Here is a 72,089-nt window from a genome sequence, read left to right as displayed (position 1 = left end):
TGTGAATAGATCCTTTATTTTTTGTCATCATGTCCAATGCAGAACCATTTAATTTAATTTAGGTTCAATTAATTTCCTGTTTGAGCCACCCCACTGGGTACACACTAGCCGAAACAACGTTGTTTCAAAGTCATTGGTCACCCTAATGTCATGTGGAATCTACGTTGGAAACACATATTTGGATTTGCTAAAAGTCATCAATCAGTACTGGTTTCATCTAATTTCAACCAACGCTGTAAAGATTGAAATTGGGGTAAAACTTCAACCAAAATAAAATGACTTAACCTGGCTAACAGGTTGTTGCATCAATCTAATGATCATCAGAACTATGTATACGTTGACGTTGTGTTGAAAACTCTACATCGAAACTAGTTACATAATGTCCTAATAGACCAATAAGAAAGCGAGTTCCACAGCTGTCAGTTTTCCCATTCCCTACTCAGACCACTCCCAGACAGTCTTAGCAAAATTCTTTCTTGAGAAATTGCTCTTTGCTAAGAAGCTATTTTTGTTTTATTTTGACAATTATAATTTAAAACAATCACATTAAGGTGCTTACTGTAATTACTACCCAGAAATTATTTGATATTGAGATAAAAAATGACTGCATTGAACCTTTAAGTGTCATGCAGCTAGGTCTATGCAAGCTTACACGTTACATGGTGATATGCTATTCAACCCAGTCAATTGTGGAGAAAAACATCATTAGCAAATTCAGAGCGAATAAGTTATACGTGTAAAGTGTTTTTTTTTTAAATAAAGTACTCAATTAAAAGTAGAGCTGTGGGTTTCCATTAGTGTACTACTTAATGCTGCCTCCTGCAGAGAATTGCTTTCTTGTGGTGTGCCAACTATGTTAGCATGACTTTCTCTTTGATGATACAATATATGGGCCGTTTTACGTAAGTGTTGCAAATAAGAGATTGAAGACGTGACGTGAATGACTTGCATGATGAAGGATAGTTTTCTCAATACAATTTTCTCAATATCAGCAGGAGTTTTTCTCAATATCAACTGAGCTACCCACAACCTATAACAATACCTGAGGGAAGGAGCCTTAGTGTAGTTGCCAACAACCAGAAGTTCCAGTTTTCAGAGCAAATGGAAGAGAGAGAAGGTGAAGCGACTACTGCTTTTGGACGTTAACAAGACAACACTCCATCTTAACTCCTCCTCCACATTTACTGGATTGGTTTAATAGTACAGAAGAGAACCTCCCCCGACAGCTTTTTAAAAATTCTTGTCAAGACCAGAATGCCGGCAATCTAGTTTCAGGTGTTTCTTTTAACGGCTGGCTACGTTGGGTTAGTTACACATTAATCTTGGGCTCGGCCTCCAGAACCAAATGAACTAGATACAAACACAAGTTATTGTAGTCTATAAGAAACGAAGAGTTCTTCACCATGTACAGTGCACTGATTATATTCGAGTGAAGTTCCTTCCAGGGAAATGATGTCATTCTTCTCTATACAGAATAAAGAGTTGTTCAACGTGCACAGTACATATTTGGTATATGGCTTCCTTGCACTTGTCTTGTCTTGCAAGCACTGACTTTTCTGCTAGCTGTTTTATTGAGGACAGTTGTAATTACTGTGACTGTGGCTGTTGTGCCTAGTTAACTGTACGTCACTCTGGATAAGAGTGTCTGCCAAATGACTCAAATGCAAATGCAAACATAATGTTCCCTGAGGCAAAATAAAGTTATTCTATATACTGATTCTATTCCATAGGTCAACAAGGTGTGAAGGTGCTTACAATATACTGGAAGCCGTGACCTGCTTGTGCAAGCTTACACATTTAATGCTAATACGTTTAGTTGATTGGCCAGACTAATTGCTATTGTACACATACAGAAAAACATACTTCTGACTATAAAAATATTTCCTAGAGGAAATTGAGCAACTGAACTACCCACAACCCACGGCAATACTTGAGGGAAAGACATTACTTATACATAAAGAATAGACATGTTCACCGTGTCATGTCATTCCATTCCAGAGGTCATCGAGGGGTGAAGCAGCCCTGTGATCTGTCCCTACCTGTGTTCTGCTACTGTATGTGTGAATCCCAAATGACACTATCTATTCCCTAAATAGGGCACTATATCGGGTGCCTTTTGGAATGCAAACTATGTGGGTGACAGGGACTGTAGGGGCCAGTCCAATGGGGCAATCAATGGCCATGGGCTGGTCACATAGACACATAGAGAACGTTTCTATTGACCCTTCGCACTTCGCACTTTCAATGACATAGATCATGCACTGTACATTAATGCTCATTTGAAACTTATTCTGCTTCAGTATATTTTTCTCAAAAAGTCATGTTTCTGGTATGTCTTTAGTTCACAGTTCATATGACTCAGGAACAGTAGAACTGTTTCTATGTATTTGTATGAGTGTAGCAATTAGGTAAGGGGACACATCCCCACCACATTTTAGGAAATTGCCAGTTGTCCCACTTTTTATTCATAGCAAGCGCAATTAAGTCAATGTATTTCTGTGAAAATCGGATAGGCGTCCTCCCAGCAAAGCCTCTCAAGCAAGGTGGAAACAGAATCAGGTCAAATTGACCTGTGTATCGAATGGAATCTAAATCAAACGGCATATGATTCATTCTATATTGTTTTTCCAACAATCATGGTTAACTGTCAATCTCATATTACGCTTAATCAGTTTGAACAAAGTTGTTGACTCATTCTTTCCGGCTCTTCAGTTCTCACCGTTAGTGTAGGATGTTTGATAACAGAGATTTGCCTGTCATCAAACAGTATAGTTTGAAGGTTCCTGGTCCTTTACCGACAGAAGGTTGCCAAGATTGACCGTTGTTACTGTTGAATCACACATTGAGATGTTCACTTACAGTATGTTTTCATGTTTTTTATTTTACACATACTGTATAGGCTTCACTAAAGTTTTAATAATTTTTTAAAGCCCCATTAACAGAATCAAAGTACGTTTCGTAAAGATGACTTTACAGATTTTCTTGAACTATCCATTGGCCTCTGACCTCTCAGTTATCTCAAAAACTGTGGCTGTGTCACAAATGGCAGATTATCCCCCCCATAGGGTTCTGTTAAGAAGTAGTGCACTATATTGGGAATAGGGAGCCATTTGGGACGTATACTATGTGAACAGAGAACGTGTTCCCTATTCATCACAAGCAGACCTGATGGGACTCATCCTTTCTCCGGCTCAGCCACAGGGGGAAATGACTCAAAAGAAATGAAAGGGAAGGGACAAACACACACTGGTTGACCATTCACTCATCTGGAACCAACTTGGAGGCTGCTTAGAGAGCATCTTGCTCAAGTCAAGTCTAGGGCTTTCATTATGACAAGGGGACAGAGAAAATATTTTAGATAATGGAGGAGAACAGTCTTCTTCCCTGAGGTTGAAGTAATTGAACTCAGCATTACATAAGAAATATTCTAGTAGGACATTGGTTATGTCCCAAATGGCACCCTATTTCCTACAAAGTGCACTAATTTTGAACAGAACCCTAACAGTAGTGCACTATATAGGAAATAGGGTGCTATTTGGGATTCAGACATTCCCTCACAGCATACATTACTGGGGCTTATTAGGGTCTGCACTGTGTAGTCACATGGGTGCATAGTTGGTTAGTATGTGTTTCTCCTCGCCCACACTACAGTATAGCTAATCATTGCATCCTGTGCTGTATTTCTCTGATTATAAATGTAAGCCCTGGTGTTGTTTTGTCTTGGTGGGCAGGCATGCTGATCCAGCTGAACAACACATGTGAAACAATACCAAAAGGAGAGGAGCAATATTGTTTCGAGATTTGAATGCCTTCATCCTTAGAAGCAAAAGCTGAGGAACATGAACTCAGCAAAAAAAGAAATGTCCTCCCACATTTCAACTGCGCTTATTTTCAGCAAACTTAGCATGTGGAGATATTTGTATGAACATAACAAGATTCAACAACTGAGACATAAACTGAACAAATTCCACAGACATGTGACTAACATAAATTGAATAATGTGTCCCTGATCAAGGGGGGTCAAAATCAAAAGTAACAGTGAGTATCTGGTGTGGCCACCAGCTGCATTAAGTACTGCAGTGCATCTCCTCCTCATGGACTGCACCAGATTTGCCAGTTCTTGCTGTGAGATGTTACCCCACTCTTCCACCAAGGTACCTGCAAGTTCCCGGACATTTCTTGGGGGAATGGCCCTAGCCCCCACCCTCCGATCCAACAGGTCCCAAACATGCTCAATGGGATTGAGATCTGGGCTCTTTGCTTGCCATGGCAGATCACTGACATTCCTGTCTTGTCGGAAATCACGCACAGAACGAGCATTGTTATGCTGGAGGGTCATGTCAGGATGAGCCTGCAGGAAGGGTACCACATGAGGGAGGAGGATGTCTTCCCTGTAACGCACAGCGTTGAGATTGCCTGCAATGACAACAACCTCAGTCCGATGATGCTGTGACACACCGCCGCAGACCATGACGGACCCTCCACCTCCAAACTGATCCCTCTCCAGAGTACAGGTCTCGGTGTAACGCTCATTCCTTAGACGATAAACGCGAATCTGACCATCAGTCCTGGTGAGACAAAACCGTGACTCGTCAGTGAAGAGCACTTTTTGCCAGTCCTGTCTGGTCCAGCCCATAGGCGACGTTGTTGACGGTGATGTCTGGTGAGGACCTGCCTTACAACAGGCCTACAAGCCCTCAGTCCAGCCTCTCTCAGCCTATTGCGTACAGTCTAGGCACTGATGGAGGGATTGTGCGTTCCTGGTGTAACTCGGGCAGTTGTTGTTGCCATCCTGTACCTGTCCCGCAGATGTGATGTTCGGATGTACCGATCCTGTGCATGTGTTGTTACACGTGGTCTGCCACTGCGAGGATGATCAGCTGTCCGTCTTGTCTCCCTGTAGCGCTGTCTTAGGGGTCTCACGGTACGGACATTGAAATGTATTGCCCTGGTCACATCTGCAGTCCTTATGCCTCCTTGCAGCATGCCTAAGACATGTTCACGCAGATGAGCAGGGACCCTGGGCATCTTTCTTTTGGTGTTTTTCAGAGTCAGTAGAAATGCCTCTTCAGTGTCCTAAGTTTTCATAACTGTGACCTTAATTGCCTACCATCTATAAGATGTTAGTGTCTTAATGACTGTTCCACAGGTGCATGTTCATTAATTGTTTATGGTTCATTGAACAAGCATGGGAAATGTGTGTATAAGTGTATAAACCCTTTACAATGAAGATCTGTGAAGTTATTTGGAATTTACCGATTATCTTTGAAAGACAGGGTCCTGGAAAAGGGCTGTTTCTTTTTTTGCTGAGTTTCTGTACATCTGTAGAAGCTCACATGGTATCTCAACAGAATGAAACTGCTTGCCAATCATTACGTATATCCTTTTCATAAGGAGTTGTATTCTTATGTCCTCAAAATATTTGTGAAAGATCACAGTAACATCAAAGATAAGTTACAGTATTTCAATTAAATATTAAGAAGTATTTTTAGCTTTAGCAAACAAATGATCAGTGACGCCTTTGCAGATTGGTGTCTGAATTTTGTTGTCACAGTCCTTGGGGATAAAACTTGGCTCAAACATTAATGCTCTAACCCAATAACTGTAGGTCTAGACTCCAGACAAACAACACAAGTGTTAGGCTACCACTGCAAGAAAAGAGCAGTTTCTGGGAATTTACAAACCTGAGCAAATCCATGCAATTTCGCGTGCATGAGGAGGGATTTCAATGCTTCTAGGGAGAAATGAAATAGATGTTATTGTTTTGTGATATTCAGACTGTGTCTAAATGGATGGTTTTGTGATATTCAGACTGTGTCTGAATAAGTGACTGTGTCTGAATCTGGTTTAAAACACACAGATGTGTTCCTCGTGCTTTTTGCAGGTGTTCTTTGTGACGTTAGAGAGGATTACATGGAGTGAATTACCTACCTGGGGCGGCAGGTAGCCTAGTAGTTAGAGCATTGGGCCAGTAACCTAAAGGTTGCAAGATCAAATTCCTCAGCTGACAAAGTAAAAATCTGTCATTCTGCCCCTGAGCAAGGCACTATTCCTAGGCTGTCATTGTAAATAAGAATTTGTTTTTAACTGACTTGCCTAGTTAAATTTAAAAAGCATCAACCTAAAGGTAACATTGGGGGTTTTGTATTGAGGTTAATTATCAAGCATGTGATATTATTACTGATTTGTCATTAACAAAGTATCAACCAGCTGAGTCATCATCACACTGCGGTGTACTTTTATGTCTGAGCAATAAATCAGACATCCCTTCCTTTCTGTCTTTATTGAATTAAAAACACTGTAAACTGTACTCTGGACAAAGTTCTAGGAACAGAATAACCTCTCTCTGTTGCAGTTTAAGTTTAATATTTACATACTATCCAGTTGCAAGTGTTTTGGAATAATGTAATCAACGGCTTTTGATTACACCAAAACTATGCTCCCATATTAACAAAGCCCATGAAAATGTGGGAAGTGTTCCATTGCATAGTCTGATATTGATACGATGAGAACCGGCTGTGCAGGCTGGTAGACTGTGTATTTGTTCATCTAGACATACCATGAAGTTTTGGATAGCAATGATATCCACTGCCTATGTCCCAAAATGGCACCCTATTCCCAATAACATGCACTATGTTTGACCTATATTTGGAATAGGGGGCCATTTAGGACCGAGACAGTGTTTATAACAGGATGATGGGGTGCCTCTTTCTCTGCTGCATTGTGTGTGGGTGGTCAAGTAGAAAGACATGAGTTTGTGGTTTGTGGTAGGTTGCCAGGCAACATGGATTTGTCTATTTCCTTATGATGTTGGGAACAAATTGAGGTAGAGTTCCAAATGGCACCCTATTTGGCCACTAGGGATGCAGGTGAGATCTTTGGTGAACATAAAGGAGGTAACGTTTCTTATTTCTAGCGTCAACAAAGGGGTCTTCGTTTTTTTGTCACAGTATTCTGCCAACCTCGTCAACATTGTCGGAAGGGCATGATCTACTGTGCTGTGACCACAACAAAATAGCCTTATCCTACACAGTGAATGAATGAGAAAGCTCTCTCTAAAAGTCTTACGAAACGTGAAATCAAATCACTGTGTTTATACATTCCAGTTGATTAGATGGTAGACTGAAACTAACGATAAGAAATGCTTCACAGAACATTTTCACAGAATATGGTTACTGTGATTGTAACATTCACACACAGAAGATAATGGATCTGTCAGCAGCATGTAAGATGTGCTGTAACTGTAATTGTTCTTTAGAAAGATAAATTAGCCACCAATTGTGCAAGTTCTCCCACTTAAAAGTTCTCCCACTTAAAAAGATGAGAGAGGCCTGTAATTTTCATCATAGGCACACTTCAACTATGACAGACAAAACAATAGAAAAAAATCCAGAAAATCACATTGTAGAATTTTTAATGAATTTATTTGCAAATTATGGTGGAAAATAAGTATTTGGTCACCTACAAACAAGCAAGATTTCTGGCTCTCACAGACCTGTAACTTCTTCTTTAAGAGGCTCCTCTGTCCTCCACTCGTTACCTGTATTAATGGCACCTGTTTGAACTTGTTATCAGTATAAAAGACACCTGTCCACAACCTCAAACAGTCACACTCCAAACTCCACTATGGCCAAGACCAAAGCGCTGTCAAAGGACACCAGAAACAAAATTGTAGACCTGCACCAGGCTGGGAAGACTGAATCTGCAATAGGTAAGCAGCTTGGTTTGAAGAAATCAACTGTTGGGAGCAATTATTAGGAAATGGAAGACATACAAGACCACTGATAATCTCCCTCGATCTGGGGCTCCACGCAAGATCTCACCCCGTGGGGTCAAAATGATCACAAGAACGGTGAGCAAAAATCCCAGAACCACACGGGGGGACCTAGTGAATGACCTGCAGAGAGCTGGGACCAAAGTAACAAAGCCTACCATCAGTAACACACTACGCCGCCAGGGACTCAAATCCTGCAGTGCCAGACGTGTCCCCCTGCTTAAGCCAGTACATGTCCAGGCCCGTCTGAAGTTTGCTAGAGAGCATTTGGATGATCCAGAAGAAGATTGGGAGAATGTCATGTGGTCAGATGAAACCAAAATATAACTTTTTGGTAAAACCTCAACTCGTCGTGTTTGGAGGACAAAGAATGCTGAGTTGCATCCAAAGAACACCATACCTACTGTGAAGCATGGGTGTGGAAACATCATGCTTTGGGGCTGTTTTTCTGCAAAGGGACCAGGACGACTGATCCGTGTAAAGGAAAGAATGAATGGGGCCATGTATTGTGAGATTTTGATTGAAAACCTCCTTCCATCCTTCCTACTGCCCGGGCAACAAAGGAGTGGCTTTGTAAGAAGCATTTCAAGGTCCTGGAGTGGCCTAGCCAGTCTCCAGATCTCAACCCCATAGAAAATCTTTGGAGAGAGTTGAAAGTTCGTGTTGCCCAGCAACAGCCCCAAAACATCACTGCTCTAGAGGAGATCTGCATGGAGGAATGGGCCAAAATACCAGCAACAGTGTGTGAAAACCTTGTGAAGACTGACAGAAAATGTTTGACCTTGTTTGACCTACCCAACAAAGGGTATTTAACAAAGTATTGAGATAAACTTTTGTTATTGACCAAATACTTATTTTCCACCATAATTTGCAAATAAAATCATTAAAAATCCTACAATGTGAATTTCTGGATTTTTTTTCTCATTTTGTCTGTCATAGTTGAAGTGTACCTATGATGAAAAGTACAGGCCTCTCATCTTTTTAAGTGGGAGAACGTGCACAATTGGTGGCTGACTAAATACTTTTTTGCCCCACTGTATCTTAATTTGATCACTCTGTTGTCGCAAATATTTTCCTGTACACCAAAGGCTTATAAGTTTGTAGTTTCCACTTTAAAATGACTGAGCGAAAAATGTATCAACCCCTAGAAAAATATCCATGAATTATAATCCATGCAATAATGAGGGTTTCACAGCAAATTCACAGCAAAAACTCAAGCACAGACTTTTTTCTAATTTGGCACACAGAAACTAGAGGCCTTGAGTAACTTGATCAAAAACAATGGCACTGATTGGCACTGATTGGTGGTGCTGTTATAAGCAGTCTCACTGAAACCCACATATCTGCCACCCAGTTTGACCTAGAGACATGAAACTTTGTAGGTGTTGTTTTTTATGCTGAACAAATTTGCCTCATGGACCCATAAGGTCCGTCAGGAGAGATTGTTATCTTGGACATTTTGGAAAAACTTTGAAAATGTATTCTCAAGAACCATGAATCCAAATAACACCAATTGTAGGCCCACAGTACATATCTCAGTTTGAGAAAAGCTAAGAGATTGGTTAAGAGAGGGCTGAACTATTGATTAGTCAGGAAATGTGATTTTACATGTCCATTTAAATCCTCCACTCCACAATGGATTTTTGTGGGGTCATCAAAGACATTACCATGATGAACCATGTTAAGTTTTTCATTGATATCCAACTTTTTTTGCTATGTAACGCTAATGCTTAAAATAATAATTACAAAAATATTCTCCTCATGGACTAAAAGTCAGATTCACTCAAAATGTGGTCTTTGCACTCATCGCAATAGTCCCTAAAGAGTTTGGGAAAATAATGTGGATGCCTTCAAAGATGGTCACACTATACGAGTAGATGCATGTTAGCACATCTTTGAAGATGGCACATATGCTAATATGCTAAAATATTCTTGAAATACTTCAAAAATCTTCTTTTCATTAACCGTAAGACCAAATGACACCAAATTGGAACGTAGGCCTGTTTGGCCCTGTCCGGGGGTGTCCTCGAATGGGGCCAGAGTGTCTCCTGACCCCTCCTGTCTCAGCCTCCAGTATTTATGCTGCAGTAGTTTATGTGTCGGGGGGCTAGGGTCAGTTTGTTATATCTGGAGTACTTCTCCTGTCCTATTCGGTGTCCTGTGTGAATCTAAGTGTGCGTTCTCTAATTCTCTCCTTCTCTCTTTCTTTCTCTCTCTCGGAGGACCTGAGCCCTAGGACCATGCCCCAGGACTACCTGACATGATGACTCCTTGCTGTCCCCAGTCCACTTGGCCGTGCTGCTGCTCCAGTTTCAACTGTTCTGCCTTATTATTATTCGACCATGCTGGTCATTTATGAACATTTGAACATCTTGGCCATGTTCTGTTATAATCTCCACCCGGCACCGCCAGAAGAGGACTGGCCACCCCACATAGCCTGGTTCCTCTCTAGGTTTCTTCCTAGGTTTTGGCCTTTCTAGGGAGTTTTTCCTAGCCACCGTGCTTCTACACCTGCATTGCTTGCTGTTTGGGGTATTAGGCTGGGTTTCTATACAGCACTTTGAGATATCAGCTGATGTACGAAGGGCTATATAAATACATTTGATTTGATTTGATTTGATACATGTATTAACTTCGTTTGAGAAAACCTAAGGCATTAGTCAAAAGATGGCTGAGTTATTGACAACTCAAAAATCTGTTTTTACCTGTCCATTTAAACCACTGTAAATTCATTCCACAGTGGCCTACCAACTTGAAACTTGTCATCGCTATTATGGACATATCTAAGAGTAACCACACTGAATTTGGTATTGATATCTCAGAAAACAAGGGAACTATCAATAACTCATTATTTGCAGATGTAACCCTAATGCTCAACATCTGCATTCATCTATGCTCATGGACAATATGTCCGATTCACTCCAGATTTTGTATTTAGACTAATTTCGTCAGTCTTTAATGGTTTTGAGAATTCAAATATGGATGCACTGTACCTATTGATGCAAGTTAGCACATATACTAATGCTAAAATTACTTTAAAAATCTTCTTCTCATGAACAGTAAGTCAGATTGACTACATATTTGGTATATAGACTCAATGAATTAGCCTCTAAGGCAGGTATTCCCAAATGCAATGCTCTCGTCGGGGGTACGCCAAATAAAATAAAAAATAATTCCTTCACATTTTCTAACAGTCCATTTATATTTTCCAATGGGACTATACATTTGGGTGAGGTTCTGTAAAAAATGTATTTTAATCAAGCCACTGCCAGATCTCGAGATTGGTCTGCGCTCAAAATATCCTGCCTTGGCAAATCGCGGTGTTAAGACACTGATGCCATTTGCAACCACGTATCTAAGTGAGAGTGGATTCTCGGCCCTCACTAGCATGAAAACTAAATACAGGCAAAAATGATTTAAGACTGAGACTCTCTCCAATACAACCCAACATTGCAGAGTTATGTAGATCCTTTCAAGTACACCATTCTCATTAACCTGTGGTGAGTAATTCACAATTTTCAATTAACAAATAAGGTTTTATATGTAAGATGGTTAAATAAACAGCAAAATTATTGATTATTATTATATTATTATTTGAGCCCTGGTCCAATAAGAACTCTTTGTCACCTCCCATGAGCCGGGTTGTGACAAAAACTCATAGTCATTCTTATGTTTAATAAATGTACCGTATAGTGTGTGTGTGGCAGGTTTAGCCCTGGTGCTAGAGGGGGTACAGCTGGAGGTTGAATGTTTGAAGGGGTACGGGGCTATAAAAAGTTTGGGAACCAATGATCTAAGGAATTGAAAATGATGAGTTGCTGCATTCAATGTCAGCCCCGCTACACCACTAGATGACACCATATCACACCAGGACTATACTTTGTCTCATGTACAGTAAATTAATGTTAGATTGAAATTATGCAGACAAACAATGTGAAATATCATCAAAATAACGCTGAAAATACTTAACAAATCTTAACAAAAGCCATTGGTCAAATTGACGCCAGAATAGACTTAGATAATGATCACCTGCTGCATTCAAAGATTACCGACCTACAGCACTATACTAAAGTTCACTTGCGTCATCCTTGTGCTACTGAGAGATAAACATGGTAATGCTTTCACTGATTGCACATAAAGGAAGCTAGTTCCTCCATGACAGAGTGTTTGCTTTGTAACTGATCGTGTGTCCTTTCTGTCATCCTGTGAATTTCACCGCACTGTCAGAATGTCCCAGGCTGGTATAACCATGTCTAAGTAGTGTGCGATTACATGGTTGCTATTGTGCATCTTCCCAGTATTTAAAACATTCCCCAACCCCTACTGTATATGTTCCACCTCATGTAGCTGGTGAGACAAATGTTCAGTGAAAACCCCTTTTCCCTGGAGATACCAACAATTATAGTTCCGAATGAGGACCACTGAACTGTTCACTCCCTGAAGAGTTCACAATGTGCACAATTATCAAAAGCACACAAGGAACAAAATATTTGCCATTTTGAATTACAGTATAACCAATGAGAGGAATCATTTAGCAGTGAGCATGGTACATGTATGTAGAGACTGAATAATGTAAGAAGTGAGATATATATATATTAATGTATGACTTAAGACTTGGATGATGGACAAATGTTTGGAGGAGGGTACTAAATAAAGACATTTCTGACTGAAATGTTGACAATAAATGTGTAGGTAAAATCATATGTGTGGGAGTTATTTCAAAAAATATCTACAATGTCAATATTGGGGGAAGTAAATCCCTGCACCACACATGAGAGCAGCATGGTAGTGTGCTTGTTAAACCTTCACTTCTAATGTTTCTCTCCCTATCCTATGTGGGGGTAAAGGTCAAATAAAGAGGCGTGAGAGGAAGGCGAGGAGCATCTACTCCCTCCACCTCAACCCACTCCATCCCTCATTGGATTATGAGGATTAAATAAAACCGACATGTCGATCAGATACCCATGTGGTGTAGAGCGGTGTGGATCTAAATCCATCATAGTGGAGACAGATGGTCTGGCATGGACACTGCCATCTGGGAGCTGCATGCACTGCTGAAGTCAACACAGACAGACAGACAGACAGACAGACAGACAGACAGACAGACAGACAGACAGACAGACAGACAGACAGACAGACAGACAGACAGACAGACAGACAGACAGACAGACAGACAGACAGACAGACAGACAGACAGACAGACAGACAGACAGACAGACAGACAGACAGACAGACAGACAGACAGACAGACAGACAGACAGACAGACACTCATAGCCAAAAATAAAACGCAACACCTGGAAAATAGAGTCACAATGGCATAACAAGCATTAGTCAAAATACAGTAACGTACAGCTTGAACACTGCCCAAACAATACCTAACACCTGTTAACTTTGGCCTCAAAGTCTTTGCACTCCAACTGAGGTGCATGGATTGAGGAGCAATCAGAAGTGAAAAGGAAATTCAAGCATCTCTTGGAGGGCAGTGGAAGTTGATAAAAGAGCTTATTTATTGTTAAAGTAATGACTTAACAATACGGCACAGGACGCACATCGTACCACCGTCTCTCCTCAGCTTAACCAACAACACAATGATTGACAATGTAATTAACCTCTTAGGGTGCTTGGACACTGTGAGCCCAACAGTTGAGCCCAAAAGTTGAGTGCAAGTTTATGAAAGAGATTCTTTATTGTTACATGTATTTAATGACATTGCCAATTATTGCATTGTTGGTTAACCTGAGGAAAGTGCAGTGGTGCCACAGGTGAGCCTCAGCCTCCTGTGCCTGTTGATTAGCCTGCTGTGCTCTGGGCTGACCTTTTCACGGGGCACGACTCAGACAGCAGGAGAGGACCAGGCCCAGACGTGGTCGATAGATACCAAGGAGAGTAGTGGGAAGCAGTGGCACACAGGACACTACATGGGAGAGAGGGCCCCATACTAGTGTTATGATGAGAGCGACAGGATGGAGGAGCCTCCGTCTGTGCAGGCAGGATGAGAGTTAATTAGGGAGATGAGGGACTGAGAGTGGACACTCAGACAGACAGACAGACAGACAGACAGACAGACAGACAGACAGACAGACAGACAGACAGACAGACAGACAGACAGACAGACAGACAGACAGACAGACAGACAGACAGACAGACAGACAGACAGACAGACAGACAGACAGACACAGGCTCGCTTTAGTCATGCTGTTGAACAAACCAGGAAAGTGGTGGCCAGTGGAGGAAGAACTCCTAAGCTGGACTCATAGTAGAGGTTGGAATTAAATGAATGGAACAGTATCAAATACATTGTTTTATACCATTCCGTTCCAGCCATTACTATGAGCCCATCCTCTGATTTAAAGTGCCAACAGCCACCACTATAGGGAACATTGTATGCATGGCAACTGAGTGGGTTCTGAGAAGATGAGATGTGGTTACTTCCCAAAGTACCATGTTGATGTTTTAGTCAGTTAGAGCAGAAGATCTTATATTGAAATAGCTACCAATGCATTCAATGTTGATCTTTTCCAAACTCTAAAATTGAGAGTGGTTTAATTTTAGCATAATGGTATCTGTCAAATAAAGCAGAATATATACTGATACATCCTATACTTCTGATGTGCGTTATGTGTGTGGTTGAGGGTGTAAAAGGTAGACTCCTCTTATACTGCCTGCATCCCAAATGTCTCTGGTCAAAAGTAGTGCACAATATAGGGAACAGGGTGCCATTTGGAACGACCTTTCTTGAACTACACTACTGGTCAGAAGTTTTAGAACACCTTCTCATTCAAGGGTTTTTCTTTATTTTTACTATTTTCTACATTGTAGAATAATAGTGAAGACATCAAAACTTTGAAATAACACATATGGAATCATGTAGTAACCAAAAAAGTATTTAACAAATATATGTTATATTTGAGATTCTTCAAAGTAGTTACCCTTTGCCTTGATGACAGCTTTACACACTCTTGGCATTCTCTCAACCAGCTTCATGAGGTAGTCACCTGGAATGCATTTCAATTAACAGGTGTGCCTTATTATAAGTTAATTTGTGGAATTTCTTTCCTTCTTAATGCATTTGAGCCAATCAGTTGTGTTGTGACAAGGAAGGGGTGGTATACAGAAGATAGCCCTATTTGGTAAATGACCAAGTCCATATTATGGCAAGAACAGCTCAAATAATCAAAGAGAAACAACAGTCAATCATTACTTTAAGACATGAAGGTCAGTCAATACGGAACATTTCAAGAACTTTTAAAGTTTCTTCAAGTGCAGCAAAAACCATCAAGTGCTATGATGAAACTGGTTCTCATGAGGACCGCCACAGGAATGGAAGACCCAGAGTTACCTCTGCTGCAGAGGTTAAGTTCACCTGAGTTACCAGCCTCAGAAATTGCAGCCCAAATAAATGCTTCACAGAGTTCAAGTAACAGACACATCTCAATATCAACTGTTCAGAGGAGACTGTGTGAATCTGGTCTTTATGGTCGATTTTATGCAAAGAAACCACTACTAAAGGACACCAATAAGAAGAAGAGACTTGCTTGGGCCAAGAAACATGAGCGATGGACATTAGAATGCTGGAAATCTGTCCTTGTTCTGATGAGTCCAAATTTGAGATTTTTGGTTCCAACCGCCATGTCTTTGTGAGACTCAGGTGGGTGAACGGATGATCTCTGCATGTGTATTTCCCACCGTAAAGCATGGAGGAGGAGGTATTATGGTGTGGGTGTTCTTTGCTGGTGACACTGTCTGTGATTTACTTAGAAATCAAGGCACAACAAGGCTACCACAGCATTCTGCAGTGATACACCATCCCACCTGGTTTGGGCTTAGTGGGACTATCATTTGTTTTTCAACAGGACAATGACCCAACACCCCTCCAGTCTGTGTAAGGGGTATTTTACCAATAATTGGAGTGATGGAGTGCTGCATCAGATGACCTGGTCTCCACAATCCCCCGACCTCAACCAAATTGAGATGGTTTGGGATGAGTCGGACCGCAGAGTGAAGGAAAAGCAGCCAACAAGTGCTCAGCATGTGAGAACTCCTTCAAGACCGTTGGAAAAGCATTCCAGGTGAAGTTGGAATGCGTTCAAAGATGTGTGCAAAGATGTCATCAAGGAAAAGGGTGTCTATTCGAAGAATCTCAAGCCTGAAATATATTTAGATTTGTTTAACACTTTTTTGGTTACTACATGATTCCATATCTGTTATTTCATAGTTTTGATGTCTTCACTATTATTCTACAATGTAATAAATAGTACAAATAAAGAAAAACCCTTAAATGAGTAGGTGTTCTCCAACTTTTGAGCGGTAGTGTATGTGTACAGAGAAATGCAAACATCAGCTTTTCCTGTGCATTGAAAAACAGATATTTACATGGATTTTTGTGGGAAAATCATTGACGTATCAACCAACATGGCCTTAATCCTATTTAGAAAGAGGAAAATGTCAGGACAGAATTAAGTGCCAACGCAAAAAGGCCTTGAAGCATTCTCAGCCCTTCAAGTGAACTTAATACCACTCATCTGGCAGGTCATCAAGAGATCTTCATTACAAAGGTCACAGTGGTAAGAGAAGGCGGCATGTGTTACCATAATGCTAGCCTGGTCCCAGATCTGTTTGCATTCTTGCTATCTCCAATGCTGTCATTGTCGAGCCAAACATGGAAAGGAAATTAGTGAAGGAGTTGGCACGATGACACAAACAGACTGGCAATAAGGCTAGTCTAATGCCTATCACTGTATTAAATCATTTATTTACAGTCAGCTGCTAAGATGTATTTTTGTTCTGATATTAAGGTGAATATTCAGATGACTTAAAAGAGCCAGAACTACTTTGGCTCAATTTGGTGAAGCAGAATGCAGCGCATTGACTTTGTTTCTTTTATCCAGGTTTAATGTTACAAAATATGCTGATGAGGTAGAGTTGAGGTTAATTAGAACAGACAAGAGGCCCGTGATGAACAAGAGGGTTTGGACAGAAGATTGATGCTGGCTAGAGAGCTGTGGCCATTGATGGAGATAGTCATCTCTCTGCTCTCTGCCTGATAAACCAGAGTGACAGACGGCTCAAGGAGCAAACTGCGGAGACCCCTTCAGCCTGCCCCTGCCTGCCTGTGTCCGTACGTCCACCCTCTGACTTGTACACTGGCTCTGTCCCAAATGGCACCATATTCCCATTATAATGCAATACTTTTGGTCAGGGCCCGTAGGGGTCTAGTCAAAAGTAGTGCACCAGGGAATAGGGTGTCATTTGGGGGACACACACTGTGTGTTCTGAGCAGGACACCACTGCCTTCCTGCACTGGCCACTGACTGTCTACCCTGAGTCTTCACTCTCATCAGCAGTCCCTTGTCACCAGTGATGCCTTTTCACAGTCATTTTAATGTTATCGCTCCACATTTTACTGACAGGTAGAGGACGCAGTGGGTACGTCCAAAATGGCACCCTTTTCCCTACATAGTGCACTACTTTTGACCAGAGCCCTATTCAAAAGTAGTGTACCGTAAATATTATAGGGTGCCTTTTGGAACGCAGACATAGGGGAACAAAGTCGTTTTGTAGTGCTCATGAGCCAAAACGGGTCCCCGAAAGTTTTTGCACACTTCTGTACTACATCATGCATTTCGTATGATATGTTACGAATTGAGCAAAAAATATACAGTCTATAGCTATTTATAATCCAGCTGTTAAATCCCAGATAGCCCCTTTAACTTTTGTCCTGATGAAAGTCTGGTTCTAGGAATTAAACAGAGATACAAATAATGTTTGTTGATTCAGAGCCACTCCTCCAGAAGCCGTTGTGAAAGGGTAATAAATACATGAGAGAAGATAAAGTGCTTCTTGGGGATATACACAGAAAATTATGATGACCAGGCCATAGTAACTCCACATCCGTCATTGGGGGATTTTCAATGACATTTTACATTTTTCTATGGTAGGTAGCTATCTGTTTCTACATAGGAAAGAGGCTGCCATTTGAAATGCAGACCACATCCCCTTGGTATCAGCAGTGTTAGTGAAAGCAGCGCTAGAGGCAGAGGGAGTTCGTTTTTTCCTCTTTGATGAGGACATCAAAGTCAGCACTGGCACTAACACAAAAACCATTGCCCTTTAATTCAATGAAACCTAGTGCTGAGGGAAACTACCTCAACCCAACTCCAGGCTTGTGTGATGTATTACAGAGATTTGCATATGCATGACTATGTCTCTATGTCTATGTCGCTAGGTTCAGCTTGTCCTCCAGTGATCATTAGCAAATAGAACATGAAACAGTTGGGGAGGGTGGGATGTAGAGAAGTTTTTTTTTACCTTCAGCATTACTACATGAAGGGAAAGAAGTCATCGACTGTACATATATCTCAGGATGTTGTGTATCCCTGGAAATCTAATCAGAAGTCATGTAAACATAGCAGTTTTGAACAGGGGCTTCATGCACCCATTCATGAAGGGGGGTCTTTGTCCAAGAATCTTGCCTATTGTCTGCAAAAGATTGTTACATTGTAACTACTGTACATAGTAAATATAAAGGTTATACTCTACTGGGTTTCACTTTAAATGAAGTTCCTTGCTCCTAGGTAAGTACAGTACATGATAATTACTAGTATATCCTATGTAACTACAGTTCCTACATTACACTTGATTTAGCATAGCCTTTGAGCCAGGTCATAACATAGAAAAAGGTAATACAAAATTACTGGTAGTTAATGACAGGGTGTGCCTTGTTACATTTGTTGTTACCAGGTCCTAGACTATTTATCAACCCTGGTATTACATGTGGATTCAATGGCAGTGGCACCTTGTAGTTACATGTCACAAGGTTTCGATTTTGGTTCAAGTTATTATCGTTGTAATTCATAAGTGACTTTCAAACGTGTAATTACAAAACACCAGTTACATAGTGAGACAAGAAAATGTATAATAACAGACAAAGTACCCTGTAATTACATAGTAACATAGTAAGACTTATGTAACTACTATGTTGTTACCACGGTTATTACTGTGTAGTTACATAGTGTAATGTAAAGCGTTACCAAGAAACTAATTATGCTTCTCTGCGTCTCTGCTAAAATCTGGGTAAAATATTTAAATTAATGTGAGTATTTTTCAGTGCATTTAGTAATTGCTTGCGTTTCTAAAGTCTACCAACCTTGCCAGCAGGCATGCCAGCTAAGATAGTTCGACAAGCTACTCTGCCTTGATTGACAGCCTGAAAAGGTTTGGTAGCTAGTTATGAGGTTGAGAGATTGGGAACCTATCTAGCTGGCTAGCTAAAGCCAACTTCATACAATTGCTAGGTGACTAGTGTTACAGAGATACAAGTTTTTCTTTATTCATTCTTCAAGAAGGAATCAATAGGCTACATAGCTTTATAAAATTAATTCACAAACAGAACTCCTGCGAGTCCAGCCAATCACTGGCAGCTAAAATAAAATCAATTGCTGTGTGTGTCCCTCTCTACACTCTCTCGCATCCTCCACTGCATGATACTGACTGCACTCACACCGTGCCTGCACCTTGGAAGGAAACACTTACTAGGGAGAATAGGGTGGGGGGGGTACTCTTTGCCTGGTCCAGTCAGTGTGCCCCCTCCGCAAATTATTTAATGAATGGAATGTGGGTTTTGTGTATTGTATATCTTAAATGTATGCCTACATCCAGATATACATTGAGTATACCCCCCACACACACACACGCACGCACACACAAGTGGAATCATAGCTTTCACCTGGTCAACTGGTCAGTCATGGAAATAACACTGTGTATGTGTCTGTCTGTCTGTGAGTGGATATATATTTCTGTCTGTCTGTATTACACCAATTTACCCATTGCAGCTTTATCACCAACTTATGTATACATTTCCTTGACATATATCTACAGTATGCATCAATATCCTGTCTGTGGAGGTGGGAGAGAAGAGAGAGGTGGATGTGGGAGAAAGGAGGGAGAAGGAGAGAGATGAAATCGCAGGAATTTCAGCTTCCTGCAATTACAGGAAGTGACATAATTGGGGTTCATGGGGGCAGTTTTCAAAGGTTTAAAAAGGTTGAAAAATCATTTTTTACTTCCACTGGACACAAACGTCTTGCTGTTTAAGAAACTCAGAGCCTTCAAAGAATGAAATCTGTCACATTTCTTTTAGATTGACTTGAAACTTAAAACTGTCTGTGTCTGTCTGTCTGCATGCCAGCGTCTGTCTGTTTCTCTGTAAGTGGATATGTCTGCCTGTCTGTCTCCATCCGTCCGTCCGTCTGTCTGTCTGTCTCTTTGTCTCTTTGTCTCTTTGTCTGTCTGTATGTCTGACATGAAAATGAAGCTCTTTGGCCACACCAGTGGTGGGCTTGGCATCAAAATGAGAATGCATGAGCATAAAATACCCCCATACCTACTGTAAAATGTGGTGGTGAATCCTTAATTTTATAGGGCTATTTTGCTTCATCTAGTCCTGTGGCCCTTGTCAACAGCATCATGAACTTTACTCAGTATCAGGACATTTTAGACAAAAACATGGATGCCTCTGCCAAGAGGCTGAAACTAGGCTGCAAGTGGATCTTCCAGCAAGATAATAACCCCAAGCACTAATCAAAATCAACTAAGATATGGTTAATTGGCAACATCATCAACATTTTTGAATGGCCATCTTTCTCAGTCTCCTGTGGTTTGATTTGAAGAGGGCAGTCCATAAGCGCAGACGAAGGATATCAAGGATCTGGAAAGGTTCTGTATGGGAAATGTTTTAAGATGCCTCCCAACGTGTTCGCCAACTAATACAACATTACAGAAAAAGGCTCAGTGCCGTTACCTCGCAAGGTGAGGTATTGAAATCTATTGAAAACAAGAGTTTCAATAATTTTGAATTAAAGAAAATCTAATTCTCTGAGCAATTGTATTAGTATAAAATAATATAATTTCCCAATTTCTTTGCATACAATATAGATCAGTATATACATTATTTTATACAGTAATTTTTGCAAATCTTTCTCAAAGACTTTTCGCATTGAATGCAATGTATTGAGTTATGCGTCACATTTCATGATACATATCATTTTGCAAAAGCATACCAGACTAAAGCTTATCAGTTGATACCAGGCTGGTACACCCTACCTCTTCCTGCTCCTGAAGGAATTAATTGTGGGGGTGCGATGGAAGCCAGTTAACTTGTATTGCATATGTCAGCTACATTTACATAAGTTTATACCATCCAAAGGAACCACAGCCATATTACATAAATGACTCTGAAAAATACTATATGAGTCATATTCACAGAACGGCGTTGAGATATCAAATGTATTTTCAATAATTCAACCGTTGAACCCAGAACTAAATTAGACATTGTGTAGTTTGTCATTAACAATTGTACTTCCAAATTGTCAGTATAGTTCTGTAAGATTTCAAGCTGTCAACTTTGTACTGTAAGGTGAACATTTCATCACTAAGGCAACAATCAAATCCAAAGGTAATAACATCAGGGATTCCTCACTGTTCTCCACACACTTTTATTTGAGCTTGTTTACCTCATACATAAAAAGGAAACACAGGGGATAGCTCTTTAATAGCTCTGTGATTGGCTGAGTTAATATGTTCAATTCATTTACTGTGGGTTTCTGTAACGTGAGCCTGAACAAACAACCTACAGCACAGACCATAGGCTAGGCTTTCTTCCCTCATGTGGAAAGAGATTTTCGACATCCCAAATGGCACCCTATTCGCTACAAAGTTCCCTGTAGTGCACTATTTAGGGAATAGGGTGCCATTTGGGACTCAGATATTCTAATCTGCTCCTTGACTGAACCCCATAAACATGTTAACACATCCCTTCTCTATGATCTAATCAGGAGGATTATGCTGCTATAAATAAACATGCTATAAATCTGCCCATCAGGGCAATGAGCCACTCTTGTGTAGCAGAGGCTCCTACCGAGTGGTTTGGGTGGAGATCATATTTTAGAATTTCTTCTAGTTACTGCTTCAGGATTTCTGATCCAAATGACAACTATCTTGCTCATTGCTCATAGCCTGGCCCAATTTCTTGACATAATATACAAAGTCCAGCGAATAAGAACCAAATACACCCATTTCATGATAAAATGATCAAACTTGGTACACTAATACTAGATACCGTAGGGAACATTTTAAGATGTTTGGGATGCCTGTCAATTAACCAGGGCAGCCATTTTGATAAAATGGCTGCCATTTTGATTTCCTGTTAGACGAAAATAGAGGAATATAAAAACATGAGCTGGCGCACACCCAGAAAAATGTGTTTGTCTGGAGGTGCTGACTAACGGCGAATAAACTATAAACTATCAAAATAAATATATAAACTCGCAGTAATTTATTGGGTATTTACTATTTACCAACGTTTCGGCATCACTGTGCCTTCTTCAGGGTAATGTTATGAATACTTGAACCAGGTTATGTAGACAAACAGTGCAATTAGTGCAACCAATGAGGGGTGTGTCATAATGATTAAGTTAATTAGAATGAATTAGTGATGGCATATTAAATATATCATAGGGTAAAATAATTCCAAACAATATCAAAATGACTTTGTAATGTAATCTACTCACTAAATCAACCCCACCAATAATGTAGAAAATTATTATTATCATAAAGCCATCTTAAGACCTTCATGGGGGTGATATTGAGGTCATATTTGACCATTGCCTAGTGAAAATAAGAATTTTTGGCTATAGTGCCATTGCAGACATTTTCTATTACCACCCAGATGACCATTTCCAATATGCCCCCCACTGCCCAAGATGCCCCCCCCCTCTAAAACGACATCGGAGGCAGCTTATGGTAGCGAAATGCACATTAAATTTTCTAGAACGTTTCTCAGTCAGCATACCAATTGCACAATCCCTCAAAACTTGATACATCCGTGGCATTGTGTTGTGTCACAAAACTGCACATTTTAAAGTGGCCTTTCATCGTCCCAGCACAAGGTGCACCTGTGTAATGATCATGCCGTTTAATCAGTTTCTTGATATGCCACACCCGTCAGGTGGATGGATTATCTTGACAAAAGAGAAATGCTTACTAACATGGATGTAAACAAATTTGTGCACAACATTTGAGAGAAATAAGATTTTTGTGTGTATGGGAAAAAAAAAAGTTTTTTTTTTTTTTACAGCTCATGAAACACGGGACCAACACTTTTACATGTTGCGTTTATATTTTTGTTCAGTGTAGTTTGAGAGAATGAAATGAAGCATGCTTATTCGTGGCAACATAATCCATGTAACATTTTACCTCTACTGCCGATAAGCTTGAGTGATGGTATTTGTCACGTCCCTCATATGCTCACTCGCATTTGTTTGCAATCATTCCAGAGGAGCCTTGTGTGGTCTCTGCTAAACAATCCATTAGTGGAGCCAGTGATGTGGGAGGTTCCCTCAAGCTGTAAGGAGGAGGTTTCTTAACAGCTTTGAGGAGGAAGTATAACGAAACAACTGTTTGATCTCCATATATGGCTCAAATCTATGCGTAGTAACACCATTAGCCTGAGGCCTCTCATTCTTAAAAGTTTTGATACAGATATTTTGACAAGATAGTAATTTACAGATTCTCGTTTTGAAGACGTGATTAAACCCACTCATAATTCCCATATCCCATCCTCTCATAAGCCAAATGCTAGAATAGGGGTATAATATGACAATCAGGATGTGTAGAGAAATAGAGTGAATCCAGTGTGGATCAGTGGTTCCTTCTTGGACAGCATCTTCTCTTCCAATTAGTGCTGCTGCCTCCGCCCCAGAGCAGCTATGTCAGCTCAGATCACCACAGATCCCCGTCTCTGAGTCAGCAACACGTTCAGCTAGCGTCCACGCATCCTGGCCTGCATCCTCGCATCTTGGCCTGCGTCCCAATTGGCAGCCTATTGCCTGCATACTGCGCTACTTTTGACCAGAGCCGAGTGGCCCTGGTCAAAAGTAGTGCACTATGTAGGGAATAGGGTGATTTGGGACATATCTGGAAAGTAACCCAGAGCTCTTAGCAGAGTCTATGAACCAGCAGAAAGGACAAGGTTTAATCAGTAACAGCAAAACATAGGCTGTAACAAATATCCTCGTAGTGGGATCTCCTTGATTGTATTAGCTTTCCTCTAACTTTTATTCTCTCTCCATTTGGGTTGTTTACCACGCAACAAGCCCGTTAGCGATTCTTCTACCTATTAGTCATTGGTATTAGCATCGGAAACGACCTTGGTGGTGCCCTTCAAAATGAGTTCATGGGCCAAGCCTCATCAATGACGAGATGAGTCATAAAAGGTGCTGAATTGTTTACTCATCATGATCTCATGACATACATGTACCCAGACATTAAAACAAAGCATCATTCAATAGCATGTTGCTAATATATAAAAATGTTTGTTATGCAACCTTATAAAATGGCTCCCCGTGGTGGGAGGGTATAGCGGTGAGAATGCAGCTAATGGAAAGAGGCAAACATTTTGTTCTCATGAGGACATACAGCCTTGTAGCCTAGTCCCAAATCTGTTTGTGCTCTTGCCAACTCCATGGCTGTCTATGTTAAACCAACGACAATGCGTATGGCACTTAGCCTGACAATGAGTGACAAGTTGTTGACATGAAAACACAAACAGACAAACATTCAGGCTAATCAAGACAAGGATACATCACTAATGTTCATCAAAGCTATGGCATTTAATATACACATAGGATGCGCCCTAAATTATACCCTATTCCTATTTTGTGCACTACTTTTGAACAGAGCTGGTCAAACCTGTTGCACTATGTAGGGAATAGTGTGCCATTTGGGAAGCAGCATTAGCAATAGGATGTGGAATAAATAATTACGATTAAATAGCAAATATTAGGCACTTAACATTTTGATTGACTACTGTACATCAATGACAAACATGCCCAAAAAAAACACACAATCCTGGCAGTATTTTACATGGCAAATACATGGGGTCGTCTGAAATCTCTTAGGTGATCAGGGAACAACCTTACAGTAGATATAACCTTTGGGAATCATTTTTTTACTAAACACAAAAGATTTCAATGTTGGAGCCAAGGTTTTGTTCTTATGTGACCTCAAGTCTAAACATTGTCACCTTCTCAGTGAAAACACCAAGCTAATCAGCATTCATTTCCTGTCTTTCTTTCATATCTACACCAAGCACCTGAAATCACGGTCTGGTACGCCGGGTGGATGGGTGTATAGCATCCCAGACTGGAGCATTTAAGTTATCTACCACAGAACTCATACCTCGAGTTAACATTTACATGGACAACATAGCTGTATAACTTACATCAGAGAAGGCTTTGGTTGATTGCCTTGACGAATGAAAAAAAAAAAAAACATAGCATACTGTAAAAGACAGAGGGAAATTACATTCACTTGATGCAACACTTACACCACAATCATGTGGTATAACATTCATGGTCTTTGCAGAAAATAATTCAGAGTAATAACTCAGCAAACATGACATACCAGTACTTTGCAGTAGGTCAAGATACTCTTATGTACACAATGGTCGTTCACCTCCTCTAAGCCCTTACTCTTACGGTTCTTAGACAACTGATGCAGAAAACCTGTGTTAACAAAAAAACGTCTTATTTTATAATCCTTTCGATGGCAACCCAAAGCAACATGTAAAATGTACACATGTCGTATAACTAAAACACATCCTTGCCCTGACAATCCTAGTTTCATTGGAATCATGTTTTGACAACATTGCATTGGATTTACTAGAACCACAGTCAGCTCGGCTAATATAGCATTAAAAAAAATGAAGGAACTCAAACCTACTGTTGAGAGTTAGAATAGCAGAATACACAAGGTGCAATTTCGAAAATGTGGTTGTGCATCAGCAGTTTGTCTCTTACAGTCACTCAATTATCCCACGTCAGCTAAAGTATTTTAGATTGGTAAACTAGTCGAGCCAGCGATCTAAACTTGTTGTAATCATGGTTGAATTACCGAACATGGGGGCCCCATTGATTTTGTTAGTCACTCTCACTCAGATATCCTATTAAAAACTGCAAACAATTCAGTCCACCCTATGACTAAACGTGTAGAATTGAAGGATATTACCTATGAACCTGAACAATTATCTCTGCCCCATAGCAAAAGGAGTAGAATTGCATGATTTTTTAATTTTTTAACTACAATATTATCTGAGGTGAAGAGAACATTTTACCGTTTTAAAGCTAATTTCTTGCAATTCTACACATTGCCATGATTTATGTCATGTTCATATGATATGAGTGAGAGTGACTTACAAAATCAAATGGGGGGAGGGGGGGGCTGGAGGACAGGGCCCTTTGGCACACTCCATGCCCAGTCTGTCATTTGGTGATGATTACTACAGGGTTTAGATTGCTGAGAAAGGTAGTCTACCCAGCTATCTAAAGAATTGAGCTGACATAGCTGGGCTAATTGAGTGACTGTCAGTGACTGACATGACAAGTGGCAAACTGCAATGCATGACGATATTTCTAAATTGCAACTTGTGTATTCTACTTTGTAACTCTCAACAGTAAGTTGAAACCCCGACTGAGTTCCTTCGTTTTTTTCCTTTTTGGGTTGGGGACACCTTAGTGGCAGAGGAACCGTGGGCGTATAGGCAGAGGCATCTCTGGTCGTTAACCACAGAGTGAAATCCATTTTACTACAGGGAGAGGGAGAGAGAGATAAAGATTTAAGAGCCATGCAGAGCACTTCTCCTTGGCATCCAGTAATGAAAATGTTTACTTAAACCAATTATTACAAATTGCCCAATATATTCATATTTGTTCAAAAATACCCTGTTACGCCATCTGCCATAAAAAATAAATAAATTCAAACCCTGTACCGGGGTCCAGGTTTTAGTGACAAACTCATTAGAAGATCCTAGAGTGCCATTATGCCAATTGTTCTGCCAATACCGTGGTCCAAGCTAACTTTTTAGTGCCCACAACTGTAGGCTGTGTGTGCTGTAGTGTGTATTTAGGCCAATACCAGAGTTCCAGAGCGTTTTAATGGAGACCGATCCCTCTTTTACACGCAGCTCTCACACCACAGTTGTCTCTGACTGCAGGAAGGACTGAGCACGAGAATTACGTTGGAACTGAGCCATGTTCTCTGAGCCGTTTCTGGAGGCGTAGGTGTTGTGCTGGGTGTAGTTTCTGGCCATATGGCAGTTGAGGCATATACTCCGCCATTTTCTCTTGAGTTCCCCTTGAACCTGAAGTAGCAAGGTAAATCTTTTAGCACAGAGGGAAAACTAGCCCACATCTGTCACTACTTTAAATGGTATAAATGTTCTTATAAAATGCCGTACTCATCGTTTTACTACAATGAAAACAAAGCAGACAACAATTAAAATTAACATTTGTAGTAACTGCTAACAAAATACCTTTAAACATTATATATATATATATCTCATAATTTACACTTTTACATTTATCACTGTCAAGTACATTTTTCCTCAATAAAGTTGAAACCAGCCAAGTCAGAGCTAGTAAGGGGGGAAAAAAGTCAAGTGCGAGTGTTAGTTCACAAATGTGTTTTTGTTTTGTATATTTGGGGGGGGTGTTGAGGAGGGGGTGCGAGGGGGTTTTGTGGGATTATTTCAGATATTGTTAAAAGAGGTAGGTATTCAGTTTTTGAAAGATGGGCAGGGACTCTGCTGTCCTAGCTTCAGGGGGGAAACTGGTTCTCCCATTAGGATGCCAGGTCAGGCAAAAGCTTGGACTGGGCTGAGCTGAGCGGGAGCTGCCCTCCCGTAGGGGTGGAAGGGCTAAGAGACCAGAGGTGGCAGAACGGAGTACTCAGGTTGGGATGTAGGGTTTGAGCAGAGCCTGAAGGTAGGGAGGTGCAGTTCCTCTTGCTGCTCTGTAGGAAAGTACCATGGTCTTCCAGTGGAGTGTGAGGAGGAGCGGGGTGACATGGGAGAACTGGGGAAGGTTGAAAACAGGCAGGCTGCACCATTCTGGATAAGTTTCAGGGGTTTGATGGCACAAGCGGGGAGCCCAGCCAACAGCAAGTTGCAATAGTCCAGACGGGTGATGACAAGTGCCTGGATTAGGACCTGCGCCGCTTCCTGTGTAAAGTAGGGTCGTACTCTACGGATGTTGTAGAGCATCAACCTGCAGGAGCGGGTCACTGCTTTGATGTTTGCAGAGAACCACAGGGTGTAGTCCAGGGTCACAGCAACATTCTTTGCACTATGGGGGGGCACTGGAGTTGTCAACCGCGGAGCTACTCCGTCTTGTCGAGGTTGAGGTCAATTACAATGATGTACACAGCAGCTTTTATAAAAGCCTGAACATTGCTTGTCATCTATCCTAATTTGTGCCAAGGAAGACTTTGTCAACACTGATTCAACACTAATCATTTACGCTGTTGTGCGTCTTCTTAACTGGGCCATCAGTGCCCAAGGCAACCTATTCATTCCAGAATAAAAATGCAATTAAGAGCAATCAAGGCGAGAGCTTACCTCACTGTTTAAGAAACAGTACAGGATGGCAACCACCAGGCCCTGTCAACAGAAAATCTTCAAAATGAGAAACAAAAATGCCCCAAAACAAACAAAAATGCCCCAAATATAGCCAAAATATATTGTGATATTGTGATAAATATCCGAAAAGGATCAGTTTTACCTGAAAGGATCCGATAGCAAGGTCAAAGAAGATTTTATAATTTTCCATAGATTCATTGAGAGACACAAAGACAACGTAATGGATGCCAAACAGGGGGATCAGCAGGAGAGTGGATTTGGCCAACCTCCTGAAACCAGACACACAATATTACAGAGACACTCTATGGAGGGGACCTAGAGACTACACTGTTATACAATCACATACACCGAGTATAGCCAACATTGGGAACACCTTCCTAATATTGAGTTGCACCACCCCTTTTGCCCTCAGAACAGCCTCAATTAGTTGTGTCATGGACTCTACAAGGCGTCAAAAGCGTTCCACAGGGATGCTGGCCAATGTCAACTCCAATGCTTCCCACAGTTGTGTCAAGTTGGCTGGATGTCCTTTGAGTGGTGGACCATTCTTGATACACACGGGAATCTGTTGAGTGAAAAACTCAGCAGCGTTGCAGTTCTTGATGCAAACCGGTGTGCCTGGCACCTACTTCCATACCCTGTTCAAAGGCACTTAAATATTTTTGTCTTACCCATTCACCCTCTGAATGGCACATATACAAAATCCTTGTCTAAATTGTCTCAAGCCTTAAAAATCCTTCTTTAACCGTCTCCTCCCCTTCATCTACACTGATTGAAGTGGATTTAACAAGTGACATCAATAAGGGATCATAGCTTTCACCTGGATTCACCTGGTCAGTCGGTCATGGAAAGTGCATGTTTTGTATACTCAGTGTATATTTGAATAATAATTGTTGTTAATACGTCCACAAAACGTTGGTGTTTACCCATTAAATGATAGGGAGCATAAGGCAGGGATGGGCAACTTGGGGGTGGGGGCCACAAAAAAATCTAAACTAATTATGAGGGGCCACAGTGGCTCGTGGGTCTATGTACGCACATCCATACCCACACATGCCGTCAGAGCCTTTTGAGGGCCCCATGTTGTTTGCGGTGCTGTGAGAGTAACCCATAGTGCACTACTTTTGACCAGAGCTCTATGGGCACTAAAAGTTGTGCACTATGAAGGGAATGGGGTGCCATTTCAGACACATCCTAAATCGTGAAGGGGCCCTGACTGCTAAGTGCCAACCAAGGTGGACTTTCCTGTAGCAGTAGACAGCAGCTCATCCAGTCTTTGCGTCGCCAGCCGCTTCTCAGCCCTTAAATCCGCTCAGACAAGATGGGAATATTTCTCCCTGAAGGCAAATACGTGCTGTGCTGACCACCTCTACAGCTTAGCCGAATCTAGTGTCACTCTACAGCGTACAATTTGCACAATAGAACAATAGGCTACATATCTATGTATTTTGCTTGAGAAGTCAACTAAAATACCATATGTCAGAGTGACATACAAAGGCATGCTGAAACATTTGAGCACTTCATTTCTCCGTTCAGGAATGTTGACACTGAGTATTCATGGTCTGTTGCCTGAGTGCAGTAACACATAGGTCTCCCTGTTTTGTGACTGACTGAGCACAACAACACATACCTGTATTGTGACTGGTCGTTGCCACCCACATCAGGACACCTCAGCTTCTGAACCAGAATCCTTATAATACTGATGAACAGGAGGAAGTTCACCTGGAAACCCAGTCAACATATATTGACATACAGTCTGTTTTATTTATTTAGTGAAATTTGGTTACTGCAGTTCTTTTTAAGGGCAGTTAACTCAGCTATAACCAGCGTTGGTATACATTGAGGGATGTGTTATGGAATCAGATAAGACGACAGTACTTAGTTCCACATAAATCGTCCCATATAAAATCACCTGTTGTAAAATACAATGACAGTTTGATAAAGCTAGTTCAACCTTGAATTACATCCAAGCCAGCATCAATTCACACGCATGCAGAGTCTCTCGGTTTAACATGCTCTTGCCGTTACAGTCCTATCAGCTCCCCAGTACGCGCTGGCAACCTAACATGACAGATCGGAATATTCTCTGTGTGGCATTTACTTATCTCCTGGACACATTCTGTTTAGTTAATGCTTGGGATGTAGCAGGGGTTTGATCCTGCATGTGGTAAAGGATATTAAAACAGCAGCAACCGAGAAGGATAAATGATATATACCCACCATGATGGAGAAGCCTATGGGTACATTGATCACCCACTTGGGGATTGGGTTATCATTCTGTTCCCAGCATCTGAAGGAATAGGAAATGATACCCATACGAAGATGTTAGTCAACACGTGCCATGCATCCCTGGCCATACTAACCTAAGCACAGCACTCCCAGGTTCCTGCATTTCTAAGGAGTTCTTCCTAGCCACCGTGCTTCTACATCTGCATTGCTTGCCGTTTGGGGTTTTAGGCTGGGTTTCTGTATAGCACTTTGTGACATCGGCTATATATATATATATTTTAAATGATATATTTTTTATAATAACATGTAAATGATCGATGAGCTGCGGGGGCACTTTTTCATATCAGGGGAAAAGGGCAGGTGTTTGGTTGAACCCAATCTGTGCCTGTTGCCAGACTTAATGTAGATGTGCTGTTATATATATATATATATATAAAATATTCCCTATTTTACCCCACATTTGATCATAATATACAATTGGTAGTTACGACCTTATCCAAATGCTGCAACTCCCAACGGGTTAGAAAGAGATGAAGGTCGAGACGTGAAACATGACCCGCCAAGCTGCACTGCTTCTTAACACACTGCTCGCTTAACCCTGAAGACAGCCGCACCAATGTGTCAGAGGAAACACTGTTCGACTGACCAAAGTCAGCTTGCAGGCGCCCGGCCCGCCAGTAACAAATTGCGCATAAAATTAGGTAATTTCATAAACTCTTGAATCTCATAAAATACACCCCCTCCCCGAAGACCACACTCATCTGACTTGCATGCAGTAGCCACCGGCGGGGAGACATTGCCCCGTTCTTTGCCCCTAACAGTGAATGAGACTCATGACAGATCCAACTTCAATAGTAGCCTCCTACTAGGAAAGAATGGGGCAATTTGACTGATTGTTAGTAAGAGGCAGATGTCAGCAGCAGAACACACTCAAATCAAGTGAATTTTTTTTCCCCCCGACAGCATTGCTAACTAGCTAGCATATTTAGCCTACATCGTCATTCGCTCTCTGGTTGTCCCTAGGCCTAGGAGTGACTGGTTTGCTTACAATGTTTGATGAGTGAGTGCGTTGTACCAGAAAATATTAGACCGATTTTCTTTTTTTGGGGTGCGGGGGGGAGGGGGCTGCCCTTATTTTGAGCACTGCCCCCGACATATCTGTGCACGGCCCTGTCTGGCAATCACACATGAAAAGAATCCACTACCCTACAAACCATGTACATTTATGCTTTCCAAGGTGACTTACCCAGTATCCTCAAAATAAACCCTTGTTATAGCCCATGCAGAAACAAACACGGTTGGGAATCCTGAAATACAGATGGAGAATTTCACTGAATACAATCTCATAGCATAAATGGATTGGATGTACTGTATGTTCCTCACTGTTTTTGATACATTGGATATATATTAATGACTAGCTTACCCCAGCCGATGAGAAGATAAACAATGAAGTGTCTATTTTCAGAGAAGATGACAATCAGGAGTGTATGGAGGTAGAGGCCCTCGACCAGCAACCAGAAGAAGTTGGCCATGATAAAGTATTGAAAAATCACCAGGCTCGCCTTGCATCCAATCTGGAACAACATTGTAGTACATCACTTGTGCTGCTATACAAAGACAAACTACAGGACACTCAACACAAATAACCAAAGTGTATCTATATGGAAACTGAATTCCCTGTCCTTATTCTGATAGAGTGGTTACCAGATCTTTGTCTAAAATATACTCACACCAACACAATCGGAGTGAACTGAAGGAGCAAGAATCAAAATGTGTCCAGCGGAAAATGAATTACGTACCTCAATTTCAAAGAAGTGAAAGAAACATGTTTCATAGCAAATCTATACAAATACAGTTGAAGTCAGAAGTTTACATACACCTTAGCCAAATACATTTAAACTCCGTTTCACAATTCCTGGCATTTAATCCTATTAACAATTCCCTGTCTTAGGATCACCACTTTATTTTAAGAATGTGAAATGTCAGAATAATAGTAGAGAGAATTATTTATTTCAGCTTTGATTTCTTTCATCACATTCCCAGTGGGTCAGAAGTTTACATACACTCAATTAGTATTTGGTAGCATTGCCATTAAATTGTTTAACTCGTGTCAAACGTTTTGGGTAGCCTTCCACAAGCTTCCCACAATAAGTTGGGCGAATTTTGGCCCATTCCTCCTGACAGAGCTGGTGTAACTGAATCAGGTTTGTAGGCCTCCTTGTTCGCACACACTTTTTCAGTTCTGCCCACAACTTTTCTATAGGACTGAGGTCAGGGCTTTGTGATGGCCACTCCAATACCTTGACTTTGCATACTATTGTTTGTACAAATGAATGTGGTACCTTCAGGCATTTGGAAATTGCTCCCAAGGATGAACCAGACTTGTGGAGGTCTACAATTTTTTTTCTGAAGTCTTGGCTGATTACTTTTGATTTTCCTATGATGTCAAGCAAAGAGGCACTGAGTTTGAAGGTAGGCCTTGAAATATATCCACAGGTACAACTCCAATTGACTCAAATTATGTAAATTAGCCTATCAGAAGCATCTAAAGCCATAATTTATGTACAGGATTACTTTCCGCCTGGATTACTTTCCGCCTGGAATTGTGATACTGTGAATTATAAGTGAAATAATCTGTCTGTAAACAATTGTTGGAAAAAGTACTTGTGTCATGCACAAAGTAGACGTCCTAACCGACTTGCCAAAACAATAGTTTGTTAACAAGAAATTTGTGGAGTGGTTGAAAAATGAGTTTTAATGACTCCAACCAACTTCCAACTTCAACTCTACATCTATACCAATACATATTAGTTGGAATTGTCAAATGATCTATAAGAACCAGAGGTATACAGGCTGATGAACAACCTGACTCACCAGTGAAGGCTGCTCAGAGCACTGATTGCGAGAGAAGAGGATGTCGTCCTTCACAAGGACTGCCACCGCTCTCAGGATGAAGGAAAAGAACAGGTTGAGGTGAATGTAGTTCCGCGTGCAGTGGAGCTTTCTATAGAGGGAGTGGAAGAAATGATTTATCAGAGGATCTCTGCTGTGTGACAATACCCTGCTGCTTCTCTCGACAGTGAGTGACTAAGACTGTTTCCCAAATAGCACCTTATTTCCTACAGTATATGATGCACTACATTTGACCACTATATAGGAAATAGGGTGTCTTTTGGGACTCATCCTAACTCTCACCTGAATAGACAGAGAATGGCGCTCCCGGTTGTGAGGGCGATCAAAGACAAACTGTGGCCCAGCGTATACAGAGTCTTCACCACCGTAAAGAAGACAAGCTATAGGCGAGAGAACATGCAGTAGTCATTGGCAGTATCAAAGCTGTATATATAATGTATCTCAGATGGGCATTCACTTCAGCACCATAGAAGACGAGTCAGGAGAAAGAACATACAGGGCACAGGCCCAGCACATCGGTCACTTTCAGAATGGTCTTTGATCCGAACACCAAATGACATATGTAAAATCATATAATTATCAGCAATATCAACATGTTGATACTGAAAGACTGTAGGATCTTTAGAAACATCATTTTCAGAGTCACAAAAGTGTACTTCAGACGGTGTTTAAAAACATTGGGGAGAAAAACATGTACCGAGCATTACTGTCAGAAAGAGCCTTCCCCTGAAAGGAGCCATTGTAAGTATTGTAAGTAGTTTTCTGCCAATCATTCAACCCACTCAAAGAGTGATTCACAGATTCAAAGAGATTCAAATCTGTCAATAAAATGACCTGCTCAAATTTGCCCTCTTATCTTGTTTCCCCAGGAAATTAGTCAATGGTTTGATTCCCCCCCCCTTTTACTACAGCCGAGTGAAAAACAAAGAGACTTCCTCTAAAACAAATGTCAGACAAGGACCGTACCAACGCACCAATGCTCGCAGTCATTCCTTTGAGGCAGTGCCAAATTGACATTCTCTTAGTAAAACAGTCACTCTTTCTAAAAGCATTGAGTGAGCTCCTATCCTGTAGCAGTGACATCTCTTCTCCACCTGCACTTCACACTTTCCATTGCTCATTGTTCTACAAAACGTGGACGCACGCACACACTTCCTACAGAACGAATGTATCCCTGTAGACAGTTGTAAACAGTGAAAGGACAGATAGTCAATTTGAAGAAAAGGTCCATTTGTTTTGATGCTGCATCTCCTCCAAAAGACTTAAGACAACTTTGTGTACATTTAGTTGATAAAAACACCCCAATTGATTACATGAAATACACCTTCACAACCAAGTACGTGTCAAAACTGCAAGGTGTCTTCAGTACACTTTCCAAGCGTATTCAGATGGAACTGTTGAAAGTTATCTATGGGAAATGCCTAACACCTATCAACCAATAAGCATCCAGGATCCAAACTACCCATTTTATTCTACATAATGATGCCTCAAATAGATAATTAGCCACATCACCAAAAATAGCCTTTGATCCTACAAATATTGTTATTTAAAATAGCTTTAAGGTATGAGAGGAACAAGTGAGAGTCCTAAATGTTTCCCCTTTGCCACTTCTGACTGCCACATGGACTGAATTGGCTCTCCAGGGCGTCACGTTGTTCTTAGGAAATTGCCTTTAGAGGACACACAGCATGCCACTGATGTACTTTATATGATAGACAACCTAATATACTGTCACACTTACATAATTGCTTCAGTGAGAATGTCAATGAATCTATTCATGTATTATCGCGGAGATAACACACTTAATATATATTAAAAGGTTACATTAGGTTTGAACATCACACATCAATGAACATCATAACTCACCTTCAAATACAACTAGAAGAAAAGGTTATATACACCCAAAGTTGATGTTAAATAGCCTGGTGCCAGATCTGTCTGTGCTCTTGCCAACTCCATTGTTGTCATTGTCAAGCCAAACATAACAATGAGTGACAAGGAGTTGGCATGAAAACACAAACAGACTGGCACTCAGGCAAGAGGTTATATCCCAAAGAGCTTGCACTATATTAGTAATGTCAGGGGGCATCATTTGGTACTTCTTGCCCCTCCATCACCTTCAATAATTCCTTGCTTCACTACTAGTTGCAGCCCAAAATGTATTAACTACAGGTGTGAAACAAGTTATTGAGGAAACGTGTTCCATTCTCTTCATACTGAGAAGATGAACTTTCCTTTCCGAAAGACTGGACTGACCTTAACACAGATGGACCGGTGGAAAGGCTACACAGCTAAAGGAAAACCTTTCAGTACATTTAATATTCCAGATTTTTTCAGATGGAGATAAGCACAGTGCCAATGGTGGCCGTGTGATCCAGACCAGAGGTGCATCTTGGATAACCTCCAACAGAAGAGAGATTCATGCCCCAATCTGAATAAAACAAGTGAATGGGAGGGAATCGTTGACAGCAATTTTACTTCAGTCAGTATGTCAAATGTGAATTACTGGTGTTGGGAGAAGGGTTTCAAGTAAAAAAAGGAACTGTTCAGTAATGTTACCAGCAAAATATTGTAATCTGTTTACAGATACTTTTGAAAAACGGATTATTTGTTAGATTTTATTAATTTTTTTACAGAAAGGATGTTTGCGAAAAAATACACTGCTCAAAAAAATAAAGGGAACACTAAAATAACACATCCTAGATCTGAATGAATTAAATATTCTTATTAAATACTTTTTTCTTTACATAGTTGAATGTGCTGAGAACAAAAATCACACAAAAATGATCAATGGAAATCAAATGTATCAACCCATGGAGGTCTGGATTTGGAGTCACACTCAAAATTAAAGTGGAAAACCACACTACAGGCTGATCCAACTTTGATGTAATGTCCTTAAAACAAGTAAAAATGAGGCTCAGTAGTGTGTGTGGCTTCCACGTGCCTGTATTACCTCCCTACAATGCCTGGGAATGCTCCTGATGAGGTGGCGGATGGTCTCCTGAGGGATCTTCTCTCAGACCTGGACTAAAGCATCCGCCAACTCCTGGACAGTCTGTGGTGCAATGTGGCGTTGGTGGATGGAGAGAGACATGATGTCCCAGATGTGCTCAATTGGATTCAGGTCTGGGGAACAGGCGGGCCAGTCCATAGCATCAATGCCTTCCTCTTGCAGGAACTGCTGACACACTCCAGCCACATGAGGTCTAGCATTGTCTTGCATTAGGAGGAACCCAGGGCCAACCGCACCAGCATATGGTCTCACAGGGGGTCTGAGGATCTCATCTCGGTACCTAACGGCAGTCAGGCTACCTCTGGCGAGCACATGGAGGGCTGTGCGGCCCCCCAAAGAAATGCCAACCCACCGCCGAACCGGTCATGCTGGAGGATGTTGCAGGCAGCAGAACATTCTCCACGGCGTCTCCAGACTGTCACATGTGCTCAGTGTGAACCTGCTTTCATCTGTGAAGAGCACAGGGCGCCAGTGGCGAATTTGCCAATCTTGGTGTTCTCTGGCAAATGCCAAACATCCTGCACGGTGTTGGGCTGTAAGCACACCCCCCACCTGTGGTCGTCTGGCCTTCATACCACCCTCATGGAGTCTGTTTCTGACCATTTGAGCAGACAAATGCACATTTGTGGCCTGCTGGAGGTAATTTTGCAGGGCTCTGGCAGTGCTCCTCCTGCTCCTCCTTGCACAAAGGCGGAGGTAGCGGTCCTGCTGCTGGGTTGTTGCCCTCCTACGGCCTCCTCCACGTCTCCTGATGTACTGGCCTGTATCCTGGTAGTGCCTCCATACTCTGGACATTACGCTGACAGACACAGCAAACCTTCTTGCCACAGCTCACATTGATGTGCCATCCTGGATGAGCTGCACTACCTGAGCTATTGTCTATTCCATTTGCACAACAGCATGTGAAATGTATTGTCAATCAGTGTTGCTTCCTAAGTGGACAGTTTGATTTCACAGAAGTGTGATTGACTTGGAGTTACATTGTGTTGTTTAAGTGTTCCCTTTATTTTTTTGAGCAGTCTACATTACGACACCTTCCTGTTTTCTCAATGACATTCAATTTAGCATGGGAAAAAAGCGCAAGTTTAAGTTTGTTCCACCTGAGGGAGTCTGACCACAAGTCAGAGACCACTATGATGACACACAAAATGTGTTTGATGGATCCTTTTTGTCTTCTTCGAATGCCTCTTAAGGGGAAAGTAATCCAGAAGTAAATCCGATTAGGTTACTGATGACAATTTTGACACATAACTAGCAACTGCATTTACATTTACAAAGTAACCTACCCAACCCTGGTTGGGAGTATTATTTTAATTATCTCAGTTTGATTTTCCTTTTTCAGGTCTCATCTCTGATCAAATGCTGGGCAGTGGAATAGCTTTATGAATCAGTCTTCTTCATGTTTTCTTCTCCTAGTATATTGTTGCTACTTGCTTGGCCTCTTACTAACATCTGCTGTAGTGGGCCAACCAGGAGGACAGTAACTCGGAGTCTGCATCCAAAATGTCACCCAATTCACCACCAGGGTTTGGTAGGTTACCTGTCCAAAATTGTAATCAGTAACATAACTTTTGAATCCAAACTCAGTAATGTAAACAGATTACATTCAGTTACTTCTGGATTACTTTCCCCTTCAGAGGCATCAGAAGAAAACCTAAAGGATCCATCAAACGCATTTGGTGTGTCATCATAGTGGACTCTGACTTGTGGTCAGACTCCCTCAGGTGAAACAAACTTAAACGTGCATATTTTTGTAATGCTGAATTGAACGTCACTGAGAAAACAGAAAGGTGTTTTGAATTTTAAAAAAGACAATATTTTTGCTGGTAACATTACGGAATACAGTTACAGTTTTGTAATCAGATTACATGTAACTGATTACTTTTATTCACAGTTCCTCCCCAACCATGTTCTACCTCAGGGCTCTGGTCAAAAGCAGTGCACTATAGGGAATAGGGTGCCATTTGGGACACAGCCTGGTACAATGTTTAGATTGAGGAGACAGCTGGGTGCCACAGTGAACAGGATGTTTTATATAGCCTTTAAGGCGCCTGTGTTTCATCTGTATTTCAAGTCATCAGGTGGAAGTGAGCACACAAACACACATTGCAGTACCCCTTCCCTTATCAAAACAGACCCAGGACAGAATTTCAATGCATTTAGCAAAGGGTTCTTAGCAAAGGGCTCTACTGCTAATTTTCATTATCAGCATGAGGGCCTTGACACTCAGAAATCAGACCAAACTAAATCTAATTTTATATAATATAAAACCATGGAAAAATCTATCACACAAGAACATTGCCTTGTTTCTCTCTCTCGCTCTCTGAGGTCCAACGTATCAACGCCTTCATTGCAATATCTAATGTATGATAGAATACTGTATTGTATTTCCAAATAAAGCTACTTTCAAGTCACATCGTGTCATTTCTTGGTCAAACTAAGAACAATGATACAACACCAGAGAGACAAGAGGTAGAGATCTAGAACCTAAAGATCATCACCCTGCTTACCTTATCATGCTTTTCTTCTGCCCCACACACACTGCTGATGTTGGGGAAAACATCAGACCATCCGTCCGCTGTACAGTTCTTGTTTATGTTTCCTGTGGATAGGAGAAAAACATTGTTTTTGCCAGCTAAATGTTTCTATTGCCTCTTCTCTAAAACCTTTAGAAATGCTTATCCAGACCCAATATTCCTTTCATAAATCATAGTCCAAGAACCATGCAGCATGTTTATTTGTTTGGAGATGCAGGGGTTTGATTTCTCTGGTGAGTTTGATGAAAGATTTCTCTTCAGCCAAGACTATCCTCTATTGTTGTCACAGATAGTAAGCCCAATCAAGCTGACTGAAATATTGGCTTCACACAACCCCAAAGTGAAAGGCTGTGATCCCATTTTGAGCATGACAGATGATGGCTTCCATTAAAGTTTCATTCATCAGGCTCTTGTTTACAGTGTTCTCATATATTTTAAAGGCTGTTTGTATATCAATATCAAATTAATATATCAAAATCATTTCTGGGTAACAAGGAAGTACCTTACTGTAATAGTTTTCCATTCAAATGGACAAAAATAGCGTTTTATCAAAAAACTATTTCTCAAGCAAGAATTTAGCTAGGACTGTCTGGGAGTGTGTAGGGGAAAACTGAAAACTAGCCTTATTGCCAGAGAACTCTTTGGAAACTTCTTTGTTATTGGTCTATTAACCAGTTTACCACCTGTAATGGTCACCCGGCAAGCCAAAACTCCCATCTATGCAAACCTGCTGATTAGAAAGTCCTGTGTAGATTGTATTTTCAACCAGGAAATAACACTGATCCAATTTTTTCACACTGTTACTGTTAGTTTCATCAGCTGAAAAACTGAATTTTTACTGTACTGGGCCTTTAAAAGATATTCATACAGACTTTTCAAGGGCAAATAGATGTAATTTTGAGAGATACGTTTTTGTCAAAAAACCACTCACTCTGGGAAGAACAATCAATTGTTCAATGCTTGATTCAAAGGAGCCTTCAACTTAGTTGGTTGAATATTGAATGTGTTTCTTCTCTTGGGTTTGGCATTCCACAGAGGTCTAGATGAGAGAATGTGTCTGGAGATATAAACGTCTGGAGTGTGCTCTGCTCTGTGGCAGGGACAGACAGGGGCAGGGGGAGAATGTAAGCGGAACAGAGGATGTGAGAGCCTGTGTTTATTCTCTCTGTGTTATTCTCGAGGAGACAACGATGACTGTCCCAAATGGCACCCTATTCCTCACAGTGACTACTCCAGAGTCTTATCGGCCCTGGTCAAAAGTAGTGCACTCTATAGAGAATATGGTGCCATTTGGAACGCAGCCGATGGCAGTGCCTGAACCCAGTGTGCAACGTCCTGTAATGTACTTTGCCACATACTATGTATAACCACAGGCCTCTTTCTTTCTTTCTCCACTTCTGTGATCGGAATGAGCATGTTTCACTCCATTAGTCTACTCTACACAGACCCTGCCACAGCAGCCTGCCTAGCCGTAGGTTTGACGAGTGCTATAGGGTTTCCCAGAGGTTTCTGTTACAAAGAAGTCTTCCAAGCCAATTTACATGCCCAACTCGTCCTTTCCAAATCAATTTCACACAGCTAGTTTTAACCCAGAGATACACTATACAGACAAAAGTATGTGGACACCCCTTCAAATGAGTGGATTCAGCCACATTGGTTGTTGACAGGTGTGTGAAGTCGAGCACAAAGCCATGCAATGTCCATAGACAAACATTGTCAGTAGAATGGCCTGTACTGAAGAGCACAGTGACTTTCAACGTGGCACCGTCATAGGATACCACCTTTCCAACAAGTCAGTTCGTCAAATTTCTGCCCTGCTATAGCTGCCAACTCAGCCGTGAGGTGGTAGCTCACAGAAAGGGACCGTCAGTTGCTGAAATGCATACGGCAAAAAAAATGTGTCGATCCTCGGATGTAACACTTAACTACTGAGTTCCAAACTGCCTCTGGAAGCAACATCAGCACAATAACTGTTCGTCGGGAGCTTCATTAAATGGGTTTCCATGGCCGAGCAGCCACACACAAGCCTAAGATCACCATGCTCAATGCCAAGCAGCGGCTGGAGTGGTGTAAAGCTCGCGGCATTAGACTCTGGAGTAGTGGAAACGCAACATTTGGCAGTCCGATTAGCGAATCTGGGTTTGGCGGATGCCAGGAGAACACTACCTGCCTCAATGCATAGTGCCAACTGTAAAGTTTGGTGGAGGAGGAATAATGGTCTCGTGCTGTCTTTCATGGTTCAGGCTAGGCTCCTTGGTTCCAGTGAAGGGACATCTTAATGCTACAGCATACAACGACATTCCAGACGATTCTGTCATTCCAACTTTGTGACAACAGTTTGGGGAAGGCCCTTTCCTGTTTCAGCACGATAATGCCCCCTTGCACAAAGCAAGGTCCATACAGAAATGGTTTGTCGAGATCGGTGTGGAAGAACTTGACTGGCCTGCACAGAGCCCTGACCTCAACCCCATTGAACACCATTGGGATGAATTGGAACGCCGACTGCGAGCCAGGCCTAATCGCCCAACATCACTGCTCAACCTCACTAATGCTCTTGTGGCTGAATGGAAGCAAGTCCCTGCAGCAATGTTCCAACATCTAGTCGAAAGCCTTCCCAGAAGAGTGAAGGCTGTTATAGCAGCAAAAGGGGGACCAACTCCATATTAATGCTTATGATTTTGGAATTAGATGTTCGACAAGTAGGTGTCCACATACACTAAATGGCCAAAAGTATCTTGAATGTGGGGAGTTCATCATAGGACTGGAACCTGTCTTCAAGAGAATACGATAATCTAACAGCTTAATCCATAATTTATCATCCTCTTTGTCTGGATAATTAGTTTGTAATGAATGAAGTGTCCGTGCAGATTCATCCAGACTGATGGGAAGGAGGAGAGCTCCACAGCATCCTAGTCTGCCACACGGGCCATTGGAGATTGTGGAGTGAGCAGACGTGATTCATTTTGCCTCTAGTCCATGCAGTGCAGAACATATTCTCTGAACCTTGCTTGGTACAATTCACCATGATTCAGTGCCACACTATATGAAAAAGAACGATACAGACTTGGGGGCCATTTTTGTCCCTGCCTTTCAATGCACTCCAAAAGGTAGAACATCTACATTACACTGGTCTATACACCTCAGTAATTCTGTGAAATGAGAAACATGGGTCTGGTGTGACTCCAAAGCCCAAACATAGTGTGAGCTTTAACCCGAAAGAAAATGTACATAACATTGTAGTGTAGCTTTAGATATCACAGACCACATCAGAACATTGCTTGAGGAATATCTCAAACTACCCTTTCATCTGGGCCTGGGTTTGAGAACAGAACACTCCAGAAATGTTACTTTGCCATTGATATCAAAATGAAGAAATACAATACTTTACCATTTCTGCCAAAAAACATCTTGAGCACTCTGGGGCACTCTCTAGTGACAGTCTCTCCAACCTCTGCACGGTCCCAACATGCTATGTTATCCCAGATCGCTTTGCATCCCACTCCTGTCAAGAGATCAGACAGCAGCGTCTTAGAAAAATACAACAATTTAAGTAAATAAAACATGTTTATCTAAACTCTGCCTTCTGCAACTGTTGAAATTGTGATTCAAGACCATACCCTCTACAGCAGGGCTCTCTAACCCTGTTCTTGAAGAGCTACCCTCCTGTAGGTTTTCCAAACCCAAGTTGTAACTAACCTGATTCAGCTCATCAACCAGCTAATTATTAGAATCAGGTGTGCTCGATTAGGGTTGGAGAGAAAATTTACAGGATGGTAGCTCTCCGGGAACAGGGTTGGAGAGCCATGCTACAGTGCCTTCAGAAAGTATTCAGACCCCTTGACTTTTTCCACATTTTGTTACGCTACAGCCTTATTCTCAAATTGATTAAGTGAATTAAAAAATCCTCAGCGATCTACACACATAACTCCACTAATGACAACGCAAAAATAGGTTTTTAGAAAACCTTATTTACTTAAGTATTCAGAGAATTTGATATGTGACTCAAAATTGAGCTCAGGTCCATCCTGTTTCCATTGATCATCCTTGAGATGACTTGATTGGAGTCCACCTGTGGTAAATTCAATTGATTGGACATGATTGGGAAAGGCACACACCTGTCTACTGTATATAAGGTCCCACAGTTGACAGTACATGTCAGAGCAAAAACCAAGCCATGAAGTCGAGACAGGATCAGCGGCAGGGACTGGGAGACTAGTCAGGATCGAGGCAAAGATGAACGCAAAACAAAGTACTGAGAGATCCTTGATGAAAACCTGCTCCAGAGCACTCAGGACTGGGGGGGAAGGTTCACCTTCCAACAGGACAATGACCCTAAGCACACAGCCAAGACAACGCAGGAGTGGCTTCAGGACAAGTCTCTGAATGGCCCAGCCAGAGCCCGGACTTGAACCAGATTGAACATCTCTGGAGAAACCTGAAAATAGCTGTGCAGGAACGCTTCCCATCCGACCTAAAAGGGCTTGAGAGGATCTGCAGAGAATAGGAGAAACTCCCCAAATACAGGTGTGCCAAGCTTGTAGTGTCATACCCAAGAAGACTTGAGGCTGTAATCGCTGCCAAAGGTGCTTCAACAAAGTATTGAGTAAAAGGTCTAAATACTTATGTAAATGTGATATTTCAGTTTGAAATGTTTTATAAATTAGCAAAAAATTCTAAAAAACTGTTTTTGCTTTGTACTGTAGTGTAGCGACAATATACAATATACACTGCACAATATACACTGCACAATATACACTACACAATACAGCAGGGTCTTTCAGAATGAAAGGTAGTCCATTAGGCTGCTGGTGTTTGGAACAATATGATAGACTCTCTGTGTGGGAGTGAAAGTGGCTAAATGTGTGACTATTTGCTTCACCAATGTCAGGAGGAGGACCACGGCTGAGAAAGCCTTTCGCTGAAACTTGATTCCTGAAATGGCTTGTTATGAAACAAAAGGGTGTGAAAGTCCCAAGGGCAGACTTAACAGTCAAACCCTGGAGCGAAAAATGGAGCGCTTAAGCTCAGTAAAATGTAGCTAGCAGAGAGAATACACCAGTAAACAACGTGGCTAGCTCTATCAAAAGAAACCTTTTAACTAACATCAGATAAAAATAATTAAATGAAAACAAAATTGTGAAACCCAGACAAAAAAAATACATATTCATGATGTGACCCACATGAGTGGCATAATGTGTGTCCTCCTGCATCTCAAATGGCACCCTATTCCCTTATAATGCACAGGGCTCTGGTCAAAAGTAGTGCATTATAGGGGATAGAGTGACATTTGGGACACACCCAATGATATTATTTTAAGTGCAGCTCCTGCTTGCTGTATGGTATCTTCATAACTGTGATTCAGTGCATGGTAATGGCAGTTTTGTAACACACTTTTAGATGATACTGTTGAGCACTTTGCCACCCACAGTGCGCACTGGCGCTAATCAACGCATAGATTTCTTTCATAAATGTTTCATAATCACATTGGGCTTTAGAACAAGAACAAATCAATTATCGATTTGCATTAAGCATGGCTTCATTCCAGTACCAGGGTAACTGACGCATGAAATCCTGGCTCCCTTTAATGTTGACCTGGATGCTCTCTATACTTTCATACTACAGTTGGCTCAGTTTGTATGAGCATGGTGCCAGCAACGTCATGGTCGTGGTTTATATTCCCCCTGTAACCACCCATATGAAAAGGCATACATCTATTAATGAAGTCAAATTGTTTTGCGTTCTCTTTTGTGTCATTTTATGTTCAGAAAAATGATTTGTTCCTGCTGTAACTGGGTACTTTCAATGCATATTGTACTTAATATTGTCTATAAGAACTGTTTTATACCTATGCTCATGTTATGGTGAAAGAAGGCAAGTTACATTGCAAAATAACGTATAATTTAAACTATACACGTTGTTTTAATTTTTGCGGCAAAGACTAAGTGTCTTGTCTTTGATAACGTGCACTAATTCCCTTGACAGTTCACAGTAACTCTACATCCAATTAGTTTAAATTATGTAGCACAGCCTGGGTTACAACTCCCAGTAAAGTGTCAACATAGTGAGTCGGCAGCATGGTGGAGCTGCCAGGCATGAAGTTTAGTTTAATAATAATAATAAGAAGAAAAATAAATCTTTAAAACTGCAAGCAGAAATGCCAGGGTTCAAGCTGTGGGCCCACTGTGCTACCATCAGGACAAACTCGACACATTGCCCTAGGATGAGCTACTTCTGTAATCCATACCATCCTTGCCAAATATCAGAACTAAAACATCAAACAGATCATGCAATATGTCTTTGATGTATTTTGGACCAATTGTAATGATGTTGACTACTTTAAATGTCTTCTTCTCCAGAACCACTGGACCGATCTGCACCAAATTTGGTACATGTATCCATGTTTCTGGCTCAAACAATATGGCCTCTATGAGCCAATGAGCTTGCATTAATGTTTTTTTTTTCTGTCCAACAGTGCCACCATGCAACCATACTATACAGGTTAGCTAGACTCATATCCCTGAGCATGTGTGCCAGATTTGAGTCAAACAGATAAAGATGTATAAATATGTGCCTGTTTTAGCATCACCGTGTGATCGATCTGAATGTGCTTGCATATGTTGAGTCTTGACAGTGTTTGGAACATGTGCACCAAGTTTGGTTACAATACAAATATCTGTGTCTGATAAAGATGCATTAATGTGCCAGACCACACCCACATTAATGTCTATTGGATAGTAGTAGTCATGTTGTTTGACCTTGGTCCATAGATGCCGTATGTTAAGGTTCATCCAGACCAACCCAGTGGTTCCAGAGGAGATTTAAGTGTTTTTAACTCACTTCTAACTGGTGGAAAATCCATCATGGCGAACCTTATGGGTCAATGAGGCAACTTTGTTCCTTGTGAGAAGAAGGACCGATTTACTCAATTTCAGGACTCTACGTCATATGGGGTGAGGGACGTGATGTTTCAAAGTTTGCAACTTCAATCGCCTGTTATAGAGCCACCTTGTGGCCAATTGGCATGGCATTGCATGAGAGGGTGTGGACTATGGGCCTTTACCATCATGTCAAGTCGCACCGTCCTCGGCTTTACCATCTCACAGTCATTTGCATGTTAAATAAACTTGCAAGAACAACCGGTATGATGATAATGAACGGCTACAAATACAATAGGGTTTCACCCAGCTTCACTCGCTTGAACCCTAAATTATAAAGAGACTGCTCATAGGCATGAGCTGTAAAACATTCACTATGTACAACATTTACTTCAAGATAGCTAAAGTGCGAGCTATTCAGATTTTAATATTAAGTGCCAATACAGCAAAGGTTTGTGGTCACAATCTGAATTGTGGCGCTTATCTGGACTAGGAAACACTGTACAACTACTGAAGGTCTTCATTGAATTTGACATTTACGTTTCAAAGGCACTCGAATAGGTGGCATTTCATATTTTCGTTTAAAAGTTTCATCAAAGTAATTTAGTTGAGTGACCTAAAAATCTATGTAGCTTGTACTCTTTCACCACTAATCAAAATATGCAGTCGGTTTCCATTCCCGAAATATTCAGAAATCTATTTTCAACCCATGGTTTATTCTGTCTGATGAGAAGAGATGAATGGGAAATCAAAATATTCTGTGATGTCACCTTTGGAGTAATTTGAAGATTCTTCGTCCCTCAGCTTCACAAGACATTCTTCCTGGTCTGTTTCAAGCTCCAGGAGGAAGTTACATGTTGGATGCCTTCCACTCACCTAAAAAGAAAAATGCAATATAAGTTTTATTCAAATGAATTGAGTCCTATTTTGAGATCATATTAAAGAGATCATTTGCGTAGTAGAAAGAAAGGTGTAGTTCATTTATGTTGTAGATTCAATACATTTTTTCACAGGACAGCATATATTTTCTTAAGCAGCAGAATGCAGGGAAACACCAGTGAACAAGACATCCACAATATCAGGGACGGGTTCAACATCAGCTGTTCTACATCACATAAATCAAATCATGTTTTAAATACATTTATTTTATGTTTTTAAATGGACACAGCCGTTCATGATAACACCACCTTACTAACTATATATGTTAGTTGAGAGAGAGAGAGAGATAGAATGAAATAATAAATAAATGAATGAGAAGTTTTACTGGAGGAGAGAGATTCCCATTAGAGGTAGAACAAAATCGATGGTGAGAAAAATTGCTAAACTTGTCACATGGAGAAGATAGATAGAATAACCAATATGTTTATGCATCATGACGTTCCACACTAAACAACCAGTGTTAGTATATGGTTTTGGGAGATAGGACGGTAGGGAATTCCTTGACAAACACCTTCAGCATTCTAAATGGGAACTGTATACATTCCCTAGATCCCCTGAAGGGTTTCAGACATATGTGATGACATACAGTATGTGTGGCTGTGTGTTGAGGTTGTGTGTGAGTGGGTGTGCATCAGTGTGTGTGTGTGTGTGTACCACGTTAGGCCCTTTCTGGAGGATTCAAGTGCAGTAAAAAGGTGATGATGGCCTGAGTGTAAAGAACAGAATAGTCCAACTGGGCATTGTGCCATTATGAGGTGTGCTGGAGGAAGAGAGTGGCCTGAAAACATGACTGAACATCAGAATGAACTGTCGTTTCTGAATTGACCCAATCCCTTCCAGGAGAAACAATTGGCATGTCACAGAAAGGGTGAGAGACACACTGTGTGCCGCAGAGAGCACACCTCAGGACACACACACACACAGCACCAAGTAGCATTGTCAGAAGCGTTAACAAGCAATCGGGGGCACCAAGCAGAAGAGACCTCACACTGGGTCAATAGGCCCTCAATTCTGCATCCAAAATGCATCCCTATTCCCTACATATTGTACTACTTTTGACCAGAGCCCTATGGACCAAAGTCAAAAGTAGTATACCACTCTCCCCTATGTATTTGGACAGAGATGCTAAAACTATTTATTTGTTTGTGACAAACAAACTTGTTGGATGCATTTGCAGTTTGTTTTGGTTGTTTCCAAATATGTTGTGCCAAATAGAAATTAATGGTTAATAACGTATTGTATCATTTTGGAGTCACTTTTATTGTAAATAAGAATAGAATATGTTTCTGAACACCTCTACATGAATGTGGATGCTATCATGATTACGGATAGTTCTGAATGAATTGTGAATAATGATGAGTGAGAAAGTCACAGAGGCATAAATATCATAACCCCTCAAAATGCTAACCTCCCTGATTATTGTAATGGTGAGAGGTTAGCATGTCTTTTGGACATGATCTTTGTGCATCTGTAACTTTCTCATTCATCATTACTCACGATTCATTCACGATTATCCATAACCTTTCACTGCAGTGGGCTAAATCAGGGTCACACAGTGTTTCTTGGTAGTCAAACAAATCTACTTTGAAACAAAGTATACACCTCACACACATGGTTATGGGCTTAAAAAGGAGAAGACATCTGTACCATGTCAGAGAGAGTTGAAACATATTCCATTTTGAATTTGCATCCTAATAATACAGTATATAGCCAGAAGAGGACTGGCCACCCCACATAGCCTGGTTCCTCTCTAGGTTTCTTCCTAGGTTTTGGCCTTTCTAGGGAGTTTTTCCTAGACACCGTGCTTCTACACCTGCATTGCTTGCTGTTTGGTGTTTTAGGCTGGGTTTCTCTACAGCACTTTGAGATATCAGCTGATGTACGAAGGGCTATATAAATAAATTTGATTTGATTTGATGACTAATATGACTTCCAGACTCTTCTAAGGCAAACACACAGAACTACACTACACTCACAGTCGAAGATGCATTCAAAAGAAACTACATCGCACTTGAAGCAGAATGTTTCCCCTGGCTGACTAGGAAGGGTATTGAGGGCATTGCTACCTTTCGTGTGCAGTGAGAGAGGAGATATTGACTCTCACACCCGGGACTCTCACAGTTTCGCCCCAAAATGGCAGTGACTGTCAGGTCAGTGGTGGGAGCATCTATCTCTGAGAGTGAGTCAATGACCCACTCCCAGTCAGCTAAAGGGCCATTTAAATTAAGCTGCACACAACACACCACTAATTACTGGGTTTACTAACCGTCGCCTAGGCCGTTACAACTAGGCTCCGTCCCTAATGGCATTCTATTTCCTTTAAAGGGCACTATTTAGTGCACTATTTAGGGAATAGGGTGCCATTTGGGACATAACATATCTGTAGCCACACGCAGCAGCAATCCCATCCACTGTATGTTTTGCTAAAGCGAATGTATTTTAACGCTTCTTTGCTCCACCAAATTGTGGTACCACACACATTCAATTGGAAGGCCATTGGCGGTAGAAGATATTGCTCTGATTAATTCTTAGTATTCTGTCAGAGAGGGAGAGAGAGAGAGGAAGTGGAGAGTATGTAAGACATCTTAGTAAGTGCCAACTCAACGCAGACCTTCAGGCTAAAATGTGAGAGCCTAACATTTTGATATGAAATGTATTGCGCTGCCATTACTATACCCCACAGCTGATTTGTAACTAACAAAGCTAAAAACACTGAAGCACTGAGGACAGACAGTAAGCCTTTGCACTTCTTATGCATAAACAAACTTCACAGCTTTTTATTTAATCATCCTCTATCCCAAAATATGTTTTGATTCCTACAATAATATCAAATAAATCCATAATGTTCATCACCTTCCCCTAACAGATGAATCTGTGTCCAGTGATGCTCTGTAAACGGTTTATCGGTCTATAGCCAGATGGACTTGTGAACCCAAGACTGGTACATAGCAGCTTTACACTAATCATACTGATTTGGCACATACTGTATTAAATCTGTGACATAATAGTAATTAATTCGATGAAAGACAGTGACTAGAACTTGCTATTTCACAATTCACATTGACCTGAGACTGCATGGGACATGCTTTTGTAAAGCACAAGGAGGTGAGATTAGAACGCACTGACTATTGAATGAGACTGACTGTGTGTTTGACAGATCCAACATGCTTTATACTTGAGAGTCAAGGGCGTGTCATTGAAATCAGCAACCATTTCAATTAGCTGTCATGTCGTGTACAGGACACTTGCACATCTAGACAGCTGTTGATCATGATCTGCTGATTGGGATCTTTGGAAGTACAGGATAATCATGAGAGTCTGCTAATTACCTGCACAGAGTACATTTCAGAAATGAAAAGAGAAGGCCAATTACTAGGTCTGATTTTGAAATTATCTTTGGAGCTGCTTACAGACACCGCATACAAATGATGCTCAGATAGGTATTTCTGTACGGTACAATATGACCTCCATATCATCGATTACAAAGTAAGCACTGTGTGTTGTATTAAACATTAACCCATAGATAGTCCGCCTCAACATACAGTGATGAAGATTTCCATGAAGTTACGCCACTGTAGAGAGATGGGGTGTACATGCAAAATACATCAACATTCTCAGTAGCTACTGTACTTGTTGAATTTCTATACAAATCCATATTAATATGTGATAAATGAATGATTATTTGCTGATTTGTCTAAATACAATATCCAGAGAAAGCTCTGCTTTCCTCGAGTTGGTTGGAGGAGAACTATCATGACATAAAATACAGAAAATATTCAACTTATTTTGAGAGAGGGGGTTCATTCGTCCTGGCAATAGTCCTGCCCTCTAGCACTATGTGAAGATGGGTCAAAACTGGAGAGTCTATTTGTATCAAGAACATTGGCACTCTACCAAACCAAAAGGTGCAGCGGTACATGAGGTCTCGCTACAGCATGTTCTGAACAGATAGGAGCACCTGTGTGCTACAGACACTGAACATGCCCGAGGTGCATTACAGCATATTAGGTACCAGTGTGATAGCCTGGTCTCAGACCTGTTTGTGCTTTTGCCAACAGCATTGCTCCTTGTCAAGCCAAACAGCATGACAATGGATGACACAGTTGCTAGCATGATAGCACACACAGACTGGCACTCAGGCTACCAGTGTGCTATAGAGAACAAACCTGTTGCGATCTGCTTGCCTAATCAGATGGTGAAGTCTGGCGTGTTTCAGGTGACCCATAAAGTGTGACTTGAAGCAAAGTAAAAAAGTACTAGAATGGGGTTTGAAAAGTCTAAAACTGTTAGACCATGTTAGACCATGCAGTTTACTCCAGTTTTCAGAGTTGAACATCTTTGTGTGAGAGGGGTTCTACCATAGAATCTCTATGGCTTCTACTTTCCAACTTTTTGTGTAATGTTGTGATGTTAACAACAAGAGTATTTCTAGGTAAATCATTCTCACGAGTCACATCATTACATCAGAATACACTGCGTCGAACAAACACTGAACAGCTGCTATCTCTTGTTCTGATGGGTATAAGCTCATTACATGCACTATGGGACCAGACTCCCATTCACACCTGTGTCCCGATCACTCTGCCACACATTGGGGGCACAGCCAACATAGGCACAGCATTGCATGGGTAAATTCCATAGAGGTAGATAGGGGACTCTCGTGCCCAAAAGACAGTTTTAGCATGGGCAGCGCCATGGAGGACTTTCACCATTTTCAAGTAGTCAACAGGGAGGGAATTCCTATGGGTTAAGGAAGGACCACATAATTCCATCCAGGTCATCAGGAAGGATCAGCCAATGAATGATACTTTTGTGCCAACATTCCAAACCTGTGGTGGCAGTAAATCAGCAACCTTGGCTTTGTCCTTTATCCTCGTCTTTTCAGTTCGCTGCAGCTCGCGAGTGGAACGAGCTGCAACAAACACTCAAACTGGACAGTTTTAGCTCAATCTCTTCATTCAAAGACTCAATCATGGACACTCTTAATGACAGTTGTGGCTGCTTTGTGTGATGTATTGTTGTCTCTACCTTCTTTCCCTTTGTGCTGTTGTCTGTTCCCAATAACGTTTGTACCATGTTTTATGCTGCTACCATTTTGTGTTGCTACTATGTTGTTGTCATGTTGTGTTGCTAACATGCTGTGTTGTCATGTGTTGCTGCCTTGTTATGTTGTTGTCTTAGGTCTCTCTTTATGTAGTGTTGTGTTGTCTCTCTTGTCGGGGTGTGTGTTTTGTCCTATATTACTTTTTTTTCCCCAGCCCTGTCCCAAAAGTAGGCCTTTTGCCTTTTGGTAGGCCGTCATTATAAATAAGAATTTGTTCTTAACTGACTTGCCTAGTTAAATAAAGGTTAAATAATATAAATCATATAAATAAATTATACCTGTTCAAACAACACACTCCAGGTGGCGGTATGCACCTTTTCAGGTTTTTTTTACCAACTCATAGACGGGCTGGTTGTTTAGCAACAAAACCGATGTGTCTTCAACTATGGGGCAAAACAGAAGGGGTTGGCTTAGATTGTTGACAACATGTAAACTATATTTCGTATCCAAAGTTTATTGAAAACACAAATACATTTTCACAATGAACACTTGTCTCTCAAGTACATCATTACAATTGTTGGTGAGCTAGGTATCGAATTTTGCCAATATTGGCATAGACATGACATCAGTCACCCCAAAACAAGACATTGTATCAAGAACAAGATAAAACTAGCTGAAACGAGCCACCTACAATTCCACACATGGCAGCTTCTTGTCATTGTTGCTAGCTATCTGGCCATCCAAAATCACAACAACACACATACTTCTGCTCATTGAAGCATGCACATAGTTTTGTGTGACATTGTCAGCTTACCCATCAATAGAAGTATAAAAAAATGTACTTCTTAAAAATGGAGATTGCCTCAATGGCGCTGCCCATGCTCTCACAGACACCACAATGCGACAGATACAATATTATGTCCTCTAACTATATCTATGGTCAATTCAGAGCAGTCCTTGAGGGGTAGATAATGAGGATGCTAGTTAGCTGAAAGATGAAATGACCTAGTCTAGAATTTGACCTGTAATGTGGATGAAAAGGGAAGAGGGCACTCCAATGTTGGCATTATGGCAAAATCTTGATGTTTTGAAGACCACAACCCTATTCATTACTGCTATGTGTTTATATCATATCTCTTTGGACTGTGAAAAATGCTGCTTAAATCAAGAGCTGAACTACTGTAGACTGCACAGAGCAATATGTTGTAATAAATTACAACACAGTAGTGTACACTGTACAGTTTCCTATACCCTATATCGACAAAAGCCTATTAGCAAATGCACCAATCATAAAGCCACACATTTGAGGTACATTTCTGTTATGTCTTTATATTTATTATGTCATATTTCAAGCATTAGAAAGCCCTTCTCTGCAATCCTTGTGCGCATTTTGATCATCACGCATAAAACGAAATATAAAATAAAAGTATTGTTGTGTCACACTTACCACAGACAGACACGTTGATAATGACAGAATAAAAGCAATCAAATATGTCATCTTAAACTCGTTGGTCACCTGCCTGTTCTTCTAAAAGAGAAAAATCTGTTTAAAACTGATGCCGGACTTCATTGATGAGAGGTCGTAATCCCATGTAAGTGACTAAATAAGAGTGTTTTATTGAGAAGAAAAATCTAAAATCTCAAGATTTAAAAGTAAAACCAACCAGCTATGAAAATGGCTTAAATATTTTGACTTGTCAAATCCAAATACTTGACTCAGAGAGACAGAGGGAAAAACGCGCACTGCTTGTTTGTCCGCGCACACTTCTTTGGCACCTCTTCGGGTTGTTGGGAAGTCAGAGGTCTGCAGCAGACGTGTCAACTATTGCATTGAACGCTTATTTAGTAAGTCCCGAATCACCGAACTGAGCTTGGAATTTTGAAATTCCATTTCCCTGAAGCCATCACACCGGAGAACCATCTGCACGCACCGGACAATAGTACAGCAGCACGCGCGTCCGTGGAGGGACGCTCCTTTCTCCTTGTGAACTTCGAAATGACTGAAGTCAGCTCTGCGCTGTTGTTACGCAAGGCAAAACGCGTGCACATCAGTACAAAAAAGATATTGACCTCAGCTTCTAATCAGCTGATCGTTCAGGCCACTAACCACGCTCCCTTAATTTCTTGGATTTCTAATGTGGATTTTGGATACAACATGCCTAGCCTACAACACATAAATAACAGCATACTTATCGTGAATTATTTGTGTAAATTCACTTCCATGAAAGTAAGTTTCACTCATTTGATAAGTGATGTAATAGGCCATCATCCAGGATAATACATTTAAAAAAATTCATGGAAATTTTCCCTTCTCTTGAACATGATTTACTGTTCAAAGCTGAGCTTTGTGTGATAGTGAAGGGAAACTAAAGTGACAGCACGCAAAGCCTAGAGCAAAGTCGACAGAATGATGACGAAACAATTCCTAAAGATGTATGTGATGCACAATGTTGCAACAAGTACCTGAGATCCTCCAACAGCAATGTTTTCATTTTCAAGCCAAACTCACAATCCACATCTCAAATGAATGGACTAAAAGGTGTGTTTCAAGTACGTAAAAGATAAGGGGAAAAATGTAAGGCAATTTCAGATGCAATACATTTGACCTCTAAATAGCAGCAGCACTGCTTTTCTCAACCAGACAATCTCCTGTAGTTGTCCGCTCCACTCACTCCACCCTTCATCCACTGCAGCCAACTAATCATGCATTTATTCCAAGATTCCTCTTTTTTTGTTGAGCACTGACAACACTTTGCACTGGCCCTTGTGTACTCCATAAGCATGGGATTCAATTAAGAATATCGTTGTTTTTTTTCCTTTTTATGGTTTGAGTGCCAGTACCTGCTTAACCTAGTTATGTATTTATCTAACATCCCAGCCACCAGCCACCATTCACCAAATACCCTTTCACCTCCATGGTTCACTCTACACACCTTACGCAGGTCTATCCATAGTGGGGGTCTCCATTAGTCCCCTGGTCACTGATGAACGTGATAAGCAGAATAATATTTCCAAGGGGAATGGTAGGAGACAGTAGAGCCTTTGGTTTTCCATGAGGAAGAAAGGGGATGTCGGAGGCATCAGTGTAACATGGTTTGTGGAGCTGAAGCAAGGCCAATATAAGCAAGGCAGCCAGCACTGCAGAGGTCAGTGTAGCATACCTCACACTGCATCCATCATTACACTTTTCTGAAGGACAGGCTGTCTATCAGCAATGTTACATTAGCATATAGGTGTTTCATTTACCTTGAGAGTATTGACCAGAATTATATTTTCCCAGTGGTGGAAAAAGTACCCAATTGTCATACTTGAGTAAAAGTCTAGATACCTTAATAGAAAGTTACTCAAGTAAAAAACACCCAGTAAAATACTACTTGAGCAAAAGTATAAAAAATGTCAATGTATATATACTTTGTATCAAAGTATAAATCATTTCAAATTCCTTATATTAAAAAGCACCACTTTTTAAAATGTTTATTATGGATAGCCAGGGAAACACTCCAACATAATTTAAAAACAAAGCATGTGAGTTTAGTGAGTCCGCCAGATCAGCCACAGTAGGGATGACCATGGACGTTCTCTTGATGAATTGTACAATTTTCCTGTCCTGATAAGCATTCAAAATGTAACAAGTACTTTTGGTTGTCAGGAAAAAAAGTATGGAGTAAAAAGCACATTATTTTCAATAGGAATGTAGTGAAGTAAAAGTAAAAGTTGTAGAAAATATAAATAGTAAAGTACAGATACCACAAAAAAAACTACTTAAGTAGTACTTTAAAGTATTTTTACTTAAGTACTTTACACCACTGTATTTTCCCCAACATTTAACAGATAATGAGCCATTACAGCGTAGTGACAGAGTTGAGTCATATGTTCTGGGAGTGCATATTACTGTGCGAATATTTAACATATAGCCAATCAGATTACGTGGAATGAGTACTTTCAGATGTAAAAGCCATCAAGTTTCTGTTTTTAGGTGAAGTGTAATATTTACTCACAGCAGGGGATATATTTTATAGCTCAATTTCATAGCTCCAATGAAATTCATCCCCATATTTTTCGATCAATTCCACTTCCCGGCAGGCAAGTGTTCCGTTTGTGTGACCTTAACTAATCTGTAATATGATTGGTTGGACCCAGATGATGGCTGCACACATTAACTCCAACATGTGGGATTTCTTCCTGTGGTAAAGCAGTACAAGGGAGGTTATTTCATTTGAAGGCCTGTCAGCAGTTAGCACTAGACAACGGGGACATTTCAATCATTTCACAAGTTTGTCTCTTTGATGTGCAGTGTTTCGCCTTGGATTTTTTTTCAGCAGTGGTACTAGCGTAAACGCAATGACATGCTAGATATTCCCATAGACCTACAGTCATTGAGCCAACGACTAGCCATTTAAAGGCATGTGTCAGCAGAAATGTACAGTTCAAGTCGGAGGTTTACATACACCTTTGCCAAATACATTTAAACTCAGTTTTTCACAATTCCTGAAATGTAATCCCAGTAAAAATCCCCTGTCTTAGGTCAGTTAGGATGACCACTTTATTTTGAGAATGTGAAATATCTGAATAATAGTAGAGAGAATTATTTATTTCAGCTTTTATTTCTGTCATCACATTCCCAGTGGGTCAGAAGTTTACATCCACTCAATTAGTATTTGGTAGCATATCCTTGAAATTGTTTAACTTGGGTAAAACATTTTGGGTAGCCTTCCACAAGCTTCCTACAATAAGTTGGGTGAATTTTGGCCCATGCCTCCTGACAGAGCTGGTGTAACTGAGTCAGGTTTGTAGGCCTCCTTGCTCGCACATGCTTTTTCAGTTCTGCCCACACATTTTCTATAGGATTGAGGTCAGGGCTTTGTGATGGTCACTCCAATACCTTGACTTTGTTGTCCTTAAGCTATTTTGCCACAACTTTGGAAGTATGCTTGGGGTCATTGTCCATTTGGAAGACCCAAGCTTTAACTTCCTGACTGATGTCTTGAGATGTTGCTTCAATATATCCACATAATTTTCCTACCTCATGATGCCATCTATTTTGTGAAGAGCACCTGTCCCTCCTGCAGAAAAGCAACCCCACAACATGATGCTGCCACCCCAGTGCTTCACGGTTGGGATGGTGTTCTTCAGCTTGCAGGCCTCCCCTTTTCCTCCAAACATAACGATGGTCATTATGGCCAAACAGTTACATTTGTGTTTCATCAGACCAGAGGACATTTCTCCAAAAGGTACGATCTTTGTCCCCATGTGCAGTTGCAAACCATTGTCGGCTTTTTATGGTGGTTTTGGAGCAGTGACTTCTTCCCTGCTGAGCGGCGTTTCAGGTTATGTCGATATAGAACTCGTTTTACTGTGGATATAGATACTTTGTACCTGCTTCCTCCAGCATCTTCACAAGGTCCTTTGCTGTTGTTCTGGGATTGATTTGCACTTTTTTGCACCAAAGTAGGTTCATCTCTAGGAGACAGAACGCGTCTCCTTCCTGAGCGGTATGACGACTGCGTGGTTCTATGGTGTTTATACTTGCGTACTATTGTTTGTACAGATGAACATGGTACCTTCAGGCATTTGGAAATTGCTCCCAATGATGAACCAGAATTGTGGAGGTCTACAATTTGTTCTCTGAGGTCTTGCCTGATTTCTTTTGATTTTCCCATGATGTCAAGCAAAGAGGCACTGAGTTTGAAGGTAGGCCTTGAAATACATCCACAGGTACACCTTCAATTGACTCAAATGATGTCAATTAGCCTATCAGAAGCTTCTAAAGCCATGACATCATTTTCTGGAATTGTCCAAGCTGTTTAAAGGCACAGTAAACTTGTATGTAAACTTCTGACCCACTGGTGATACAGTTGTGATACAGTGAATTATAAGTGAAATAATCTGTAAACAATTACAGGGGAAACACTGATAGAGGAAACAGGGGAAACACTGATATGGAGTCCTTTGGTGACGTTTGCTACTTTTCATTGACAAACTTCAGAGGTTTCTAACATGTAAACTAGACACTAACCATGATCAATAGGTCAGTCAGCCTAAAACAATTAAATCCTGAATGCCTTACCAACCACCTTGCATCACTAGAATTGGAACTTTTTAAGACTTTTCTGGTATTCGACTCGATGCACTCATTTAAACACCAATCGTATGGGGATTCTGGAATCGCATGTCAATCGCATGGGGACTCTGGAATGGCTCCATTAACCATGCTATATTTGTAAAGCCCTAAATAGTTTAACCTAAAAATAAAAGACAAGATGTGAGCATGAAAAATAACATTCAATCAATAAAATGTTAGCTAGTCTGTGAAAAGAAAGATAACCCACTGAAGGCTCAAACATAGAACTTCACAAATACCCAAAACTTGATGTGTCATCTGTTTCTCATTTAAGTTATGCCAGTAATTCAGCACTTATAGGTTATAATCATAGGAGGCCCATGAAGTTAGTCAGTTCAGTGAAATCAATTAGTTCTAAAAGTTGAGCTTAGCTTTGCACAATTTACTTAATTAAAAGATATGATGACCTGTCATTTCTAGACTTAACTCACCATCACTGTCGATTTTGAAAAGTCAGTCATTATTCTGTTGGATGGCATTCCACCACTGAAATACAAGAAAGAACATAAATGCAAAGTCATAAGAACGAGCTCAATACCATAATGAGGAATACATTAGTAGTTGTTCTGCTTGTTGGGTCAACATTACATGTGTAGACTTGTTATTATTTGTAGACCTGTTACAACATACAAACTACATTTCCCTCAAATATTCCTTCCTTAAAATGAGGAAAAGTGTTAACTCGACCCATTTAGACAAATAATTGCTTCCCCTGGGAAGTGAGGCAGCTCGGGGAACATGGGTCATCTCCTTTCTGCACCATCTGCTGTCATGGCTGTGTGTTGAATTTACAAGTGTTGAATTTCATGTTGTATAATGACACCAAATCTGAACAGTTCTCATGCCTGATATTAGTGTACATTCCTTTTGTTGGTGTATGTGCCCTTTCTAATGCTGACTTCCTTCTCCTCCTGTATTCCCCCTCATAATCATCCCTTGCCCCTTTCCCTGTTTACTATACTCATGTGGTAGAGGTATGTTACAGTACAATTGTGCATTTAAATGAATCCTAAAATCACAAATAATGTGTTTATATGGTTTTGACAGTGTATTATAATGCTTTCCTACCAATATATTGTGATATCTATGCATTTCATGCATTAATTAACTGTATCTTGTAATGTGTCCCTACTGTACATGCTAGCTAGCTACTGTACTTTCTACTGTAGGCTCCGTGTCTTCATTGGACTAGCATGGCTATTCATGTGCACTTGGCGTATAAGGGCAGCACAACATTTTGGTTTATGGAAGTTATTCCTTTCTTTATCAAGGAATTTAATAGCAACATCAACCCTGATCCTATGGTCATACATAAGCCGATCAAAACATAACGCAAAGGCAATCTACACCGGTCACAGCTGGAAGGACTTCCCTCTCGCTGAATCTGGGTTCCTCAATTTCATAATTTTCCCAAAAATCTAAGGAATTTTGCCCAAATCTGTGTCTGGAGGACATTTAGTGGTCCTGAGACAAAAATACTATGGCTTTAGGTTATTGTTGACTTGTCATTTTATTTGTATCACATTACTGCAATTTATTCTGTTGCTTTGCATTATTGACTATTGCTAAAAGCTTTTGGGAGTTAGTTCAAAAATATTTTCCATTGATCAGGTAGAATAAAAACATATTCATCGCCCCAAAATGTACTTAAAATGACTTTTCAGATATAGTATTTAGACTAAACATTCAATTCAATCCAACATCTAATTCAGACTCTCATTTTGGAAGGTATCCATATTACTTCAAGCTACCATTTACATAGAAGCTGTTTACCATTCTCATCATTTGAATCTCAGTACAGCACATCTGAAGCATATTCACAAAATGAGCTAGCACAAAACCAAATAATAAATGACTAAATATGGAGCTATCTAACATAGATAACATTCCAAGAGGGTTCAATGTTTATTTTAGCAAAGTACTAAACCATAAACAACACCCTTTTATTGTCTATTTAACAGCTCTATACCAGGTGGTGTCAGAGGAAGGCCCGGAAAATTGCCAAAGACTTCAGCCACCCAAGCCATAGACTGTTACTCTGCTACTGTCCAGCTGTCTACCTGAGCATCGGCTCTCAGATCAACAGGCTCCGTGACATCTTCTACCCCCAAGTCATAAGACTGCTAAATATTTAATTAAATGGTCCACACCATATCTCCATATCTTGCACTGACTATGCACTCTCACAAGTCTATACACTCTGTGCTATCTAGAACCTTAAAGGGATCTTGGGCTGTCCCCATAGGAGACCCCTTTAAAGAAACATTTTTGGTTGCAGGTAGAACCCTTATGGGTTCCATGTAGAACACTTTCTACAGATGGTTCTACATAGAACCCAAAAGGGTTCTAACTGGAACCAAAAAGGGTTCTACCTGCAACTAAAAATAGTTGTCCTACAGAGGCCGAAGAACCCTTTTGGTGCCCCTTTTTTCTAAGAGTGTACAGTACATATACACACACACACACACACACACACACACACACACTACACTGAAAAACTCACACAACACACACATACCGACACAACACACACGCACAAACACACACTTTCACACTCATCAAATGCTGCTGCTACTCTGTTATTTATTACATATCTACCTCAAATACCTCGTACCACTGCACATTGATCAAGGACTTCTATTCCCTCTATGTACTGCAGCTCCATTCTTGTGAATTTTATTCCTTGCGTTATGATTTCTATTTTTATCTCTGCATTGTTGGGAAGGGCTCTACACCCGTTGTATTTGGCTCATGTGACAAATAAAATATGATTTTATTTTATTTATTTAGACAGTACTGATAGTAAGTGTACCACAAGCCTGGGAGAACACAATAGTGTGTAAAACTCTACTGAGAGAGGTCCACTCAGGCAATGACCAGTCCCCTTGTTAACGTAAAGAAGATTGACGATTCCCTGCTGTTCTGTTTTAACTGGGCAATCTGGGATTCAAACAACAACAAAGTGATCACACTGCCTAAAATGGATGTAACAATTCCAGATTTCCCCTTTAAGGATGCCCCCGTGATGCACTTTGGGATTCTTCTGGTGCTTTGAGGAAGTGACTCATTTGTAAACAGTTATCTGTGATTTATCAAATAACTGTGGCCGAGTAGGCAGTCTTAGAGTGCATCCCAAATGGCGCCCTATTCCTTATGTAGTGCACTATATGGTAGGTTGCCATTTGGGAAACCGGTCTTAGTCTCACACAGTAACACTGCTCTCTCTCATATCTTTGTCCAACATGTCAAACTGTATAACATGTCTCACCTTGTCTAAATGCGTTTAGATGTAAATATAGTACCTGAATATTATTATACAGTTGGCTACTTTGATTTACTTTGGTAGCGACTACATAAAATACACCTGGATGGGGACCAAAAATGTCTGACAAGGTCCAGTCCAGACAATAGTTAGAAATAGAGCAATGTAGACAGGAGACTAATATGAGATCTTTGTCTGCACTAAACGAGTTTAAAAAGGAGAAATCAGCGATTGCGACTTTTAAAAGAAGTATACATACCCATTGATTCTTAAAGAATGTAACTTATAAATGCCTCCTGAGCTTATTTCAACTGTCTCACCTCATCAGAACTCAAAATAGAAGCTTGTTTTACTCCTTTTTAAAGAAAAAAACAATGTAATTGTAAACAATCATTATATAGACTAAAAACATGGTTAAAACTATAATTCTGATCTCATGGATGGTCAGCTCTTGCATCGATAGCTCTGTCTATGAATTTGAGAGTGGTTGCATTTCTGCAGCCCCATCCCTCAGCTGTTTACCAAAAACAGTGGCAGGGAACCGGCTTTGTTATTGTTTGAACTGCAGATTGCCATTTTAAAGATGACATGAAATGATGCAGCTGGGCTGCATACCGAACCATGACACTTTGGAGTAAGGAGATTGTACTCATGATATGTGTTTTGTTTAACTGTTAGTAATTAAATCGCAAACCTCACAGAGTGAATGCTGGATCGTGTGTGAATGTGGGCTATAAAGATGTGGAGGCATACCTTCACAAAACTATAGTTTATTTAGCTTACTATAAAAGGGAAAGAAGACTTTTGAAAACCAGGGAAAGAAAATGTATATATTTTGGGTCGATTACATTGATTAATTTGGAAACATACTTGCAAGGGCCAAGAAATGTAAAAAGTCACGAAGTCTAAAGATTAAAATAATGAGCTGTACTACACGGATTCAACCATTCCAAATAAAATAATGCAGAGTGATTTTCATATCATCATTATGAGCGAAAGTTATGAAGAAGGCCTGCTATTTATGTCGGGAAACATAATTCATGTGTTATTCCTCTACCAAAACGAGAAAACAAATAAATCTCCTTTTTCTAAATGAAAGCAGTGCAGACATACGCTATCAGAGGGCATGACAAAATACATCTTGAGGAACTTTGACAAAGGAGTAAGCTGCCCTTCAACATTCAGTAGGACGTAATCATCTGAAATGGCCAGACGCAGACAGTGACCACCATGTCATCAGGCCAAAGCACTCAAAGCAAAGGAGGCCGGCAAAAATTGATAAAGGTTATCAGGAGAGTGCACGAATAGATGAATAAACATGTGGACAATGTACAGGACTGACTGTACACATGCATACACAATTCACATAATGGATTAAAGTACACTGTGAGAGAAATCCTAAAAAACATGCACTTTCACTTAGTCATACATTGATGTCCAGGGCTTGACGTGGTCAGGAGCTCACCGGAGCTGAGTACTGGCACTTGAGTACCAACTATCTAAAGTAGTGAAAAAAAGATTTGCCATTGAATTGCTCAAATATCCCAAAAGTCTGAACGTTGTTTTTTTGGGCTTGACAATCCTAGACTACTGCTTGTAGTGCAGCAAAATTGCTGCCACTTCATAGATGATTAGACCTTGGCTTTCTCTACCCTGCAATAGATTTTGGAACAGAGAAGTTGTGGAATGAACAATACAGACAGACCTCTTCTGTTTTTGTCTGGTGACGTGCAGACGATGTCATGTCAGTCTGACTTCGAATGAAGTCAAATTCTTCAATGGAGAAATACTGAGTCACCGGCGTATCCTGTGAAAATTGGTTTACACGTTTCCTAAGTGCTATACACCTTGGTTGGAGAGTGATGTTCCAAACCTAAGATCTATAATGGAGTATGACCATATCCCGTGTACTGTCACTCCAAATTGAGTGCCGCCATTACAGTCGGAATAGTGTCACCCTATTCCGTGAAACTATGAGAATGTCCCAATGTGATTCGAACAAAAGGCTTACATGAAGTTCAGTGTTCATTTGCAAATTAAACTTTTACACACTGCACTGCAGAATACAAATGAGTTGACTTGTCAACCAATGGAATAACTGAACACTCCACTATGACCTACGGGGTTTGGTGTACACTGTGGTATTTCCTATTGTCCTGTGAATAAAGTGTTGTGACAGCTTTTATGTAACATGTCCTTTCTCACAAATGAGCTACGCACAAACTGTGGCACTGGGTCAATCAGTACTTGTTTCTGGGCAAGGATAGAGGGGGATTCTGAAAGACCCAGAAATGCTAGACAGACCGAGGGGTTCCCATGTAAGCTGTGTCTGTGTTTGTGTCTCCGATTCAAAGACACCTCTGCACAACAGGCATTAATGTCAAAGAGATTACTTGAGCTGAGTGGTAAAGCAAAAATGTGCTTGAGAGTCACATCTTATTGATGCATGTGGTTGCTATTAATATGATTGCTTTTCATTTCACTATCAATTTGGTCTGTGTTCAGATGCTTGGTTCACATTCTTCCCTCACCCCTCTGCCACATTGTGTCTATGTGAATTAGTTGCTACTACAGTTCACCACTCCTCTTAAAAATACAAATATGCGTAGGCTACCCTCAACGGAGATTTCGATTTGATGTATACAGTTTTGTGTACAGTGTCAAGCTGATGAAAGCATGATTCATGCTGAGTTAATGCATGACCTACTGCAACAAAAGACTAGGAAAACCATGCCCAGATGTCTTGCCATGGGCTAAATTATCAACATTGCATCTACTTTTGCTTGTAAAGGCTTTGGGTTGCCAGTCTGTTTAAAATGCTTTGTAGTTTGTGTACAAAACAGTCTTTTAAACTTTCTTAAGCGTAAACATATACATCCCATCCTCAATGAAAAGAAGAAAGAATTCCCATACGAGTTAGGAGATCAACAGCAACTGTCTGCTGGAATATGTTCAGCCCGTAAAACGAATGCATCTTTTTCTTGAAAGATAAATCCACAGAGTACATCCCCAGTATCCCCTTATGACAATCTCAAATGAATATAGGACCCCTGTGCACTTACTGTAGAATGGAACATAGAACAGACTGCCATCCAGATCTAGTACAGTAGTCTATATGTCAATCATTTGATAAAGAGGTGTCTTGTCTGGCCACAAAGACATATTGATGAACTTTTATTTAACCAGGGAAAAGCACATTGAGACCTAGGTCTCATTTGCAAATGTGCCCTGGGAACAATACAGAAAATAAAATGCTACACAATTTAAAACACTAAATTAAAGAATTAGCAAATATTATATACACAATAAACTAGCAAAACAAACACATTTATCAATATAAAAATCCCTTTCCCCTAAACTGACCCAGAGACAACAACACATCCAAATGAAACGTTACTTGGAGATTATTCCACTGTAGGTAAAGGCAGATTTACCCAACTCTGTGGATACACGTGGCGTCTCCAGCATTAACCAACCCTGTGTTGTAATACTAGTTTCGGTAGATCAACAATATCAAGTAAATTGGTAGTTTATTGAGTAAGGCTTTAGAAACAAAAACAGAATAATGAAGTGACCTGTGTGGTTTTAGCGAGGTTCAACCTTTATGATAAATGATGCAGTGGTGAGTGTCAAAACTGTCAGATGTTATAAAACGAATTGTGCTGTGATAATTGTGTCCAAGGGCTTCAAAACACTGGAAGCTGCATTCATGTATATAATATCACCATAATTTATAACAGGAATGAATGTAGACTGAATGACCTGTTCTCTACTATTTAATGAAAGGCAAGCCCTATTCCTATAGAAGAAGCCCAACTTAATTCTTAATTTCTTCACTAACTCATCAACATGCTTTTAAAAAGATAGCTGATCATCAATCCAGATGCCCAGATATTTATAGGCGGGGACATGACCAATGGGGGCACCATCTAACGTACTTGTACACAACTCATCAGTTAGATTATTACATGATTTGGAAAATAACCTGTACTTGGTTTTAGCAGCATTTAGTACCAACTTCAGGTCAACGAAGAGCCAATCGTAGAATAAGTAACGTGTGATCCACAGTGTGAATGCCTTGGACAGGTCAATGAAGAGGGCAACACAATGTTTCTTCGTATCTAAACAATTTATGACATCATTTAAAACCATAGAAATAGCAGAGATGGTACCTTGACCTGGTCTGAACTTTGACTGTTTTACATTCAGAAAATATGTAGCAGTTAAAAGGGATCTAAGTTGAGTACTAATCAATGATTCCAGGATATTTGCTAGGCAAGAGAGCTTGGAAATGGGACGATAATTATTTAGATCACTCGGGCCGCCACCTTTATGCAGAGGAGGCACATGGGCCGCCTTCCAAACTCAATATAATTGTCAAGTTAAATATATGTGTTAATGCTTCCACAATCAATGGAGCAAAAAAAATGTAATAAGTAGGCATCAAGCATATCAGCCCAAGCAGATGTTTAAAAAAAAAAAAGTTTTTACATCAATCATAAGTACTTGTTCCAATACGTCAGAAGTAGACAGTTGCTCCAGAGTACAAGGATTCACTAGGGGTTGTCTGGTCCTTAATCAAGTCGACTTGCGGCTGGGAGAGGGATGAGCAGTTTACTGACTGACCCGGGTCTATTAATAAACCAAGATTTCTTTCAAACAAAAAAACGGCAGACATAAAATGTTGATTTAAAGCCTGACCTATCTAATTTTAATAAAATAATGATATCAGAGTTCAGTATAACTTGCTTGGGTAGGGAAGGAGAGGACTTTCCATGCTTTAGCGCCTTAACGTTTTTTTAAAATGTAGATGGATCACCAGCATAGTCAGCAAAAGAACTTAGGAAGTGGTTGATTTAGCCTTTTTTACTATATATGATAATTACAAGATTTAGTCCACCAATAATAATTGGCAATAAGTAGTTGACAAATTTTAGTATAGAAATAACTCCTAACACCCCCAGGTGCAGTGCAATGTGTAACACTGTACAGGTCAGGTAAAAAGGTATACATTTTCAGTGCTACTCTATCGCCGCCCAGTGTTGATTGATTGATATATCACCCATTCAAATTCCTCCACTTTCTTTAAATTCAGATTCAGACTCAGAACTACAGCATGTCTAGGCCTACTCAATCTTTTGTCTTTTACAAAACTTTGGGCCTTAATTTGATACTGGCAAAATGTTTCATCTTGCTTTCCAAAAATGGCTTACATGTCAAGAAAATGCATGCCATTTACACTAACAAAAATGTAACCTTTATTTAACTAGGCAAGTCAGTTAAGAAAAAATTCTTATTTACAATGACGGCCTAATGGTAGGTCTAGTAACAGCCAGAATAGATGGGCCTCACCTATGAGTCTGGTTCCTTTCTAGGTTTCTTCCTTCCAGGCCTGGGCAACTCCAGTCCTCGGGGTCTGATTGGTGTCACACTTTTTCCCCAGCCAACACACCTGACTCCAATAATCAACTAATCATGATCTTCAGTTAAAAAATGCAATTAGTTTAAATCAGGTTTGTTTGCTTGGGATGCGGGAAAAGTGTGACACGCACCTCTGATTGATAGCCTACAGCTGCTCTTTGAGATCGTGACAAGGTAAAGCAGGAGGAACAACTGCTTTGATGCAAAAGGGGCTCCGGACATTCAACTACACACCTCTATCTGGCGCCAAACACAGATTGCAAATGTTTTTGTCATGTTTATTGTAAGCGTATTTCATCCACATTCATGCTTAACATGACCGACAATTATTATACAAAAATCATAAGTGAATAATATTTAGTAGAGTTTAATGTTAGTAACAGCGTTGGTATCACTGTCGAAGACCTACATGTAGCCTACTCACCACACTAACTACGGTCAAGTGAGCCAACAATTGCAATATGCAGGTCAAGCCATTTATTTTCCTTCTGGGTTTGTGTGCGTGAATACACAATTTCTTTTCTGGTAGGCAAACTGAGTCAAATGTGCACTCATGCACAGATTGAGATGATGGCAATAAATCATTCCAAACAAGCGGTTTGAAGAACACTTATCCCTTCTTCCATAATCAAAATTATAACAAATCGTTTATTTCCTTTTCGCACCTTCTCAAAAATGGCTTTGAAATCACGAGTAGAATGAGGCCGCAGTAGCCTAATGGGCTGCTATTTAGCAAATGTTCTATTGTTAAAGTGAGATGTTTTTATGGTCATGACACAAACACAGTACACAGACACACACAGCTTCACAATGTAAGCCTACTAGAGAGTGTGTGCCCTCAGGCCTGGAGGGAAGCTAAAGTCATTCCGCTACCCAAGAATAGTAAAGCCCCCTTTACTGACTCAAATAGCCGAAATAATCAGCCTGTTACCAACCCTTAGTAAACTTATGGAAAAAATGGTGTTTGACCAGATACAATGCTATTTCACAGTAAAAGAATTGACAACAGAATTTCAGCATGCTTATAGGGAAGGACACTCAACAAGCACAGCACTTACACAAATGACTGATGATTGGCTGAGAGAAATTGATGATAAAATGATTGTGGGGGCTGTCTTGTTAGACTTCAGTGCAGCTTTTGACATTATCGATCATAGTCTGCTGCTGGAAAAACGTATGTGCTATGGCTTTACACCACCTGCTATAATGTGGATAAAGAGTTACTATGTGGATTAAACTGAAATTGCAACCAACTTTCTAAGGCTTGTTAAAAATAAAGATATTTTGGAGATTATTTCCTTTTCAAACAACCGAAAGTGAGCAGGTGTAATCTGAATAAAGGGGAAAAGGCCCTTCCTGAATATAGGATGAGACATTCGTACCAATTGACTAGAGAACCAGTTTGGATTTAAGTATAACTTTTGTATGACTGATGCCTTTAGTGAGAGGTCTAATGCTTTAATATTTAATCATTTCTGCCCACCAAATTCATATTCGTTATATAAATAGGCCCTTTTAATTTTATCTGGCTTGCCGTTCCAAATAAAATTGAATATTTTTTGTCCATATAATTTAAAAAGCAGGTCAGTAGGTGTAGGCAAAACAATAAGCAAATAGGTAAACTGTGATATAACTAAGGAGTTAATCAGGGTGATTTTTCCACAAATAGACAGGTATTTTCCTTTCCATGGTAGCAAGATCTTATCTATTTTTGCTAACTTCCTATAAAAATTGATTGGAGTGAGATCATTTCTTTCTTTTGGGATTTGTATACCAAGTATGTCCACATCTCCATCAGACCATTTAATTGGTAAACTACATGGTAATGTAAAATGTGCATTTTTTAGTGATCCAATACGTAATATGGTACATTTATCATAATTTGGTTTTAATCCAGAGAGGATAGCAAAAGTATCTAGATCCTCTAAGAGGCCATGGAGAGACTCCGATTGTGGTTTTAAAAGAAAACATGAATCATCAGCGTACAATGACACCTTAGTTTTTAAGCCACGGATTTAAAATCCCTTAATATTATTGTTTGATCTAATCTTAGCAGCTAACATTTCGATGGCGATAATAAATAGATATGCTGATAGTGGACAACCTTGTTTTACTCCTCTAGATAGTTTAAAACTTTCTGAGATGTAGCCATTATTTATTATTTTACACCTAGGGTTGCTATACATAACCTTAACTCATTTTATAAGAGATTCCCCAAAATTGAAATATTCTAGGCATTTATATATAAACTCCAGTCGTACTTTATCAAAAGCCTTTTCAAAATCAGCTATGAAAACCAGGCCTGGTGTCCCCGATATTTCATAGTGTTCTATTGTTTCCAGTACTTGTCTTATATCTCCAATGTATCGTCCATGCAAAAAACCTGTCTGATTAGGATGAATAATATCTGACAATACTTTTTAAATTCTATGTGCCAAGCATTTTGCTAGGATTTTTGCATCACAACACTGAAGTGTAAGAGGTCTCCAATTTTTTTAAATGGACTGGATCTTTATATATACAGTGCCTTGCGAAAGTATTCGGCCCCCTTGAACTTTGCGACCTTTTGCCACATTTCAGGCTTAAAACATAAAGATATAAAACTGTATTTTTTTGTGAAGAATCAACAACAAGTGGGACACAATCATGAAGTGGAACGACATTTATTGGATATTTCAAACTTTTTTAACAAATCAAAACCTGAAAAATTGGGCGTGCAAAATTATTCAGCCACCTTAAGTTAATACTTTGTAGCGCCACCTTTTGCTGCGATTACAGCTGTAAGTCGCTTGGGGTATGTCTCTATCAGTTTTGCACATCGAGAGACTGAAATGTTTTCCCATTCCTCCTTGCAAAACAGCTCGAGCTCAGTGAGGTTGGATGGAGAGCATTTGTGAACAGCAGTTTTCAGTTCTTTCCACAGATTCTCGATTGGATTCAGGTCTGGACTTTGACTTGGCCATTCTAACACCTGGATATGTTTATTTTTGAACCATTCCATTGTAGATTTTGCTTTATGTTTTGGATCATTGTCTTGTTGGAAGACAAATCTCCGTCCCAGTCTCAGGTCTTTTGCAGACTCCATCAGGTTTTCTTCCAGAATGGTCCTGTATTTGGCTCCATCCATCGTCCCATCATTTTTAACCATCTTCCCTGTCCCTGCTGAAGAAAAGCAGGCCCAAACCATGATGCTGCCACCACCATATTTGACAGTGGGGATGGTGTGTTCAGGGTGATGAGCTGTGTTGCTTTTACGCCAAACATAATGTTTTGCATTGTTACCAAAAGTTCAATTTTGGTTTCATCTGACCAGAGCACCTTCTTCCACATGTTTGGTGTGTCTCCCAGGTGGCTTGTGGCAAACTTTAAACAACACTTTTTATGGATATCTTTAAGAAATGGCTTTCTTCCACTCTTCCATAAAGGCCAGATTTGTGCAATATACGACTGATTATTGTCCTATGGACGGAGTCTCCCACCTCAGCTGTAGATCTCTGCAGTTCATCCAGAGTGATCATGGGCCTCTTGGCTGCATCTCTGATCAGTCTTCTCCTTGTATGAGCTGAAAGTTTAGAGGGACGGCCAGGTCTTGGTAGATTTGCAGTGGTCTGATACTCCTTCCATTTCAATATTATCGCTTGCACAGTGCTCCTTGGGATGTTTAAAGCGTAGGAAATCTTTTTGTATCCAAATCCGGCTTTAAACTTCTTCACAACAGTATCTCGGACCTGCCTGGTGTGTTCCTTGTTCTTCATGATGCTCTCTGCGCTTTTAACGGACCTCTGAGACTATCACAGTGCAGGTGCATTTATACGGAGACTTGATTGCACACAGGTGGATTGTATTTATCATCATTAGTCAACATTGGATCATTCAGAGATCCTCACTGAACTTCTGGAGAGAGTTTGCTGCACTGAAAGTAAAGGGGCTGAATAATTTTGCACACCCAATTTTTCAGTTTTTGATTTGTTAAAAAAGTTTGAAATATCCAATAAATGTTGTTCCACTTCATGATTGTGTCCCACTTGTTGTTGATTTTTCACAAAAAAAATACAGTTTTATATCTTTATGTTTGAAGCCTGAAATGTGGCAAAAGGTCGCAAAGTTCAAGGGGGCCGAATACTTTCGCAAGGCACTGTACCACTTGGATCCTGTTTCAGTAATAATGATATCAGACCTTCTTGTTGCGTGTCTGATAATCTACCATTTATATAGGAGTGGTTAAAACAAGACAATAATGGTCCTTTGAGTATACCAAAAAAAGTTTTGTATGCTTCCACTGGTATGCCATCCAGCCCTGGAGTTGTCCCATCCTTAAAGGCCCCAATTGCCTCAAGCAGTTCCTCCTCAGTAATTTGGCCTTCACGTGAGTACTTTCTGTACAGATATTAAGTTTACATTATTATTAGGAAAAAAATCCATATAATTAGTTTCAGTCAGTGGAGTTGGAGGAGCCTGAAATGAAAACATATTCTTAAAGTATTTTACTTCCTCTTTCAAAATATAATTTGGTGAATCATGCGTGACTCCATCATTTGTAACAAGTTTTAATAAAACATTTTTGGTAGCATTTCTATATTGAAGATTGAAAAATAATTTGGTGCATTTTTCCCCATATTCCATCCAGTTCGCTTTATTATTATAATATATTACACTAGATCTTTCTTGAATAAGTTCCTCCATTTCTTTTTGTTTTTCCTCTACCTTATTCTGTGCCTTTATAGTACTGTTTTTATTGCTATCTAACTGTACTGTAAGTCCTTCAATTTCCTTTGTTAATATGGACTCTTTAGATCTAAATTGCTTTTGTTTTATAGATGAGTACTGAATTGCATTGCCTCTAAAGGCACATTTAAAAGTGTCCCATACAGTAAGGGGATCTGCTGTACCTATGTTATGTCTGAAAAAGTCTGTTATAAATTCTTCTGTCCTAGTTCTAAACAATCTATCATCTAGTAGACTGATTAAATTTCCAATATCCTCGCCCACGTGGAAGTTCTGTAAGAGTAATATATATGCCAATTATGTGATGATCCGACCGCATTCTGTCCTCTATCAACACTTTTTAAACTTTTGGTGCCAGAGAGAATGGTATAAGAAAGTAGTCAAGGCGACTAGCTTGATTAAGCCTCCGCCATGTATATCTCACTAGGTCAGGGTATTTAAGTCTCCATATATCCACTAATTCCAATATATCCATGACATTCATGATTTCCTTAAGTGCCTGAGGGTGATAGTTTGTAGTGTGATTTCCTTTCCGGTCCATATAGGTATTTAAGACCATATTAAAATCTCCCACCATAACAATAGAGTCTAGTGTTGCATGTAGAGTTGATAAATTCTTATATATATTTTCAAAGAAGCTTGGATCATCATTATTCGGACCGTATAGGTTCATAAGCCATATCTGTTTATTGTCCAATAACATATTTAAAATAATCCATCTACCTTGAGGATCTTTTTGGACAATTTGCACATTTGGATCAAAAT

General features: G+C 40.4%; 1 protein-coding gene across 3 annotated transcripts; it reads right to left on the bottom strand.

The window, feature by feature from the left end:
• Positions 1–24,044: 24,044 nt before the first annotated feature.
• Positions 24,045–66,563, bottom strand: LOC112260429 (vasoactive intestinal polypeptide receptor 2). Of its 3 annotated transcripts, none has more exons than XR_002955014.1 (14): positions 53,243–53,778; positions 46,583–46,688; positions 42,326–42,439; positions 38,911–39,002; positions 33,670–33,767; positions 33,349–33,478; positions 31,898–32,048; positions 31,721–31,781; positions 30,466–30,535; positions 29,876–29,967; positions 28,388–28,514; positions 28,225–28,266; positions 26,745–26,970; positions 24,045–26,415 (listed from the first exon to the last, which is right to left on the bottom strand). XR_002955014.1 is itself a non-coding variant. In XM_024435525.1 (14 exons), the coding sequence occupies exons 2-14, from the start codon at positions 58,393–58,395 to the stop codon at positions 26,797–26,799; spliced, it is 1,305 nt and encodes a 434-aa protein (XP_024291293.1). In that variant the 5' UTR covers positions 58,396–58,402; positions 66,531–66,563; the 3' UTR covers positions 24,045–26,796. The 3 variants fall into 3 exon arrangements, 2 of the variants coding, with proteins under 2 accessions (XP_024291293.1, XP_024291292.1); XM_024435525.1 differs by lacking the exon at positions 53,243–53,778 and adding exons at positions 58,348–58,402; positions 66,531–66,563 and having other exon boundaries at positions 24,045–26,970; XM_024435524.1 differs by having other exon boundaries at positions 24,045–26,970.
• Between the last annotated feature and the right edge of the window lie 5,526 nt (positions 66,564–72,089).

The sequence above is a fragment of the Oncorhynchus tshawytscha genome, linkage group LG10 (genome assembly GCF_018296145.1).
Source record: "Oncorhynchus tshawytscha isolate Ot180627B linkage group LG10, Otsh_v2.0, whole genome shotgun sequence".
Taxonomy (NCBI): Eukaryota; Metazoa; Chordata; class Actinopteri; order Salmoniformes; family Salmonidae; genus Oncorhynchus; species Oncorhynchus tshawytscha.
This window is presented reverse-complemented; position numbering and strand designations above follow the sequence as displayed.

Excerpts from the sequence above, each read along its gene's own strand:
- LOC112260429 (XM_024435524.1), bottom strand. The coding sequence starts at position 53,293 with ATGACATATTTGATTGCTTTTATTCTGTCATTATCAACGTGTCTGTCT. Across the intron at positions 31,782-31,897 it reads TTATCTTCTCATCGGCTGGG|GATTCCCAACCGTGTTTGTT; the intron begins GTAAGCTAGTCA and ends TCTGTATTTCAG. Across the intron at positions 26,971-28,224 it reads ACTGTTTCTTAAACAGTGAG|GTTCAAGGGGAACTCAAGAG; the intron begins GTAAGCTCTCGC and ends TTGCTACTTCAG.